At 38.9% G+C, this 72,089-nt stretch overlaps 4 protein-coding genes and 1 pseudogene across 6 annotated transcripts; 3 read left to right on the forward strand and 2 right to left on the reverse strand.

Moving 5' to 3' along the window:
• The first annotated feature begins 6,635 nt into the window (after positions 1–6,635).
• Positions 6,636–42,897, forward strand: LOC122662313 (probable receptor-like protein kinase At1g49730). 3 transcript variants are annotated; one of them, XM_043857911.1, is made up of 11 exons: positions 6,636–6,899; positions 8,495–9,041; positions 13,725–14,014; positions 14,104–14,365; positions 14,438–14,490; positions 14,573–14,640; positions 14,773–14,862; positions 15,104–15,188; positions 15,272–15,834; positions 28,481–28,492; positions 30,891–30,906. In XM_043857911.1, the coding sequence occupies exons 1-9, from the start codon at positions 6,821–6,823 to the stop codon at positions 15,814–15,816; spliced, it is 2,019 nt and encodes a 672-aa protein (XP_043713846.1). In that variant the 5' UTR covers positions 6,636–6,820; the 3' UTR covers positions 15,817–15,834; positions 28,481–28,492; positions 30,891–30,906. The 3 variants fall into 3 exon arrangements, with proteins under 3 accessions (XP_043713846.1, XP_043713844.1, XP_043713845.1); XM_043857909.1 differs by having other exon boundaries at positions 6,639–6,899; positions 8,495–9,046; positions 13,730–14,014; XM_043857910.1 differs by lacking the exons at positions 28,481–28,492; positions 30,891–30,906 and adding an exon at positions 42,857–42,897 and having other exon boundaries at positions 6,639–6,899; positions 8,495–9,046; positions 13,730–14,014; positions 15,272–15,826.
• Positions 31,048–32,359, forward strand: LOC122662314. Its single transcript, XM_043857912.1, has 3 exons — positions 31,048–31,574; positions 31,709–31,894; positions 32,057–32,359. The coding sequence occupies exons 1-3, from the start codon at positions 31,077–31,079 to the stop codon at positions 32,339–32,341; spliced, it is 969 nt and encodes a 322-aa protein (XP_043713847.1). The 5' UTR covers positions 31,048–31,076; the 3' UTR covers positions 32,342–32,359.
• Positions 42,898–43,106: 209 nt separating the features above from the next.
• LOC122663130 (chitinase 6-like) lies at positions 43,107–44,225 on the reverse strand. Its single transcript, XM_043858831.1, has 4 exons — positions 44,205–44,225; positions 43,898–44,092; positions 43,646–43,799; positions 43,107–43,519 (listed from the first exon to the last, which is right to left on the reverse strand). Exons 1-4 carry the CDS (start codon positions 44,223–44,225, stop codon positions 43,107–43,109), a joined length of 783 nt encoding a protein of 260 aa, XP_043714766.1.
• Positions 44,226–53,122: 8,897 nt separating this feature from the next.
• On the forward strand, positions 53,123–53,806 carry LOC122663131. The gene has a single exon (XM_043858832.1). The coding sequence runs from the start codon at positions 53,123–53,125 to the stop codon at positions 53,804–53,806; it is 684 nt and encodes a 227-aa protein (XP_043714767.1).
• Positions 53,807–55,028: 1,222 nt separating this feature from the next.
• LOC122663132 lies at positions 55,029–71,577 on the reverse strand (annotated as a pseudogene).
• Between the last annotated feature and the right edge of the window lie 512 nt (positions 71,578–72,089).

Raw genomic sequence — 72,089 nt, forward strand, 5'->3', positions numbered from 1 at the left:
TTACTAAACGCTAAAGGAGGTACTGCTCACCCTCCCCCACCACGACTCCTTCCCACGGCGCCGTTGAGCTCCTTCCCATGGCATCGTTGAGCTCCTTCCCATGGCATCGTGGGGACGTGTACTTGATTTCTACGACGCCATGAAAGGGTGTGACATCAGCCTGCTGACATCACCCACAGCGCCGTGGAAAAGTCCCCCACGGCGTTGTGGAGGGCTTATTCGGCCAAGGGTGAGGGTCCCCCCTCCCTATAAATAGGAGGGTCCCCCTCCCTCATTTCTCAAGCTTTTCTTGGGTAAGGAGACCCTCCAGGGCTCGTTTTGCCCCCTTTTCAGCCTCTTTTCCCCCGTCTTTTCCTCATGAGTATGTGAGTGAGTGGAGTTCTTCGACCTAGGTAGATTCTTCGGTTACCCATCCAAACATAGAGCTATTCTGCTCTTAGGTATTATTATCCCGACAATATACGGATAACGAAAAACCCCCTTCACAGCCGTTATTCTGTCTGTATACAGATAACGAAAATCTCTTATATAGCCGTTACTCTGCCTAAAGTCTGAGTGACAAAACTCATCTCGTATAGCCTCATTCTATCCGACATGAGAGAGACAAGCCGATCGTCCGTCTCCACCTGAACCATGGGACATCACATATTTCGCCCTCGGTGCGCTTTCATTTATTTCTTGCATTTCTAGACAGGTATCTGTCTCTTTCGCTCTCATTATTTTTGGCATAATGTAGACAATTAAAGTAACTCGTTTTAGTGTACATAGTAAATGATTTTTCTTTCTTTGTCATGATTAGTGCATCATAACTTAGCCTTACATGTTAGTATAAGATAAATTATTAAGGGAGAATATTCGAAAACCAGCATCTAGTAGAAAGATCGATTTATCCGGGCGAGGTGGGTGCCTAACACCTTCCCACCCTCGTAACCTGACTACTTACCCTGAATCTCTGACCAGACCATATGGAATCACGTAGCCCTTTCCGCTAACCCCGGATGGGGCTACACCCATTGGGTCCTAGGCCCTAACCCTAGGTGGTGACTCCATTTCTTTATAAAGCATGATCCCAATCCCCATGATGATATATCGGAACGATACGCCGTTATTCATCGAAGTCAATCCTTGTCGCCAAGAGGCTGAGGAACCCTCGTCCCGAGGACCACGGCACTTACAACTTTATAACCCCTAATTTTTCTCTAGAGTTTATCTTGAGAGAGGTAGGCTACCTCACAATAGGCCAGACGTCCGGTAGCTTCGTCCGTAAATCTCCAAACCCCTGTCCTATTTTATCTCTCTTTCTTTCCCTATTATTTTTCTCTTTTTTTTATTTTATTTTCAAATTATCTTTGCACATAACATCTACTATTCAATGCCATGGGAATTGTGAACCATCACGACTAGCAGTGTTGAATTGTAAATGTGGTAGATGAAACCATGGTTCAACACTTCAACTTTGTTTTTAATTTTCATGGCTGCCAATCATTTTGTGTTGTTTTTTAATGTAATGGTGACTATTGATGCTTGCGTGCATTAAACCGCGGTCATTGGTGACTCACTTTCTCAATGCACATAAAATGGAAAAATGTATTGTTAACATTGTTTTGGCTACTTTTGAAATACCCATCTTTGTATTTACCCAAAAAAAAAAAAAAAGAAATACCCATCTTTGTCTTAAATAATTTTGTTAAGGGAGAGGGATTGGTATGCTAGCGGTATACCGTAAGCTAGCACACAATGTGTCTATCACTCTCTTCCCCCTTTGAAATGACTCCCTTACCCCTCAAAAGGAGGAAGAGAGAGATGGACACATAGGATGCTAGCTTACGGTATACCGCTAGCATACCCAATCTTTTTCCTTTTGTTAATTTAAACATTGGATGTTTAGTTTTGTAAAGTAAAATTCATTTTTGTTTAATCTTGTAATTTTCCTTTTTTCTAGTCAACGAAAAAAAAAAGGTGTTCGTAAATTTTCTTTTATTTGTTACATTTGTATTAAAGTGACAGTATTCTATTCATATGAATCAATCTATTATTTTGATAAGTTATGCTTTGTAATGCTTGGTAGCCTTTAGTTTGATTAGAAGTTCTTAACCCAATTATTTCTTTTAGTAGAAATTTTATCTAAATGAGGTTTCATGGTTTTTTTCACCTAGGGATAGTTCTTCAATTTAAAAAGTAGTGTATCCAATTATAGTTTGGCTTGAATTTGATTTAGGGAGAGGGTTTGCTACACGGAGAGTGTGCAGTTTCATGCCTTGGAAGAGGGGCATTATGAGAAAACATTAAAAATAAAGGGGACATATGAGACATTCTAAAAGGGGTGTGCTACAATAATCTGAGTCTTATGAGGGGTGACAACATACAATTTTGAAATTAAGTTGGCGTTGTGCAAATCTTTTATCCTTTGATTTATTAAAAGTAAGGGGGCATATGCGTTTGATATGCATTCTTGGAATGCATTCCAGGTCGATTTTGCATTCTATGACTATAGTTCAACGACTGATTTGTCAAAATAAACCTTTGTGGAGGATTTAGGGGTTGATAAGAGATGCTTCTCAGATAACTTACATTAAAGAAGTTGTAAAAAAGCCAACAACATTTACATATAGTGTCACACATACATATTGTGTATTTAAAGTATAATGCATATATTGGATCATTATCCTCTCAGGTTGCAAGTGTTTTGTTTCCAGACTCACTCCGAGATCAATTATCTCCCAAGGCGCACTGTTCTGTTCATATAGCATTTTGCATTTTCCGCGGGTATTCCCCGGCGATGCTTTGATCCTCGTACGAAGAAGCTTCATATCTCTCGGCATGTTACATTCGTGGAGGATGAGTCTCTGTATTCTGATGATCCTCCTCATGCACTGCCTAATCTCAGTACAGATGTGAGACTCTTCTTCCAACAGTTAAATGTAAAGTCAGGCCGTTGCGTGCTAGTGCGCGTTGTCGGCAAATTCGATCCAGACATGGCAGCAGATGGAAGAAGCTTTCCATTCTCAGTTCTACCGTATAGCGCCCGAAGTATCGATCACTGACTTGTTCAGAATGTACCAGATTGCTGTTGGGTTGGTTTCAAATAATATTCCTTCTGTTGGTTTATCAATTCAATGTCGTCTTCATGGGCTGGGCTTTCTCACTATTTCCTACGAAAATCTCTTTCTCTTCACATGCTCCACCTGTGTCATCCAGCAAATCATATGTTGAAAGATCGCTTCACTGGCTGGTAATTGATAGGATGAATCTTCTCCGCTCCGGGCCCCTCTGAGGCTGAGAATTTGATTGAGAAAAAATGATTCCCTCCAGACAGAAAGAGACTCCTTCCTGTACGAGTAGTGAAGAACTATAGAAGGCGGGTCAAACTCACATAAGCAGAGGGGGAGACACATTCATGAAAAGCGAGAAGCCGTGCCGTGGGGGACTGACCAACTATGAATAGATCTTCTAGTTTGTTTTTGAAGGCGATCAAAAAGATTCGACAAAAACCGGGCATACATTCCAGAGAGAGAAGGATTAGTTCGTGTCTGGGTAACCTAATGTGTGTTTATGGTACCATAGTTTGTATTGGGCTCAGGCAAAACCAAACCTGAAGCCACAATCCAAAATCTAGTTGGGATTTCTAAACCATCGCTCCACCCGCAGGCTGAAGATCCCAGCCCAAGCCCAGAAAAAATAGGCGGGCTCTAGCTGGGTTTCAGGTTTTTTTAAGCCCAAGTTAGCTCTTAGTTATGCCGTTATGGATGCAAAAGGATGTGGAAATTTCATTTCACTTCAATGCATTATTTCCATTTCTAAGCAAAGAGAGTCTTAACACTATGTTTGGATGCCAAGAAAAGAAAAGAAAATTTAAAAAAAAAATGAATTTGAGGAGAGAGAGAGACACACATAAATCAATCATTGTGTCATCATAACTTTTGTATCATTATATTTTTTCTTTTCTTGGCATCCAAACATTATCTTAGGCTAGGTTTGGTTGACAAGAAATGGATAGAAAAGTCAAAAAAATTCAATTTTGTGTTTTTTGAATTTGAGGAGAGAGATAGACACATACATTAACCATTGTGTCTTTCTCTCTCCTCAAATTTAAAAAAAATTTGAATTTTTTTTTTTTTTCTATCTTTTGGCATCCAAAGGATTGTTAACCAGCCTTTGGATGCCAAAAGAAGAGAAGAAATTAAAAGAAAAAGTTTTTTTTTTCAAATGCCCCCCTCAAATTATCCAAACGTACAAATGTATCCCTAAACTTTTATTAATTTTAAATGCACCACTACTTTCCAAACTTTGTAACAATCTAGTTCAGTCCATTAGTTTGGGGCGTTAGACGTTAGTTTCAAGGAATCTAATGACCAAAATACCTTTATGATAAAAACCCATCAAAATTAAAGAATAAAGTGACCAAATTACCCTCATCTTCCCCAAATTGTTTAGGGTTTGAAATTGAATTTTTTTTCTCCATTGACGCTGCAACTACCCTTGATCCGAGATCAAGACACTGCTGCATGGTCACCGTTCCCAACATATCACTATTTTCACCCCAACCACCTTAAATCACTGCCCAACCTCATTGCCCCATCCCAATATCAATCCACCAACGCACTCCATCCATTCAGCCCAAAACTAAATTCTAGCAGAACCCATCCATCTCGCCACAGCACATTAGCACGACCGTTACCCTCTCACATTCTCTCATCATTCACTCATCATCATCACCACAAGTCTATTGCCAACAGTCCATCTCATATCACCGACCAACGTCTCGCCCCTCTCAAGTCTCAACCCACAGTGCCATCCTCGATCTCTCCCAATCCATTATTGTAGTTAGCTCGCATCGCACACCACATACCAACCCCACATCCATTACCGCACACATCGATAGTCATGGAGTCCATAGACTCGACTTCCAACACCACCACCACCGCCGCCATCTCCACTCCTTTCCCTTCTCTCACCCATAAAGGATCAATTTATTATCTCTAGAATCGTTTAGGATTTGATTTTTAGTTTCAAACCCTAAACGATTTGGGAAAGATGAGAGTAATTTGGTCACTTTACTCTTTAATTTTGTTGAATTTTTATCATAAGGGCATTTTGATCATTAGATTTTTTAAAACTAATGTCTAATGTCCTAGACTAACGGACTGGACTAAATTGTTACAAAGTTTGGAAAATAGGGGATGCATTTGGAATTAGTAAAGGTTCAAAGGTGCATTTGTACATTTGAATAATTTAAAGGGGGCATTAGAAAAAAACCTTAAAAAATAAAAAACATAATGAGACAAAAACTCATAGTATAATGATTGATTTACGTGTTTGTCTTTCTCTCTCTCCTCAAATTCAAAATTTTTGAATTTTTTTCTTGCATCCAATCATATTTAATCGAAAGGCATATAAAAGCTTTTTAGAGATGATTGATAAATACATATTCGTAAAGGATAGTGTTGGGCTCCTCTCCAAGACCCCAGTGCCCAGGGAGGCATCCAATTGCGTGGGTCACTAGGCTTGCGGGGATGTGTGCCCGATGTGCATCCCAATGCGTTCAACAGCCTAGTGTCATTGGATGCCCACTAGATGCTAGGCTCCCTAGATAGGAGTTAGATCCCAAAAGATATGGTGCATGAATGTACACCATGCACAGTCAAGCACCAACCGTAAGGGCAACAATAAGGGGTCAAAATGACTAAACCCCCCTTATTTGACTCATCATAATCGTCCTCTCATACCTTAAAAAAACAAAACAGAAAATCTCTTATATGGCTATGCATGAAAATCCTTCTCAAAATCCTTTGTCCTTTGTTTTTTTTAATAAACTCAAAGAAGAATGGTTGTAAACAAGTGTTTGGTGTGTGGGAGGTCTTGGGTTCAAGCCTTCTGGTTCATACCTTCCCACCCATCCTAGAATAGGATAAAGTAGGACCTATCCAAAAAATAAAAAACCTTGTTAATGCATGTTACTACATTTATTATTCAGATTCCAATCCAACGGCGAAGCCCAGAGGTTGTGGGTCCCTAATTTGCATTCTTTGTGTTTGCCTTCCAATAAAATTAGGAAGGCCATGTCATGGAAATCTGGTTCTCCTCCGATCGTGGCGGGAGCTGGAGTTAAGGATGTAAACGGATTGGATTCGGCTCGAATAGCAGATTTGGCTCGGATAGTGCTATATCTGCATCCGTATCCGATTAGCTTTCAGACGGATTCGAATAGTACTAAACGGATACGAACACAGATACGGATTGGATATTTTATCCGTTTATATGTAAATATAGCTTTTCGAATAGCTATAGCCTATCCGTATCTGTATCCATTTAGCTTTCGGACGGATTCGGATAGTGCTAAACAGATACAAACACGGATACGGAAACGGATGTTGACTATTCATTTACATCCCTAGCTGGAGTGTCCAACGCTCGAAAACTACCCCAAAATAAGGGAAATGACCAGCCCACCCTTGTTTTTACTGTGTTTATGCAGGGTTGGACCCTCTAACTCCCGCCACGGCCGCAGAAAATCCATTTATGTGCCATGGGACTTGGGAGGCATGCTCCCTGGCTCCGGCAACCAAATTGGCAAGGTTTCCCTCTCTCTCTCGCCTTGTGCTCTGTGCTGGGATTTGAAAACTCGAGAGAGTCAAATGGACCCACACAGTCACAAGTTCACAACTCTTATGGGGTACAGTACCACAGCTGAGTGTTACAGTCCTTATGCTCTCACACACCTCGGGGAGAATGGGGGTTTATATTTTTGTAGCCACCTCGGAGATGTTCCTCCTTTAGCTCTTCTCTCCAAGCCTTAGCTCTTATTCTCTCTGCCTCGGCAATGGCGGTGCACGGAGGAGCTGTCGTGCTCTTGGGTTTTCTCGTTTTCCTTAAATTCCAGCGGATAGTGATGGGAGGAGGTTAGTTTTTCTCTTCTTCGTTCCTTTCCCTTTTAAGCTCTACTACTTTACTCTGTTCTTATGCTTTTTGAGGGAGTCCAAAAGGACTAAAATGTGGTTAACTCCTGTCAATGTTCAGCTCCCCAACTACTCTTCCTTTTAGTTTAACACTTGCACTTCAGTTTGTTGATGCGAATCAGTTTCATTTTGGATCTGTGGGACTTGTTTTTGGGAGGAAATGGATATTGATGGGTTTGTTCTGTATTTTAGAAGTGAGTTCTTCATTCTGTTTGTTCATTATTCATATTGGGAATTAATTTATTTTTATTTTTTTTGATTGTTTGAGGGTATCTTAGAGTGTTTCTGCTTTTCTTAAAATGTTGGGGTTTTGGCACGATCATTTGGTGGTGCAGTGAAGCGAAAAGTGTCTTCTGTTAATCGTCTTTTAGAATGGAGTTCCCCAACTATTCTCTAATTTATCTACTGGTTTCCGTTCAATGGGCGTTTAAGAACGAGCTTTGTTTCCTCTTTGTGAGTTTTGTGATGGAATATTGCTAATGACGGTGAATTTGCTTCTTGGTTTTTATTGGTTTGGTTGTATGTTTGATTTCCTGGGATTGAGTTTAGCTGATCATCTGCTGTTTCTACACTTTTCGGCGTAAATTCAGTTCAATGATGTTGGAGTCAATCTATTTATGGGTCTGAGCCACCTGTGATGATACTGAATTACTGAGACCTTCTACAATATCCAGCCGAAACAGGGAGTATGTGACTTCATGAGCGTTTTCTGCCGAGCTAAGATGGCTTATGAATAATTTGGTAATCAACCATTCTTCATAAAAAAAAAGCGTCCCAGTGCATGAGGCTCCTGCTTCTGCAGGGTCTGAAAGGGGCAAATGTACACAGCCTTACCCCTTGCTTCGCAGGAGAGGCTGTTTCCAAGTTTTGAACCCGCAACCAACAGGGTGCAAAAGCGCAACTTTAACTGTTGCGCCAAGACTCGCCCACTAATCAACCATTCTTCATCTACTTGCTAATTCACAAGAATTCTGGGGTGTGGTTCATAGTTCAATTTCACCCTTAAATGGATGCTTGGGACTCAATGTATATGTTCATAGTACAATTTCACCCTTTAGTGGATACTTGGAACTCAATGTCATTTGGAAATATCTATGTTGCTCAGGGGTTACAGGGGCATTGCATTAAGAATATCAAGTATACAAGAGAGGTGCTTAATCTACCACAGTGGAATACAACTCAAGCTGGATCAGCATATCATGATGTCCTGCAACATTAACCTTGGATTTGTATCTCATAAAGTGACATTTGACCAATGCCTAAATGAAAAAATTGTTATGCAAGTATCACTGTGCATTAAATAAAACAAATAATCCAAAATCTACATAGATTTACATTTTAAGAACTTTTCTTTAAACTATGGAATCTCTCTCATAGGGGAATATCTTATGACCTGACTGTTTTTCATTTTTTATGTGATCTTTACCTTTAGTTTTCTTTGTGTGATGAATAGTGTCCCAGTCATCTATGTGACAAGGCAATTCATTTGAGTAAAATTGCTGTCTGACAAGCGATCTCTTTCCCTGCCATTTGTGCAGATTGCCCCCTGGACTTAAGTGCGTCAAATTTTACTTTGGCAGCTTCTGCATGCTCTAATAATTATGACAGAGGGAAGTGCTGCCACTATGTCAATGCCTTTGTTGCAGTTGCTATGGCTCGTTATGCCAATTTGACAAGCAACCTGGGGGTTCCTTCAGAGTTATCTGAGGTCTGCCTTCATTTCATATCTGGAACTCTAGAACTGTATGGCATCCCTCCAAATGCAACAGTTTTTTGTGCACTTGGTACTAAAATTCCAGTTAATTATGAGTGCGAGGGCCGAACAACTGTTATGCAAATGCTGCAGTCTCCAGAGTTTGGTAATGTCACAGAGAATTGTAAGTTGCCACTTTCCGTGGAGAGTAGTTGTAGACAGTGCATAAATGCTGGCATTGTATACCTTCACCACCTGGGAGGAGCTGACAATAATATGACACTTGTTACCTGCCGGGATGCAACATTTGCTGCACTTGCAAGTCAAGGTGACAATGAGTCTGCCATTGAAATGGCAAGCTGTTTCTTTGGAGTTCAAGGGCTTAGTATTCCTTCAGGTATGCTTTTGTTGGAGGTTATGGCTGGGAGTTTTTTTATGGAAAACTGTAACAACACTTCATACCAAATAAATATCAGGTTTTGCCCAACAATTAAATCATTTTTAAAATTTTAAATAAGTATCATTTTTTGTTCTTGTGTGGTTTTCATCATAATTGATTCCATTACTTTATTTGTGCACTTCTTCTAAGTGCTTGTGAAATTTAATTTTAATGGGATCGACCATTAATAATTTGAATAAGTATTTGTAAGTTATTGATGTATAATGGATCTTATGAGCATATCAGTTTTCATGCCTAGTGTTACCTGGGAAAAATTAATTAAGTTAGCGCAAATTAGTCGTTGCTCAAGTTGCACAAGAAACAATGTAACCAATGAAGTTCCAGTGGAACACATCTTCTATAATGGAAATGATTTCGGGAACTTTTTGCATGAGAAGTCTTTTCTAGTTGGAGATGAAATTTCTTTGGCAACCAAGGACTCATTTTTGAAGTGGTCGTTGGTAAAAGAGCTCAACTCTACAATCATTCCTCTTCTTCTAAAGCCTAGCTGATTGTCTCCTTGCCAAGGCTTTCTAACACTGTTTTCAGTTTTGACAGAAATCCTAGCAAGAACGGTCTTAAGCTGATCCTTTTAGGGTTGGTCTAGGCAGGAATATAAGTTCTATTAGGAAACTCTGGAGATTGTAGTGGTTTTTGGTTTTCCATATCATCTTTTTATGATTTTTTGGTGATTTGCAATTGACTGGACTCCTCACCATCCTATTCTTTCCTCAAACCTCAAACAATTATGTGTTTGGTTGAAGAGTTCTGGCTTTTTGACAGATTGGGTAGAGGTTATTTTTCAGCTCCTGAGTGGATTTTGATTAAATGATATAATCCTGTGTACTTGGTGGAAAGGAAAATAGGTAGAGTTCAGGGTATTTGTATAGCTATACCTGCAGGAACCCCCTTTTTTTCTTGGTTGATGACTACCTGCCCTCTGGATCCATTTAGCTTCTGGTGGTATCATACATAGTTGTCACGATGTCTAGGCGACCCAAGGCATTGGAGGGGGCTTGGACACAAGGCGACCAAGGCTTCCAAGGCTCTTAGGCTTGGCGACACTTTGACAACTATGGTATCATAATCAATATTTTTGATTTATCATGTGTTTTGTTTATAGAATAGCTATAAGACCAGCAGTGTTGTATGGAGCTGAATGTTGGGCAACCAGGAAACAGCACATAAACAAAATAAGTGTAGCTGAGAAAAGAATGTTGAGATGAATGATTTGTAAAACTAGAAAATTTAAGATAAGAGATGAAAAATTCGAGGCGATCTAGGATCAAGGTTCAATATTTCGGTTCCGACTGGGATTTTGATCCTGGTCAAAACCAACATATACCATCGAAAATGCTGAAATGGCCCCAAAATTGGTCCATTTTGGAAAAAAAAACCAGAAAATTGGAGATCCCTCAATTTGCATGCCATATCGTTTCAACCAATATTGAAACCAAAATAGGTTGCTGAAATTTCGATTTATGTCTTGGAGTGGACCTGATAGAAGATAAATTGTAGGAGCGTCGCTTAATGTGATATGGGCATAGTTGTCAAAGCGATCCAAGGCGGTGCAGGGGTGCCTAGTCACCCAGACTTGCATTTTATGTTTTTTTTTATTATTCATTTTAATGAAAGCATTATATGTAGTATAACCATGCTAATATGATATAACTATGGTTATATGCTACATCAAGAGTTAACATTTAAGCCACATCAAGAATCAACATAGAAGCTATCAATGCAATATGATATGATATACTAGTAAAGTAGTAATGACCTAATATGAGAAAATCAACATATAATAAATAATCCATAGGATATATTATAAGCATATTCGTCAAAAAGCAAAGTAATAAACATAAATCAACACAGTGAAACTCATAATATAAGCATATTCATTATATGTTCCTCAGCAGCTCACTAGTAGAGCAGTTAGCTGTTAACCGACAGGTCAGAGTAGAGATAAATTAACGTGGAAATACTTGCAAAATTCATCAGGAACAATCCATTCTGACCATAGACAAGAAACGAGACACACATCACATCCATACAGAGCCACATGTAATTTCAATAAAAGAAATTTAGTAAATACCTTCTACAATCTGTATGCTCTAGAATTTTATATGATGCAGCTACTATTTATCTCAAAACATACAGGAACACAACCATAGTGGAATGGAGATCTAAAAAATTGTTTAAAAGAGTACCTTTTGTGTACCCAAATTGCGTTTCCATGTCCCTTTCCTAAGATGAAGCTCTGCAAAGGTCATTTACATCATCAAGAAGAAGAAGAAGAAAAAAAGGGGGAAAAAAAAGAAGAAGGAAAAGGACTGAGGGATCATGTCGGAGTCACAGTGACGAAGAAGGATTGAGGAATCATGTCATGAAGGTTTGGGGTTTCAGACTTCTATGAACTTACGAAGAGTGAAAACTCGATTGCATCCCCCAAGTTTCCTCTTTTTCGTTTTGTTCTTTGACATGCTCATTCCATGCATCTCACCTACATTATACCTTGTACACAACCCAATACGAGGTTTGATGTATTTTATATAATAAAAAAAGCATGCCAAGAAAATATGGCACCTGCCCAGGTCTCCAGATGGGCCAAGGCGTCCAAGGAAACGCCCAGGTTACCAAGGTGGCCGCTTTTCCTGAATCTGATAAGGCGAAGGCATGCCTTGCACCCGGAATTAGGCCTGGACGCCCAGTCTACGCCTTGACAATTATGTATGGATATTTGTGGCGGAGGCCTTTGAGTGTAGTGGTAAGAAGTGATATGTTACACATTAGAGAGATTGGAAGACAAAGGAGTGATATGTTACACATTAGAGAAATTAGAAGACCAATGGGTACACCAAAGGTGACTTGGAAATTAGTGATAAAAGATATGAATAGCCTAGGCTTGACAACTAACATGACCTTAAAAAGCATTGATTGGCAGATTATAATTCATTTAGCCTACCCCATTTAGTTGGGAAAAGGCTTAATTGAGTTGAGTTGAGTTGAGTTTGTGATCATTTGGCTGTTTTCATTGAGATGTTTTTTTGATTTTCTAGTCAGCAGAATAATTTGGTCTAATTATTCTCAACGAGTAAGTTATGATTTATGACACCTTAATCATCCCAAAATCCATTCCTGTGGGGTTTATGTGGATTTTTAGTAATGGCTTGTACACTCCATTTACAGCTTCTTTAAGGCAATGTGTCTAATAAAATCTTGTTTCTTTATCAGGAAAAATTAAGACTCTTTAATCATCTGAAAAAGTTTACGAGACACTTCAATCTTGTGTTGTTAATCGTACCCATGAAGTACTCATAGTTCGAGAACTCGTGAGATCTCGCCGAGTTTCTCGGTATTTCGAAAATCCGAGACGAGATGGGGGTCGAGTCACAAAAGTACAATATCTCGCCGAGATCTCGGATCTTGGTCGAGATCTCGGTTTGACATAGGAAAATGCCCATCTAGGTCCCTTATATGAGTGCCAGATCTCGAGATCTTGCTGGAAATTCTTGGTATACAGACACCTATCTATGCCAGGAGCCAAGACAGACAAGGCAGACACTTATTTATGCCTAATATCATTTAAGTAAATGATTATTTCATTTACTTAAGATATTATTCATAAATAAGCAAATACCCCCCTATTTGAATCCAATAAAAATAGTTAAAAAAATAAAATTTTAAAAGGAAAAAAAGTCAACCCCCCAGTTCAAGAACAAAAACTGGATTTTCGGCGGTAGGTGCAATTTTCAACTTTCTAATGCTGGGGTTTTTCTCAAATCTAAAAATTCCATAAATCTTATTATGGTAAAACATTGCTAAAAACCAAAAGTGTGGTAAAATATTCATTTGTTTTGAGGTCCAAAAAACTATTTTCATTCAGAGCGATTTTGATAGCATTCGCGCACACCGAATTAAGTTTGACCGGTACATAACTCTTTCAATATAAATCAGATTTTAGCAATCTTGGACTTGTTGGAAAGCTTTGTTTTGAAAGCTTTTGTTCTTGAACTGGGGGGTTGACTTTTTTTTCTTTTGGAATTTGATTTTTTAACTATTTTTATTGGATTCAAATAGGGGGGTATTTGTTTATTTATGAATAATATCTTAAGTAAATATTTCATTTACTTAAACGATATTAGGCATAAATAAGTTTGTTTGTCCTGTGTCTGTCCTGGTTTCTAGCATAAGTGTCTGTCCTGCTTTCCCACTAACTGAAACTCCTATTTGGACTTTGTTTTTGCAAAATCTGATAGTGCCATTGTGTTTAAATGGCTTAAAATTGGCTGAATACCAACTTTCAGACCCAAAAGAGGTCTAAAACCCACCGAGATGGGCTTCCGAGTCGAAAAAAAAAGAAAATTACAAAAACTCGGCGAGATCTCGACTTGACTCGGTTTTGGGCTGGGCCGAGATGGCTCCGAGACCTGAGTTTTCGAACCTTGGAAGTACTATTGTTGCTTATTGGGTGAAAGCTCTTAACTCTAAACAAAATTTTTAGGATTTGGTTTTTTACTGTCTTAGGTTTTTAGAGATGCTACATCTATTAATTGATTATCTTTTACTTTCCTATGTATTACTGTAGTTTCAGATCTGTAGTATAATTTTTTTTATCCCTTTTTGTTTAAATGGTAGTTTCAGAGCCATCCCCACCTTCGCTCACACCTGAGGCATCTCCAAGTACAGTACCTGCTGCCAGCCCCAGTCAGTCCTTAGTTAGAACACCTTTAATGGAATATCATCACACCAATCCCCTCATGGTAATCGCAGGTGTTGGCAGTGCAGTTACTGTAGTGGCTGTTTGGCTGCTGATAGTTTTGATATTTCTCATTCATAGAAAAAGCAAAGAGCTAGAGGATTCAGAAAGTCCTGACAAGACCTCATGGAAAGCTTTACCGCATCGGCTGAGCAGAAAATGCCAGGAAGGTTGGGTCATTGGATTCTCTTTGGTCTTATGCTTTCTTGATCCTCAGATACATGAAGCGAAGTTTCAAATCTGAAAGTGCTGCATGCAGGTCCATCATCCAAGTTCCGGAAGTTCATGTATAAGGAAATAAAGAAGGCTACAGACAGTTTCAGCAGAGTCATAGGAAGAGGGGGCTTTGGTACTGTCTACAAGGCTCAGTTCTCCGACGGATTTGTGGCAGCAGTGAAGCGGATGAACAAAGCTTCAGAGCAAGGAGAGGATGAGTTTTGCCGAGAGATGGAACTTCTTGGGAGACTGCATCATCGTCATCTTGTGGCTCTAAGGGGCTTTTGTGTTGAAAAGCATGAGAGGTAATTGTCTGTTGTATTTCTTGCTGACCTGCATGCATGGGGCTATCTAACATTTCTTTCCCTTCTCGGTAGATTTCTGATGTATGAGTACATGGAAAATGGAAGCTTAAAGAATCATCTTCATTGTATGAATCTCCAGCCTGTTTCTTTGGTCCATTTTTTTTTCTCAGTATACTTTAATTTGTTAACTAAGATCCATTCCTTCAGCTCCTGGGAGAACTCCATTGAGTTGGCAAACAAGAATCCAGATTGCCATTGATGTGGCTAACGCTCTGGTAACCAATAAATCATATCACTAGAATGAGTTGATTAAAGTTTGGCAGCTTGAATCTTTTTGGTGAAAACCAGTTAACGCGTGTTCTGGACTTATTTGACTTACTGGGGCCCATTAATGTTCACATGTGCAGGAATACCTACATTTTTATTGTGATCCTCCTCTCTGTCACAGAGATATAAACTCCAGCAATATTTTACTGGATGACAACTTTGTGGCAAAGGTATTGCACACAGCTAGCTATAGATCAAATGTTGATCATGTTCAGCTTTGAGGGTTTATGGAATCATTATTAAAGTTATTGTTACTACTAGTACCCAACTTGACTAAACCTTATCCCAACTTATTGGGGTTGGCTGCAACAATCTTGTTCTGTCATAATGCTATTAAAGCCATAGCAGCAGTTTCTGCCACTACTACTTTTTAATTTTATTTTTTGACCTTCCGCTTGTACTTTTTCTCAGGTTGCAGATTTTGGCCTTGCGCATGCTTCAAAAAGCAGTACAGTTAGCTTTGAACCAGTGAACACTGATATCCGGGGAACTCCAGGTAAGTGAAGTTTTTTGACATTTCAGACTTGATCTCTTTTTATTATTTGTTCTAAAGAGAAGTAACTCTTAGAGTGTTTGCAGGTTATATGGATCCTGAATATATGGTGACTCGGGAGCTGACCGAGAAGAGTGATGTGTACAGTTATGGTGTGCTGTTGCTGGAGCTAGTCACGGCAAGGCGAGCGATCCAAGATAGTAGGAATCTGGTGGAATGGTCCCAGGTTTTCATGGCAACCGAATTGAGGCTACCTGAACTTGTAGATCCTGCCATAGGGGACTCCTTTGACTCGGAGCAGCTTCAAACAATTGTGACAATTGTGAGATGGTGCACTCAAAGAGAAGGAAGGGCAAGGCCATCGATCAAACAGGTTTTGAGGCTGCTCTATGAGACTTCAGATCCAATGCATAGTGGTTTCATACAGGCTATGCAAGATGAAGATTATGATGGCACTGAAGTTATGGCAAGGAATAGCAAGGGGAAGGTTCAAAGGGGTGAGTTGATCTTTCACAGTGGGGACGCAAGGTATCTTCCTTCATCTTCAAGTACATCTAGGTCCTACTGCAGCCGGAGCTTTTTACTCGAAACTGGCTCACCGCAATCTCCTCCTGGAATTTTCTCTGTTTGAACATTGAGAGAAAGAGGGGTTGCTGATTGTGCTTCTCCTACTCAGCTGTTTTTCAGCCTCATATGGTGGTTTGCAAGTTTGTTGTTTGGGCTAAACAGTGGTTCCCAGGTAAGGGCTCGTGTACTTTAGTAGGCTATCGTCTTTTTTGGTTTAGATTCCATTCTGGAATATCGGCCGCTAAAGATGATTACCAGCAACACCAAGATGGTGGATTACCATGCTCATCATTTTTGTTACATGGCATTCTTAATTTTTTTTCTTTTTTTATTTTATTTTATATTTTTTTTGGTTTTGTTTTCTTCCTTGAAAGATGAGATCTAGAGTGTTTCAGCTTGTCGTATTGAAAATTGTTGTTAAAGAAAGAAGCAGCCCAGTAAAAAAATTTGAGTTTGGTGACTTAGGTAATGCTTAAAGGTTGTTTTTAGTGTTAGTCTGTTTTGACTGAATGATTTTTTTTTTTCTATTTTAAATCTGTAACTTCTTTTGTCCAACTTCTCCAAGTCAGATATTACATTTTAAAAGGTAAATTACAATTAGATTTGATTCAAGCCTGTTGCAATTTCTGACCTGATTTGAAACCTGTTGCAATGTTTATCTGTTCTTCATCTATACTTCTTATTCACATATCCTCCACAGATCCCATTTGATAACTTGAAGACCAGTCAAAAGTGAAATTGGTAGTTAGTCAGTCAGGCTTTGAGACTGTTCTTGTGTTGATCACCACTCTTAGATAAATGGGTTCATGCTTAAATTTTTTGTCCATTATGCTAACATCTTTCAAGTGGACCTAGCCCCTATGACATTCAGTTGCAGAGGGAGTGGTTAAATCTAAAACTGTTCCATTTCTTGCATTCATCCTTCCATCTCTCTGATTCTGGTGAATTATGTGGTCACTAAAATGTGGCTGAAAAGTTTCAGTATTAATTATTCCTTCAGTAACTTCTTCCTCTAAAATGCCACTACCAGTAGTCTAGATCTTTGTTTTAGGCTGAGAAATCTGGTGGTGTGGGTGGTGAAGCTGTTGCCAAAGGACTCATGATTTCAATGGCACCATTTGATGGTAATATTTCCTGTTCAGATAATTTAGAGGGGTGTTACCTTGGCAATGAAATGATGCTTGAGGTGTTGTACTATGCTTAAGGGAGCCAAAGTGGGATCAACAGAAATCGGTTCAGCCTGGGTTGAACCAAATTGACCCCTTATTGGTTTGTTTTTGGGTTAAGTTTAATGGTACCAGTAGAAACTGAAACCAAACCAAACTGGGTTGATTGAAACCGTAATGCGGACCAAACCCCATAAAAATTGGGACCAGACTGATAGTAACCTGATTTGAAACCAAAAACCTAGGAAAATCAGAATTTATTTCCATTGAGTTCTTTATGTATACATGTAAAACTGAAACCAGACGACTGAAATCTATAGTAGCCTGATTGCAAACTAATCACAAAAAATTGATAACCAATTTTAAGATTAGAAGGCAGAGAAGAGGAGAACGAAAAGTAGTAGAAGAAGAAGGTGGGGGTATGGAAGAAGAGTCGGAGGGGACAAAGAAGAAGAGAAGCAGCAACAGCAATGACCATTGCCATTGCCTTGAGTGCAGAAGAATGAAAAAAAAGTAGGAAAAGAAACCAAGCAAACAATCACACACAATACAAAGAATTAATGTGGTTTAGTACAAATGCCTACATCCAACCAAAAGAACTAGAGATTTTTCACTAAGGCAGAAAAGCTCTCTACACCACTCTCTCTCTCACAATGTGATCTCCTTTTGATTGTACTAAGATTTTTCCATAGAGACAAGATATAAGGAACCCAGAAATCTTACTCTCCATACAACTACAATTCTATCCCGTACATATAATAGAATCAAAACCCGACTCAAATACAAATACAAGGTCAATAATAATTATATGGGCCTGCAGAATATATGACACACTCAACTCTAATAATACCTAAATCTATCATGTGACAGGTGAGATTAAAATTTTTTTATGAACAGATAGACCCCAAGATCTCTGTGTTTACTTGCCAAATTTCAAACCAACCATACTTTGCAAATGACAAAGCAAAGAATTGAAAAAACTGAAACTACCAAGATGTTACAAATACAATTTGGGGGCCAGGGACGGGGACGGGGACGGGGACGGGGACGGGGGTGGGGGTGGGGGTGGGGGTTGAGAAGGGAGAGACTAAGGCATTAGATGGGAGGCTAAATCAATGGAGTTGATGTTGGAATTCAACAAGTGTCCTATTCAGAGCACTCCTTAGAATCCAACTGTTAGATTTGTCATGTCACTCTTCTACGTGGCAAAACTAGGTCTACCTGTTAAAGAGATTATTTCTTAAACGGATCAATGTGGGAAAGCTTTTCACCAAAATCCAGCCCAAACTCTTTTCTTTACTTTTATTTATTTATTTATTTATTTTTTATTTTTTGAGAAAAAGATCCCCAGCTGATAGTGAGAGGATCCTTTCCCAGGCCCACTAATATTTTGATCATATTGGATTCACATTGACACTCTTTCCCCTCTTTGACCATGTGGAATTCCTTATTACAAAATCATTTCCTTTACTGTGATTGGCGTAAGGAACCCTCTCTTTTTTTAAAAAAAAAAATCTGTTTTTATGAGTTCTATTTGTTGGGGATATGATATCTTGTATTTTATCACATGGGTTTGTGAGCTGATTCCACTGAGAATTTGTTTAGGTCTAGATGGGTATTTCAATAATGTGTACCTATGTAGGTTTTACTATAATTTTGTAGTGATGATTCATTCTCTGCAATTTGAGAAAGGCACGGGACGAACAATTGAACCCTATTCTCCATTTATAGTGAAGAATATCTCATCTCACCATGGATGTAGACAATCTTGCTGAACCATGTTAATTTTTACGATGTGGGATTGTTTATTTGCAATTTCTATTCATTATCTTCATTGTTTTAGGTAGGGGTGTAAGTTTGGCCCTATCGGCCCGAGCCCGCCCTGAGTCCAAACAAGGCTTGGGCTGGATTTTTCAACCCTAAGGGCGGGTTAGGGTTGAAATTTTCAGGCTTGGGTCAGGGTCGGGCTGGGCCAAGGTTGAGACCTCGGGTTAAGCCTAACCTAGCTTGGCCCGGCCCTGTGTTAGGTTATGTTTTACAATTTATTGTTTACATTTTTAAATTTTTGTTTAGTATCTAATTATCTATTGAACAAAAATATTTATAATTTTAAGATTGGATTAAGTTTTTTGACAAAAAAAAAAGTCTAATAGTCAATTGAGTATGAAACAAACCAGTACCCAATCACATGTGTCTCATTTTTCCAATGCATATGATGATGTAAATGACAAAAAAACAGCGCAAATTAGGGCCAACTAGGCCCTAGAAAAAATTAGGGTCAATCTAGGACAACCTGGCCCTTGGCAAAAATTAGGATCAATCAGGGCTAGGCTGGGCTTGGTTGAGCCCGACAGGGTTGGGCTTGAGCTGAGATATCTTAGCCCAATTTAGGGTTGGGTTATGCTTGGGTTGAGCTAAGAGGACTCAGGGTTGGGCTAGGATTTTAAAAAATTCGACCGAACCTGACTCTGTTTCACCCCTAATTATAGTTTTTGTCGCTACACTATTGATAAGTGTATTTGGCCCATGAATTTTGGGTGGGCTGGCTAGATATGGGCCTTTAAGGTTCATAAAAGTTGTTCTCAAATCTCAGTACAACCAGACCATACTTGAGGCTCCGTTTGGTTGCAAGGGAAATTAAAGGGAAGGGAAGTGAAATTTTCATACTTGAAAAAGAAATTTTTGTAATCATTACCCCATGTGACAATATCACTAACTTCAAATCATTCCATATTTGGTTATTAAATTCCACTTTACTTTGCATCAATTTATCTTTGGTTTAAAATGTAAAATAAAATTACATGTAAAATGTATCATTACTAAATATAATAAGAAATATATGTAATTTATATAATCACATGAGGTAATGTTACAAAAGTTTTTTTTTAGGTTTGAAAATTTTCCATTCCCTTCCCTACGGAGCCTGAAGAAACAAGAGAAAATTCCTTTTCCTTGGAGATGATGTACCTATGAAGCTATGACTTTTTAATGTAATGAATTCCTTTTCCATATTTTCCTAAAAAGAGAAAAATTCCTTTGTTCCATTTAGGGCTGACTTCCATTATACGCGGTTAAGCCAACACATGCCGATCATGACTCATGATGACTCGGCAGGAACCCCATTGACAGTCAACATTTTCTTATGTTCGACGTTTTCACACGGTGGAATAAAACTCTCTCGCATAAAAAAAAATAATAATAAAGCTTTCTCTTTTCTTTTAAGATTTAAAATATATATATATTTTTTGTAATCAATCGTTTGCTCGGTTTGTTGGAGGTCAAGGGATCGATTCTTCTAGATTGCATATTGTGCCAAAAAACCCCTTGAGTAGGATAGACCAAAATAAATAAATAATTTTTTTTACATAGATAGATAAATGATAACATATATAGAAAGAACAAAATCATTTCATATGAGAATGATTTTTTTTTTTTTGGTAAAGTCATATGAGAATGACAGAAAAAAACACAAAGGTGCTCGTGATTCCCTGAACCAATGACTTAGAGAACTTTTTCCCTTTTTTTCATCAATTATTACATTGAAATTATCAACAGTTACTTATATTGAGACCATCATCTTACTTAATTTTGCCTTTCTTCCCATGTGTAACACATGGATGTTAATATTTTTTTTAAGGGCCGTTGTTCTCTATGCTGCAGCACAGCTTACGCCCAGGCACATGGGGGTGGACGCAATGACCACCCTGCCCCCCTACATAGGCTACCCATGTGTCTGACGCAGACTGCATTGCGGCACAGAGAACATTCTCCCTATTTTTTAAAAATCTTATAATTAAAATGGTAAACTACGAAGTTGTAGTTTTACTTTTTGCCTGTTTTTCAAGATAACACATTTTTTTTTCCAATGAAAAAAATCCTATCGTTTCACGTATATTATATTAAATATTGTATTAAACATTTTTTGTAATTTTCTAAAACCCTTTTTTTTTTTTTTTAATTCTTGAATTAATTACTACATTATATGACTCTTAGAAATAAAACAATGATTAATTAAAATAAGGTTACAACTTCTTATATCACCATTCTCATCATAACAAGTTGCACCAAAAATAAAAAATAAAAAAATAGAGATAGTCATATTACATAGTGGTTCTTTACTTCTTTTGTCTTATTTGGTCTACGCCGGATTGTGAAAGGCAAAAATGATAATTACAAAATTTGTGTAATCACGTCTGGTTAGACAGAGTATAAACATTGTTTGGTCGTGTAGCGCTTACACCAGCGCAGGGACCATTGAGAGTGAACATAAGGGGATTTGTTGGAATAGAATTTTTAATTTCACTGGAGGTTGAATGGTAAATTCATGTGGTTTTGTGCCTAGGCGCAGGAACCACACGAATGATTAATATTTTTCTTTTCCCAAATAAAAATTTGTACAATGATGAGATGAGAGTCGTAATATTCGAACTTGTACATGCATTACTTGAACTTGAACAGGTTTAGTAAGGTATTTATCTTCACATAGGTAGTAATATGCAACGGAAATATCTGCAAAGAATACTAAAACTCTAACTAAAAGCCTTATACTAGGTCATTAATTATTTGGAGTTAACAATACTTATGACTTCTCCAAGAGCATGGTTTTAATGCATGGTATCGAAACAGTTATTAGTTAGCTCGGAAATCGATACAATATTGGATATGTATCGGCAAGGATCGAACAAATTTGCCCTTAATCCTCTTTTTAAAATAGTTTTTTTTGACCAATTTACCCCTTGTCCATATCGTCTCACTGATACGATATCTGGATTGGCAAGGTGCAAAACCCGTACGGATCACCCGATACGGGCAATCCAACACTGATACTTAGAACCGAGTCCAAGAGTCCCAAATGTTTCTAACTTTTTCACAAGTCACAAAGTAGGAAAAAGAACGTTGCATGGTCACGTGACTCTTGTACCCGCATCCAAACAGAAGGAAAATGCCAAACACAGTAGAAAGATAGCATTAACCAAGCAACTATGAGCTAGCTGATTTATGTCCACCCTCCATTTGCTTGAGCACCTCGCGCTAGTGGCTTGCTTTTTTGGTTGTATCTACTGCTCATCCCTTGTAAAATAAAAAATCACATCCATGTTATGCCTCTGTGCACGCTCTCTCATTGGTCCCTACACTGATGCAAAGGCCACGCGGCCAAGCAGCGATCTCTTGCCCCACAAAATATTTGTTGAACCATCCATGTCTTGGCTTTTCTTATCTAAATTGTCTAGTCTTGCTCCAAAGTTGGGAGAATGTATAGTAATGGATAGAGATATAGTAGTATATATGGACATACACAAGATGTATGCTAGTACAATGGGGGTTGGTATTTGATTGAATTGGGGGATTTGTTCGGGAAGTAAAAAGTTCCTTTGACATCTCTTCGTCTGGCAAAGAATTCTAGGCATCAAATTAAATCTCTTCATCTGCAAAAAATTCTAGACGTCAAAAGATTCAAAACAAAGAGACCAAGGATTGATATTTAAATAGATAAAAAATGGATTTGTAAAGTTTTAATTGAATTGATTTATTCGATGAAATTTAATATGTGACTAATCTAGACCATGTCCCTCTATTCAATAATTAGAATAATTAGATCTTCTGTTGATGTAGCAACAATTTCTTATTGGCCTTTAAAACTTTTGTTTTTAGTTTTTAGTTTGAAAATAGATTACATTTTATATGGCGTTAATTGAGGCAGGATTAACTGAATCCCAAGTGAGTCCGGATTCCAATGGTTGGAATTATCACATACAATGTTGCTGAAGTCAAGGGAAATGTAGCCGTAAACAAGCTTTGGCTAAGTTACTCGATGTATAACATCTTAGACAAAATAGAAAAATGATTTTCGGACTGGTGGATTGGGTTTTAAGGCTCATGCAGTTCACAATACTTTCAAATTAGTATTTTTGATAACATATCCCTTAACCATGTACAACGGATTGAGTTCCTCTTCAAGGAGCTCAGCATGCTCAGGGAGCATCCAATCGTTGGGCTGTGCCGCACATATTTCTAGGCATGCACCGAGATATATGCGGCATAACGCAACCTTTGGATGCCCCCTAGGCACTTCCTGGGCGTAGAGTTCCCTGGAGAGGAGCCGGATCCATGTACAACACCCCCTCTCCCCCTTTTTTCTTTTTCTTTTGACTTGATTGGATGGAAATAAATTACGGAATACGTTTCCATCCCATCCAACATATAAATAATTAAGGATATGGAGAAGGAGGAGGAAGAGTATTAGTAGAAGAAGATGAGTGAATAAATAGATAAATAAATAACCTACCCTTCCCTCCCCCTATGAAATAATAAATCGCATATATGTTGATGCCCCTACATCAGGCTGCATGTGCTCTCATTGGCCCACTATGCTGGTGTAGGCCCTACACTACAGACAACGATCTCTTGTTAGAAAAAAGAAAAAGATAAATAAATAGTTTTGTCAAATTTCTACTCTTTCAATTTCCAACGGGTGTTACCACAAAAATAAAAAAATAAAAAAATAAAAAAATCCTAAAGGATTGCTTGTTACTAGAAGACAAAAACAAAAAAATAGATATCTAAATAATATCTAATTATTTTAGAAAAAAAATTTCTTTGACCACATCATTCTAGAGTTCACAAATCCCCATAGGCTTTTACAATATTCTCCAAAATACTCTTCCATGTACATCAGAAATCCCGTAATGAATGGATTTAGATGTTAGTTGCATTGGTTTTGATATCCTCCAACTTCAGAAATCTTTTGCTTTTTGCTCCTTTAGCTTTATTCCAAGGTTTTCCAATTCTGTGGCAGGTTCCTTGGTCCGATCGGCCCTTTCTGTGGAATCCCCGATTAATTGGCCTTTTACCTCTCAGTGGTTTCAGAATCTTTGAAATGAATGGATTTCCCCATTTTAAAACTTGTAGCAAACATGAAAAGGCACACCGAAACTCCTTTACTATTATGCCCTTTTTTTAATTTTCCAACTTATGTGTGGAAAATTGTTACTCTCAAACTACGCGGTGAAGAGGACAAATATGTTCATGCAGGGCTATTAATGTCATTGCATATGAAGCTGTTTGAAAGTGATCTAATTAATAAATGACGTCTCCATTAAAAAAATTGATGAGTCTCTAGCTATTCCATGTATGTAGGTGAGACTTGAGAGGGTTTTTTTTTTTTTTTTTTTCATAATTTATTATGTCACAATATTACTTTTTGTCTCCATCACATTTAGTGTTCACACTTCACACAAATATACATGTAAGTGATAGGGTATTTTGCTATACCCAAAAACAAAAAAAGTGATAGGGTATTTTGGCTAGAATATAAGGTTTTTCCACACGAAATTTTTTTGTTCATACAAATATACGTGTAGTTGATAAAAAAAGTGATAGGGTATTTTGGCTAGAATATAAGGTTTTTCCACACGAAATTTTTTTGTTCATACAAATATACGTGTAGTTGATAAGAGATTTGGTCATAATACTATTTTTCCCCTAATCAAATTTAGAGTTCTTATAAGTGTCTGAAAAATGTCAATATTTTAATATGTCTCTCTTAAGAGATGCTTCCCTTCTCAAGTGGGAAAGTCCATGGCAGAGTAGAAATTAAAATCTGCTTCACTCCTCTCATTCCAAGCCTTTTCCCCCACCTTTTATATTTTAGGTGAGAAGCCGTTTTTTTCCACTTGAATATGCCTTTTAGATGGTATTCTCAGGTACATTGCCCCCCTCCCCTTCCCTCTTCAATGAATCTCTCTCTTTATGGCTCACATAATTACCAACATATAGTGTTTAAAGAAGAGAGTGTCTGAGTGACACCTCTATAGGTGTATTGAAAATTTGACAAATCTTTTAATTGCCTCTTGTTTTATTCATAATTTTTTTTTAGAAAGAAGTAAAAAAGAATTTTCAAAAATAACTTGAAAGTGATATTCGAACTGATGACTTCCACCTCGTCAAGGTGACACTCTATCGCTGAGTGCAAATGTGAGATAACACTGTCACTTTCATTGGGGAAGTTTTTGTGTCATACTAAAAAGAGAAAAAAAACATAAGGTTATATATTATCTGACACCTTGAGGGGTGTCAATAAGAAAACCCCTTTAAAGAGATCGAGGAGACTATGGACATAATATGTTGTTATACTAGGCATATACTGTAAGACAAAGCAGATATATAGAAATAGAGAAATACCTGTTAGCGCACACCAGTTGCAGAGTGAAACGAACCAGAAAGGAAGAAGCACGGACAATCGAGTTGAGTCGTATCTGAAAGATACTTTCCTTAACGATTTAGATGCCCCCTCTTCTGCAACGGGGTTGACCTTGCACCTTACCCTCCAAGATAAATACAACTCCTAAACGTATAGGTTGCAGAACCTAATACGAGTACCAAGGATACCAAACGACTATACAACCCTCCTATTACTTAAACGAAAATACAGTAAGTATCTATCTCTGGAACGGACTGTTGCAGGGACAATACGTTTCTGTTATCTCTATGAAATGCAGGCATGACATGGTGTATATATAATGCTGGAGTACCCTTTCATGAAGGGATACATCCGTATGAATACAGGTGATATACATACAGGGGTGTAACCCTTACATGGGAGGTGTGACCGTATGTATACCTCCACGTACAGGGAGGGGGTGTACCTATTCATATTAAAACTCCTATAAGGTTTTGCCCACACCCACACCCACACCCCGACCCCGACCCCGACCTCGGCCACGGCCTGGCTCGGCTCGACGCACGCGAGATTCAAAAGCACCCCAAGGACCCCCCACACACTAGAGAGTAGGGTGTCTTCCTCTCCAAAAGGCTCACACTTTAAGGAAACAATCCTATATATATACCCCTCAAGTAACTCTCCCACAACCAATGTGGGACTATTCTTGAGCTCAATTCTAGCCTCTTGCACACAAGAGAGTACAACCAATTTCAAACAAAATAGAGGGGAGAAACAAAAGAGGAGGGAATGAAACAAAACACAATTTTGAAACTTTGACTCACACTTGAAAAAGTGTTTTTTGAAACAAGTGCTTTGACCCAAAAGTGCTTCTATAAAATAATAATACAACATATGTATATCCATATTTTCGTAAGGGGGAAAATGGAGCCCAATTAATCTTTTCGCTCTGGAAATTTTTTCCCTCGGTTCAAAGGGGTTGATAATCCTCTTTTGATGTCTTTCTGTTCTTTTTTGAGATCTTAGCTCTTGTTAGGGTTCGGTCTACTTGCTTGGCGAGGTTCACCTCCCGTGAGGGGTCTCTTGTCGTTTCTTAGTGAATTGGGCTAAAGGGATGAAAAATGACTAAAGGGAGTTGTAAATGGGGGCACAGGCAGGAGAAAGGAGCAGAAACGGAGTCAAGACACATCTTTCAAGGCAAAAGGGATCTGTGTTCGAGGTGGGGGTTCCTCTATTTATAGGGGCAAAAATTCTCCTGTGGCTTGGCAGATGAGCATCTGCGACGTCGCGGTTAAGGTACCACGGCACCGCAAATGTGCACCACCAACTCACTTGGATTTTTGGGTTTTTCTTGATTTTTTGGTTTTTTTAGAGATTGTCTGATGCCTGTGACTGTCCGTGTCTCATTGTCGTCATTGCGTAGGGGGTAACAAAATTCAGTGTCTACAAGAGGATTAATTTTATATTTAATCACATTAATCCTACATTTGTGCATATTATACGTGATTTTTACTATGCATTAGATAATGGTTGTCTGGTATTATGAGGGACTGGAACAAATACCCAAATAATTCCACTAGTATCTGTACTGTGTTTCCTATCTGGCCTAGTTATTATTTTTTTATTAACACTGATGGGGGTTGGAATGGTAATAGTGCTTTTGATGGTTGAGGTATCATAATTAGGGTTACACAAAGGTCCTTTGTAGCGGAAAATGGCAGAAGTGGCTAGAGTTTTTCTACGGCTTCGATGGAGGCTGAAGTAGTGAGAGATGGGATGTTGTTAGCCAAGAGTCTTCTTTTATGAAGGGTGATTTTGTTTTCGGATCCGAAAGATGAGTAGAGTCCTTAAATAAGTACACTGGCCTGTTTATAGATGATATTTTAAAACTTGTGTATTGTTTTGATAGTGTAATCGTTTTCTATGTTTCTAGGGAGTACAATGGTGAGGCTTACATTTTAGCCAAAATGTAAACCCTTACTTGCAGGATGGAGATCTTTCTTCTCTTTCTAACGATAATTTCTTTTAATCCTAAGTTTGTACATTAGGTTAATTATCACAAATTTCCAATACAGACACAACTTGATTACTAATTTCAAACACGTGTAATTGTTAAAGACTTAAGTGGACATAATATTATCGTCTCTAATATTTACAAAATAGCTTTGATAAAATAATTATTAGACATTTTTATATGGAAAAAGATTTTGTGCATGGCCAAATGGCAACATATTGGGTTTTGGAGAAATGTCTTTTGTATATGGAGTGTGGACTATCTCATTGTCTAAAAAGGACCTTTATTCGTCGCTGTAATTGGAGCGCTACTGGGCGCATCGTGCGGCGCAGCAGCGACCATGTGTGCTAGTCTAAAAATAGTCTCTTCCTAAATTGTTATTTTTAAATGGTCCACTAAGGAAGCCCTTAGCTAAACGGACCTAAGAATTACCACGTGACATTTCAAATGGGTGTAAATTTTGTGGACGAAGAAGATCCAAAGTCCCATGTTCACATATAATGTTTAAACTCAATCAGAGTTTACCAAATGTGGCAAAATAAAACTCTTAAAATCAAAGATTATACAAGAGTGCAGACAAATCGTTATCCTCTCTTGTCCGCTGCCCGGACAGGACCGTGCTGTCCCCTCACATGGGGGGTGCGAAATGATGACCTAACCCCCTGCCCGGGCGAGGTTATATCGTCATTTCGCACCCCCATGTGAGGAGACAACACGATCCTATCTGGCCAACGGATAGGAGAGGAAAAAAAATTCCAATACAGACTTCCATAAACTTGCAACGACATTTATCATACATTGAAGGGTATTTGATTGAATTTTAACACATTGTTAATACAAATCATGTCCTTTTTATCCAATGGTCAGAATTGCTATATGGTCCATCAAGAGGCAATTTTCTCAATTGATTAATAATAATCACGGTTGGATAGAATTGCCACTTCTCTCCCTTCCATGGTTCCAAGAATCGGGAATTGAATCAGTGAATCAATCGATTTGTATTGGAATTAGCTGACACCAATTCCGATTCCTAGTCATTTCTTCGTATTTTAACTTAAATCGAACCTATTTTTTAGCTGATTCCCGATTCCAAAGCCGATTCAATTTTCATCACCAAATAGCAGAGAATCGTCTGAATCGGACGGATTCCAATCCGATCTGAATCGGAATCAGCTTTGACCGATTTGTCCCCGATTCCATTTTTTAAAATTCACTGACCTGAGGGAGTTTTGGGAGGGAGGAACCGAAGGAGGTTTCTTCTTCTCTCTTTCTCTCTCAGACATAAACCAAAAGAGTCAACAAAGCCTCAAGAGTTATACCTATTAAGAAGAGAGTGACATTTTGCATGACTTTCTGAACAAGAGCAAAGAGAGAGAGAGAGGTAACGGAAATACAGGGATTGATAAGAAGTAGATCTCCATTTCTCTAAACTCTAAAGTCTACTCTGCTCATCTCTCTCTGTGAGAGTCTGGTGATTCTGGTGATTCTCTTCTGTGTTTACATTTGGGAATCTCTGTTTGCAAAAGTGAAGATCAGCAAGTGATCGAGCAAAAAAAAAAAGAAAAAATGCACGTAAAGATCAATTCAGAGGTGACGATCAAGTGGGAACTTCACTACAATCAGCGATGCTGTGGCTGCGGCTCAGGCTCCCAACTCAACGAGAGGTGGAGGAAGTAGAGGAGGGGAGGACAGAGAGTGAGGTGGGGCTTCACAGTGGGATGGTGATGGTGTTAATGGTGGGTGGTGGTGGCGGCGGTGGTGGTGGTGGTGGGTATATAAAAGAAGATGATGATTTGGGGAAGATGAGGACATTTTGGTCTTTTCAGATTTTAGCAAATAGATCAGGGCAATTATGTCTTTTCAAATTTTAGAAAAGATAGAAGAAAGGGTAGTTTGGTCATCTTTTAGCATTTAATACCTGGTGTGGACTTAAATGGCATTAGGGGGCTAAAGTAGGGGTGGTACGTGGAATATTGAGAGGTGGTACGTGGACTTATCAGAAGCTTAGGGGGGTACGAGGAATATTGGGTGCATTATAGGGGGGTACGTGTACTTTACCCTTAACAAATATAGACAAAAACAAGTTAAGGTTTACAAAACTAAACAAAATAGTGTCTCTCCCTCACACTTGCTTTTTTAGACATTTTACCCCTATCATTGCCTTTTCGCCTTGGCATCCTCCGTTCCTTGCAACCTTACCCTTGTCCCAGCCACTGCCATTCTGCTATCCCAAGTAATAGAGGAAAAAAACAAAGAGATTTTTTCAGAGGGGAACTGCCGAGGAAGGAAGGAGAGTCATTGTTTTATCTAGTTTTGTAAAACTAAACTTGTTTTTGTCTATTTTTGTTAATTCAAACATAGGGTGGACAGATATGTAAATGAAACCCAAAAGTAGTTAATCATGTAATTTTCCCTAATAATAATCACGGTTAGGGGTGTCAATTCAAGGCTCGGCCCGGCAAAACCGATCGAACCCGCCTGACTAAAGCCCGGCAAGCTCTGCATGTTTAGTAATTGGGCGGTCTCGGTGTGGGGTCTTAGCCCGTCGGGGGCCCGACAGGACCATCCGAATGCTAGTCCGACCTTGATGTGTAAAGATATCCTAGGAACTGGGTGATCTTCCATCCTCTCCTGTTTCTCCTTTCACCTTCAACACAAACCACCACCACAAATATACTTAGTATTTTCTTATCTATGATTTGATTAACTCCTTGTAATCTAATCTTCCATAAAGAAATAATTCAGTTTCAATTTGATGACAGGAGATCTAATATAAGGTTCTTGATGATACTGTACCTGATAAGCCGAAGTTCATGCACCAAAAACGAAGTCGGAGGGGAAGTCATGACGGCTATATTTGGATGAGTTTTGGCCTGAACCCACCTCTGATGAAGCTAATAGACAACTTAGCAAATGAAGAAGAAGAAGAAATAGCCAAATTGACTACTCCTTTCCTGAACCCACCTCTACTATTATTTCACTCAAATCGTTCACTGTTGATGAGATGGAACCCATTGAAGGGTATAATGTTGTATTAACATCAGTGCTGAGAAGTGTCAATTTAAAAAGATTGAATCCATTACATGACATTTGATCTGAAACATCAATTAGCCCGACCGTTTAAAGTTAAATAGGTCATTAACCCGACCGAGACCTGTTTCAGGTCCATTTAGTCCAAATAAGGTTGCATCGATTAAAAATCGAACACCGACCAACCGTAATGAAACTGTACCATGCCCGCCCAATGCAAACCCGAATGCCTAAACGGTCAAACACAATGTAACCTATAAAATTGGTGAGGCCCTTTCAGGCCCGACCGAGACCTATCGAGCCCGACCGGTTGACATCCCTAATCACGGTTGGATAGAATTGCCACTTCTCTCCCTTCCATGGTTCCAAGAATCGGGAATTGAATCAGTGAATCAATCGATTTGTATTGGAATTAGCTGACACCAATTCCGATTCCTAGTCATTTCTTCATATTTTAACTTAAATCAGACCGATTATTTAGCTGATTCCCAATTCCAAAGCCGATTCAATTTTCATCACCAAATCGTAGAGAATCGTCTGAATCGGACGGATTCCAATCCGATCTGAATCGGTCATCCCCGATTCCGTTTTTAAAATCCACTGACCTGAGGGAGGTTTGGCAGGGAGGAACCGAAGGAGGTTTCTTTTACTCTCTTTCCCTTTCAGACATAAAGAGTCAACAAAGCCTCAAGAGTTATACCTATTAAGAAGAGAGTGACATTTTGCATGATTTTCTGAACAAGACAAAGAGAGAGAGAGAGGGGTAACGGAAATACAGGGATTGATAAGAAGAAAGATCTCCATTTTTCTAAACTCTAAAGTCTACTCTGCTCATCTCTCTCTCTGAGAGTCTGGTGATTCTCTTGCTTACATTTGTGAATCTCTGTCTGCAAAAGTGAAGATCGGCAAGTGATCGAGCCAAAAAAAAAGAAAAAATGCACGCAAAGACCAATTCAGAGGTGACGAGTGTGACGGCATCGTCTCCGACGAGGTCGCCGCCTCGAGGACGGCCGGTGTACTACGTACAGAGCCCATCGAGAGACTCCCACGATGGGGGGAAGACGAACGGATCGATCCATTCAACTCCGGTGATTAGCCCCATGGGTTCACCTCCTCATTCTCACTCCTCCGTAGGTCGACATTCTAGAGAGTCCTCTGCAAGCCGCTTCTCTGGTTTCCTGAAGTCAGGCTCCGGCAAGATCTTACCTAATGAAGTCTCCCGTGGTGGTCATCGCAAGAGCCATAAGCCTTGGAAGGAACCCTTCGATGCAATCGAAGAAGAAGGTCTACTTGACGCTGACGGAACCGAAAAAAGCCTTTCCCGTCGATGTTATCTTCTTGCTTTTGTTCTTGGATTCATCATTCTTTTCTCCCTCTTTTCCTTGATTTTGTGGGGTGCTAGTCTACCTCAGAAACCCATTATCACCGTGCAGGTATGAAATTGATTTCCATTCTCAAACTCATCTTCAATTTCATTTCTGTATTACCTTTTCCCCTTTCTTGAGTTCAACGATTCGAGGAACATTTCTCTGAAATGGGTGGATTGGTTTATTGGTTAATTTTGCAGAGCATTACATTCGACCACTTCTCCATTTCAGCTGGTTCGGATTCCTCAGGAGTAGCAACCGATATGGCCTCAATGAACTCCACTGTCAAATTTACGTACCGCAACACTGCAACTTTTTTTGGAGTCCATGTAACATCAACACCGCTCGATCTGAAATACTACCAGCTTACCGTGGGCGCTGGAACGGTAAGCAACAACATTCCTGCTCAAAAATCTTCTCTTTTTCTCATAATTTTGAGATAAATGGGTTAAGATTTACTAAGATTATTCAATTTTATCAAAATTTTCTTCTGGGTTCCTCACATTTTATTCTGATTTTGTGTTTTTGGGTCAATTGGGTGACTGCAGATGAATTATTTTTATCAATCAAGGAAAAGCCAGAGAACGGTGGCAGTGGTGGTTTCCGGAAACCAGATTCCTCTGTATGGAGGTGGAGCGACTCTGAGCAGTTTAGGAGGAAACCTGACGGCGCCGGTGCCTCTGAAACTTGATTTCATAGTCCGTTCAAGAGCTTACGTTCTGGGTCGTCTGGTTAAACCTCTGTTCTACAGAAACATCGAATGCTCAATCGTCTTTCAACCCAAGAAACTCAAAGTTCCCCTTTCGCTGCATCAGAATTGCACATATAATTAAATTTGTTTTTCAGATTCTCAGAAGATGAATACTTTGTCTTCCCTGTAGATCAGAAAACGAAGAGATTAGAGAGGGAATTTGTTTCCATTAATTAATTAATTATTTGGTCTCTTTTTTCTTAATTACTTGGCAAGGTGATGGAAACAGCTAGACGGGCAGCTTTGGGATGTCTGGGCAGGAGTTGTGTTACGCGGTTTTGGTTGCCCGGATTTGCCCGAAAGAGTATAGACAACTTTCATCAGCCTTCAGAGTTCAGACTTGGTTGGCGGTGATTTTTTTGTTTTTCATTTTTGTTTGTCTTTAAGTGTTTATTAATAAATAAAAAAAAATAAGTATAAGGGATTGTTTGGCTTTTGAAGTTCCATTTGGGGATGGAAGGTTCTAACTGGACACCCCATGGTGGGCCTTTTTTTTACTTTTTTTTTTCTTTTGGATTGGTGGATACTCTTTTTTATATGGACGGTGAATCTGTGATTATATGTAAATTTGGTTCTTAAAATTTTTTAATTACTCTAATTATTTTTTTTTTGGTAATTACTCTAATTATTAGTTTAATATAACTGCATTATATAGTTTCTTTACTATCGTTGACCTTGGATGTTGGGCCTCCACTAAGTCCTAAATCAACGTTTTCATTTTAGTATATTCTATCGTCCATAGTTTCCTGCTCCTTTTTTGTTTTTTTTCTTATGGAAGTTTCTGGGCACTATTTGAACACACGTGTGCTCCCTGGCACGTGTTAAGAGGTCCCAAGCAACCCTGAGAACAATGGGCCTGGGCTGTCTCTGATGGTGATGGACCATGGTCAGGCAGACCCGCATGGGACCTAGAAGGCTAGAAGTCGTGTAAATCCAGACCAGGCTAGTCAGGGTTTTTCACTTTTGAGTTTTGATCCCTAAATTGGGAAACTTGGTCAATCATGCCCGGAAGCTTCCCGTAGAAATGATTTTCAGTTCAGGCTTTTGTATAATAAGAATAGGGGGAGGGTTTTATGCAAGGGCAGCATAAGAAAGAAATCCTCATGTTACACCAATGAGGGGTTGGAAAATGGTATTATTTTCCCTTATTTATATGGATCCACACGGTCAAGTAGAAGAGAGAGTGTTACTATAAGCCATACTATTTATGCAAAGAGATCCACACACCGAGTGTGAATCCTTTCCCATAACTCCTTACAAAAAGTGAGAGACCCACACATGCATTTTCTAAACTTTTTGAAAATGTAGGGTCTACAGAGATTGATATCATTTTCAGACCACTATGCGGTGGTAGTGTGCAAATTCTTTCCTACGCTGACAACACGAGAAATTCTCTCTCATTATATTATTTTACCTTATGAAAAAGATCCGCATAGTGTCTGTGTGCAGATTTTTTCACATTACTTCTTACAAAAAAGTGAGAGCTCCACACATGTATTTTATTTTTTTATGGAAAGATGTCACTGCTTGGGCCTTTAGAGCTTGCATGCGCGCGCAAGCATCACTTTGGATAAGATTTTCACCTTTTAATGGGGGTAGTGCGATACTTTCGTGTGTTGTTGTATCTAGGCGCAAGAGTCATGCGGACCACACACAACCAGGTAGTATTCTTTTCCTCTTTTTTATTTTTATATCTATTTTTAAAATGTGAGATCCACATGAATTGATACATTTTTTTCAGACCACTAAATTGGTGATAGTGTATAGATTCCTTCCCATGTTGGCAATGTGGGAAACCCTCTCTTTTGTCTTATATAGCTAGCTATATTAAAAAAACTTGTCTTTTGTGGGTTCACATAGGATGATGATAGGTTATTGTCAAGTTTTGTATCTTATGTGTTCACATAGGATGGTGATAGGTTATTGTCACCCTGCATAGATACATTTCATTTATATGTGTCTATACGCGCGTTCTTTCTATTTATTTTATGGGAGAGGGTTCTTTAGGTGGCTCTACTAGTAAGAAATCTCCAAACGATTCCTTAAAATTGGTCACATGTCAGTTAAGGTGAGGGTTAAATTTTAAATTTTATAGATAGGTAAATTCTAAGGTCTTTGCCTACATTTAAAATTAAGCTTATGAAAATCCATAGGCATAGAGAGGACACAATAGTTGTCAAAGTAACATTAAGTGTGCATGGACATACGTCAGGATACATGCCCCTATATGGGGGATGTTTGATTGAATTAGATTAGTAATTTGACACAGTCGATCCACCCTATCCTCTAAACATCCAATGATCAGAATTATCATATCACTCTAGTACATATCAAAATTAAACATTTGTTGGATTTTTCTACTTAAGTAGGCCATTTGAAAAAAAAAAAACTTTTTCTTTCTTTCTTTATTAATTTTTACTTATTCTCAAGCAATAAAATGGGAGAAAGGTTTGGTGAGTGCAAGAAATGTTCCTACCAAAAAAAAAAAAGAGTGCAAGAAATATAGAGTTTTAATCAGTCTGAGAGGGGGTGGGGGTTAGAAACCACTTTACGTCTTGGATCTCAGGAGTAGGGATGTAAATGAATAGTCAAAATCCGTTTCTGTATCCGTGTCCGTATCTGTTTAGCACCATCCAAATCCATCCGAAAGCTAAACGGATACGAATACGGATATGCTATAGCTATCCGAAAAGCTATATTTACATGTAAATGGATAAAATATCCGATCGATATCCGTATCCATATCCATATCTGTATTCGTCCGAAAGCTAATCAGATGCGGATACGAATATAGCACTATCTGAGCTGAATCCGATCCGTTTACATCCCTACTCAAGAGTCATGCTTAGGGCTAGTCAAAGGCAACTTGGACTGGCATGATCGGATGTAAGTTTTAGAAGTGAGTTTTCTACAGCTATTGGTGAAGAGGAGTCATTACATTAAGCTCTCCCATGGCCAATGGCAATCTATTGACTTTGAAACCTTCTGAACCAAATAATGGGAATGCATCCACTTTTAGGGATTCGCAACCTAAGTAACTGTACTGCTTCTTGGATCCCTTGGAAAAGTCCCAAGGCTTTTGCTTCAAACCTGTTTCCTGTACCACCATAGTCTATTGCAAGAAAAGAAAATTTATAATACAATAAAGGGAGAATGTTTTCTGTGCTGATGGCACAGGCTGCGTCAAGACACATGGGGGTGAGTGAAATGACCACGCTGCCCCCCCTGAATGGAAGGCCCATGTGTTTGGATGTAGGTTTCGCTGCGACACAGTGAACATCAACCCTATAATATAACAACCGAGGCCCATCTTACCTCCTTAGAAAGCTGATCAAAAACACCATCAATAATCAATATAATATGATCCAAGGCTGGTATCTTAGTGCAATCAGAAAGTGAACAAGATAAAATATCAATAGGGGAAGCAGGAGGGATAGATAAAGATGAAGGGGACCATCCAAGAAACATTTTTCAACTAGTATAGGATTTTCGGAGTAGATTTTTGAAATGAAACCTGTAGACACTACATTTTGACATCTTGGAAATATGTCTTGGCAATGATGATCAGGGCTCAGTTCATTTTCGTGGCAACGAAATGGCAAAAATTACCGTTTCAACCCTAACCCATTTCCTATACCCAAACCTTACCAAATAGAACCTAAAACCCCTAGGACAATGTCAAATAACTTTTTTAGGTCCTTGTGCAGAATTTCACCCAAATTCAACATTTTTTGCGAAAATGACTATTTTGCTCATGGTAATATTGTCGATTTCTGAACCACCTCGGATTAAGCTAAAATTTTGTATGTAGCCTCATATAGTTATTTTGAGCATGTATGTAAAATTTCGTTCAAAATCATTATCATTTGATACTTTTTCTAATGGGAATTTACCAATTTGCGTACAACAATTTTTTCGATATCCACACCACCTGATTTGGCCCAAAACCTTTTTGATGGCCTTACGGTTTTAGTAAATGAGGCAAAGGGTAGGAAGGTAAGTTTCTCTGGTCAAATGGCTGCATGGTATTATGAGTTTAAGGCAAAGGGTGATTGGTCTTTTCATGGAGGGAAGGATACCCAAGCTTTTCAGTTAAATGAGGCCCTATTGGTTTAAGTGAGAGGTAAAGGAATAATTATCACCTCCGATTCGCTGTTCGTTCCAATTCCTCCAATTCCTCTTATAGGGGGGAGTGGACCCCACCTTGGGCAGTGTGTTCAGGCAGGGGGTAGGATAGTCATTTCTGCCTATGTGAGGAATTGGAAGAATAGGGGCGGGCAAGGAATTGAAGAGGATAACGATTCGAGGTAAAGTTGACCCTTCTCATTTGCTTGCATTTGCTACATTTTATAGAAAAACAAGAGGAAAAGAAAAGAAATCGACAAGGAAGAGGAGAGAAAACCGTGGAAAGAAAGAAAGGGTTTTGGGTGAGTGCTTTGTGAGTTTGAGAGGGTTCAGCAAAGGTTTTTTGAGTGTGTTGTTTTTGAGAATTTTGATTTTGGTGGAGATTCAAGCAAAAAGGAGTAGTAGAAGAAGAGATTTGAAGAAATAATCAAGGTTGGTTTGCATTATTGGAACAAGGATTTGGTGAATAGTGGAGACTTGAGGATTCAAGCTTATGGGGGAGTAAATTCTACAAGAAAGGTAAGTTACTTCCCATTTTTTTTCTTTTATGCATATCGATCTCTGCTCTAGGGTTGTGGGTTTACATTTTCTGGGGATTTCAATTCAGAAATGGAAGAAGAAAAAGGAAATTAAGGAGTGGAGAAGTGAGAAGAGTTGAAGGAAGAAGATGGGAATAGGAGGATGGGCTGCTGTCAGCCTGTAGTAGGCTCGGCCACCAGCTCTGGCCCGCTGCAATAGTGACCGGCAATCATCCTGTGTTGGAATTTTAAATCATTTTAAAATTATAGACTTAAAATATTATTTTATTTTATAAAAGGTGTGTTAGAGGGTTGAGTCTTTTTCTAATAGTCACCTAATTAAATAGCCCATGGGTGTGTCTATTGGAAGTCTTATTTGAATGGTTAACAAACAAGCCTTGTGGGAAAAGACATGTCTTGGGGCAATACCTTTTGGAGACACCTCTTAGCAATATCTCTTCCTCTTCTATTTAAAGAGAGGGGATCTTGCCTTTTTCTCTAACATTTTTGAAACAATCTTAAGTTTTGTTTCCCTCTCTATCATAGTGAGTCTTATTAATGAATTAGTGAGTATTACCTTCGGATACTCCGTATAGTAATTACACTTGGGGTGCTGTCATTTGTGATTGGAGTTGTTTTTATCTTGGAGGTGAGAACGTAAAATCAATCCAGTTGACACATATTCAGGCTGTTTAAATACCTTAAGGAAAGTACGTTAAATATGATTCAGCTCAAAGTATAGATTTGCTTATTCAAGTGATACAAAAGGATGATATTGGTGCTATCAATCCCTTGTCCAACTTCTACGAGAATATTTTGATGACATACAATCTATCACACAAAACAGATAAGTCTTATACTTCTACCCTTATTGCTATTTTTCTAACACTCTACTTTCCCCTGCTGGTGTGTGTGTGTGTGTGTGTATGCGTGTATTGTGTTGTCCATGTGGCAATATGTGTATGGATGGGTGTGTTAGAACAATCAAGGGTTTTGTCAAACCCGAATCCATCCCCATACAGAGATCTAGAACATGATTGAATCCAAAGAGCAGAGAAAGTAAGGCGTACCTTGCACCACGTTTGTTGATGTAGAAGAGATAAGAATATACCCATGAACAACAGCAATCCTTATGTTGATATTTGCAAACAACTGCGATGGAGATCTTCTACAGTCTCCTAGACTCTCCCACAGAGTTCCCTTTCTTGTGGAGAAAAGAGAAAAGACAATAGAATAGTGACTGCAGGGACTCCTTATCGTTAGTATTTATAATACTCCCCAAACCCTAACCCACTTCCACAATGGGCCAGGTCGGTCCGGTCCATCTCAATAAGATAGTAGCAAGCCACGTCAGTCCTTGTATTTCTTAATCCCCATCAATGATCAACCCGATAATTAATTAAGTCCACACGTCGCATTTGAAAAAATCCTAACAATCTCCCACTTGGGCTAGATTAATTATAAGGTCATCATTATCAGAAGTGGCCATAGAATCTCAATACAACAATAATGCTACTAAACCTTGATCTAGTTAACAAATATATCGATGTCAAGCAACAGTAGAAAGTACACCTCAACATACGACATATCACTTTCTGTTAGCTACAAACAAGGATTTACTTACTAACATAAACCGCCTTGAGATAATTTTGTACAAGGAATGTCGTACACGTCTGTGATCACATAAATATCATCATCATTCCTTGTCGGTCCTCGAACGTATCATGAGCATTGTACCACTCATAGATTACCTTGAATATCGTCATATTCGTTGGTAATCGAATGACTTGGTTTATCACCAATTGAACATCCATGGCTAGAAATAGCTGAACGACTTGGCTCGTTGCCAATCGAACATCCTTAGACCAAAACAGCCTTCAACATATCAATCATATGCATGCATGCAACTGCTATTCATCACATCGAGCAGAAGCATCATAATCAAAATGAAACATATATCTTTAAGTTCTCCCACTCAACAGGCATATCAATGAAATAAAAAGAACTATCAATCCACAAACAAATCAATCATGTAAAGAAGTACTCCCACTGATCAAGAGAATCGAACAAACCGAATCAACCAAGTTTGAAAATAAAAATTCAAACCATAAATTCTAAACAAAGTAATCAAAACCATTAAACTATTTGAACTGATTACTTCTTTTGTTCTCAGTTAAGTCACCATTTTCAATATTCTTCATTTCTTTCTTTTATGTAACTAGATATCAATTTCATCAAGGACATAATCGTTGTTTGTTAAGTGCATCAATTTCTTCATTATGTTCTCTGTGAATTTTAATTCGCTCAGTCATTCCTTTCATTATTTCTTATTTTATTTCAGTGTTTGGCTTTATCATTTCATACTATTAATATACTTTCAATTTATGCTACCGAGGTAGTTTCCGTCAAATGGCTCAAGGCCGGTTATACCCCATAGGTTACAAATTGATTTTAAAATAATCTTTCATCATTACAATTCTTATTGATGGATTATTTCGTTCATGATTCGTTATGCACGTTAGTTAACCGTCAGTTACCATAATCAATTATTTATTATTTCATCTACCATAGTAAGTTATCATTCGTCAATAACATAACTTTTCCATCAACATATGAAAATACAACATAACAATATCAAAGGTTTCTATATTGCACAAATCAACATGTTCTTTTACCATCGCGTATCTATTAATCATTCAAACATGTGTCAACATATTATCATAAAATCAGTGGTTCTATACATTTATCATCAACAACACACCAGATACACAAATATGTATGCAATCAAGATGATAAATATCAATCAACAATATTTCTTCACAATATTGCATTCTTGCCTTTTCAGGTCAAAATGCACGCGTCTTTAGCGCATCACAAGTACCGCGAGATAATAACAACTTTCAAAAATCTCCCTCCACCTTTGGGTGATAGAGAAACCCCTAGGTTATGCACCTTAATTTTATAATGATTTATCGCACTACAAATACCACGAGATGTCGATGACTTTCAAAAATTTTCCTCCACCTTTGGGCAGTAAGAAAACCCCTAGGCCACGCATCCTAAATTCTTTGAGTACACTATCTTTGGATGGACACACTGTCTTTCCGTGAAAAGATCAGTAGTTTTCAGAAATTCCAGTATCTTTGGGCAACTGGAACCCTTAGACCACTATCCCTTCCAATTTATGTGCACATCACCTCGTCAATCTTTGGCAACATTGTCTTTGGGCTAGTGTCACCTATTCCGCTGCCTTGACAGAACTAAAAAAGGATTCAATGGGCCACTTTGGTGGATCACCATTTTACTCTCTCATAATTCCTCAACCTGTTATACAACAATATATGTGGAAGTAAACACATTGATCGTCTATAATATGTTGTGATATGCACATTTATCGTTCAAGTGGCAATGGTCAACCCAAAATAGTTCAAATATGCTCAAAGTAGCATAATCATCCAAAACAGGTCGCTGGAAGTATTAAACGTCTCAAAACTAGGTACCAGTGGGTAGGTCTTAAAATTACGATCGAAACAAGACCAATCGGATGCTCCACGCCCATTTTGCCATTCGAAGGTGACACAATCGTCATTAAAGGGTCCCATAAATTCAACAATATTATTCAAACAGGATACCCAAAAACGTCGGCCTTGAAAAATACAAGCAAAATGGGGCATCCCAAGATAGAATCCAATCAAAACGGCATTCCAAAACAGGAAAAACAGCTCTGGAACAATAAAAAAAACGTTCTAGAACAGTTCTGAAATACAAACAGTTGATTTTGTTCCCAAAACAATTGAGAAACGTAAAAACTGTCAAAATCATAGTCTCTGCTTATCCACGATATACCGAATTGCATATCAAAACAAAGAGCACAAAAAAACAGACACACTAGAAAAAATCGCGTCTCAAAATTCATCCAAACGAACCCATATAGTCCATTTGAAGTTTTCTGGTCATTTTCCCTTTTTTTTTGTTAAAGGCGAGCCGAACCGGGTTAAACCAATCCAAATCGGGACAAACGAACCAAACGGGCCAAACCTGGTTCTCTTGAACTGGACCGCCGACCCACTTATCGTGCCACCCGGGTAAGAAAAATCAGGCCAAAAAATTGGTCAAAACTCGAGTCTCGGGTCGGGTCAATGTTGACCGGGTCAAGAATCTTTGACCGGGTCTGGGTCAACTTTGCCCCGAGTCGGGTCAGCTCTGATCAGGTCAAACGTGACCCGCAACCAACAGCTGACATCGTCGTGACGTCAGATGACGCCATAAGCGCTACGATTAATTTTGTTTTTTTTTTTTTAAATAATCGTCGTTGGCACGTGGATCTCACTCGCACCTTTGGCCAGCACGTGCCAGTGCGTCCGACCACCGGTGGTGATGATCCACACATCGTCACGATCGTCTCAACGAGCACTATGCACTCATATAAAAATTTTTGATTTTCGCCGGTGGAAAAATCCGGCAACGGCCAAAACGTACGATTTTGCTAAACATCCAGTCAAAAAATTCATTTTTCCGCCATAAAAAACTCGATTCATGTTCATAAACTGGCAATCAATCGATTCTAGGTCTGTGTGGATGGATCTGATACCACTTGTTAGAACAATCAAGAGTTTTGTCAAACTCGAATCCTTCCCCATACAGAGATCTAGAACACGATTGAATCCAAAGAGCAAGGAAAGTAAGGCGTACATTGCACCACGCTTGTTGATGTAGACGAGATAAGAATATACCCACAAATAGCAGCAATCCGTCTGTTATTGTTTGCAAATAACTGCGATGGGGGTCTTTTACAGTCTCCTAGACTCTCCCACAGAGTTCCCTTTCTTGTGGAGAAAAGAGAAAAGAGAACAGAATAGTGACTGTAGGGACCCCTCATCATTAGTATTTATAATACTCCCCAAACCCTAACCCACTTCCACAATGGGTCAGGCTGGTCCGATCCATCTCAATAAAATAGTAGCAAGCCACGTCAACTCTTGTATTTCTTGATCCCCATCAATGATCGACCCGATAATTAATTAAGCCCACACGTCGCATTTGAAAAAATCCTTATAGGATGTGTTACTGTCCATGTGGCTATAGGTGTGTGTTGTTGTGAGTATATATGTGGGAGTGTATACGGTTATGATTGAGTGCCTTAGTGGCCTCAACCACTACTATGTAAGTTTATGGGTTTTCAAATAGATTTCAGCAAAAATAATGACGAAAAGAAATTCTGGATTTATGAGAGTGGTTGTTGTGGAAAAAGAAAGGAAAACTTAGGGAGAAAAGATGGCAGATAGGAACAATAGAAGGAGATGAAGGGGATGTATAGGAGAAGTGGTTGAGGAGTGGGGTAGGGCTGAATAGCTCAACCAACACACCATTCTCTGTCTGGGACGTGTAAGTGTAGACATTGTAGTTTTATCAACTCCCTCGACAATGATGATAATAGAACACAGATGAATGTCAATGCCTCTTAGGGAACCTCCCAAGGTTTGGAAAACCTTGCAAAAGCCCAAAAAATATGCACATCTTGGGAGGTTAAGCCGGTGGTGAGCTTAGTTCAAGCAAGAGTGTTTTTTTGGTTTGTTCTTCAAGATTGGATATTTCTACAGCCTTATTTATCTTCAATCTTGTGAGAAATATCTCTTTGTTATTGGGAAGTTAATCTGATTGCCGAATATCTTGCTAAAGAGGCTGCCAAGAGTGGGACGTCTTCCACTTTGAATGACTTCCCTTTCCAAATAAAGAACGAGTTGATGATTGATGCTCAGGGAAAACCTAGATTTAGGTTCTTCATCTCGGTTTAATTTGTTTATGGTTTGGGGATCCTTGTTGATTGCAATGCCGAAGGTGGGAATCCCCTAATAATTTCGTGATTGTATTAAACTGGGTATGCCAATTTTTTATATCTTGTTTTTTTTTTTTTTTTTTCTACTTGTTATTCTTTAATATAATCAGATCTTTTAAGAGAGAGAGAGAGAGAGAGAGAGAGAGAGAGAGAGAGAGAGAGAGAGAGAGAGTTTTTGGTTTCATGCAATAGTCTTTATTATCTGAAAACAGTACAAAATGTTTATGTTTTGTCACCTTGGAGTTGGGACTTATTACACTTATTCGATCTTTATTGTTTTTCCTCTTTGTGGACGAAATTAAATAAAATTATATAAATTAATTAATTAATTAAAGATGTAAATTAAAACATCTTATATTTTTAATTAATTAGCAAGTGAGGTAGTTACCAGGTGAGACACCAAATTGGGTACAATAGGTCTCATAATAAGTAACACGATCTTGCATAGCTGCTGTGTTACCACCATTGCATTCAATAGCGCCGTTGATGGCTCGGATGGTTGCCCCGAAGCCTTGGCCAGAAATCATGATTGAGTGGCAATTGTTCATCCAGAACCACAATGCTGTCTTGAAGGAAGTCACAACATCGGTTGCCACAATTCCTGGATTATTTAGCCCATCAAATCCTATACTGTTTCCTGCTGCACCGTAATTATAATTCCATGAGATCTGGAGCGGTCCACGCCCGTAGTACCCTTGCCCGGCGACACAAGGGTACTGTGTGCTTGATGGATCGCAGTAATTCTGAGAAGCGCCACCAATCTCTTCTATGTAACAAAAGACTGCATACACACATACATATACAAAAAGTTCAAATTAATTAAGAAGAAGCTAATTTAATTTCTTGATGAAATAATAAATTAAAGAATAATATTTCTTCAATGAGATGAAAAACTTTAATTAATTACCTCCAGTCTCATGTGATACATGGGCGAAAAAGGCGGCAATCTCTTGGTAATTTTCAAGACTTGTTCCGGTGGTGCCAAAGCTAGGATACGAATCAAGTGCTGTGAGGAATGCATCACGCGTATAGAAGTTCTTGCCGGCACAGCTTGAGGAAGCCTGATTGATTATTCCATCAAAGAATGATTGTGTAACTATATTAGCCACAGTTGACGATGACCCGCCACTGGGAGTTGGAGTTGGAGTACTTGGAGTACTCGAATAGCAAGGGCCCGCTTGGCATCCAGTGCCGCAATAAGCGTCTCCGGTTCCACAATACCCATACTGGCTACAGCAAAGTCCTGATGCACAATTACAAGTTGGAGTAGTCGAATAGCAAGCACCCGCTTGGCATCCAGTGCCACAGTAAGCGTCGCCAGTTCCGCAATACCCATACTGGCTGCAACAAAGTCCTGATGCACAACCACAAGTCTGAGCAACAACGGTTTCTGGCATCAGCCCACCTAAAATTCCGACCATACTGATGATGGCTAATAGGAGGTTTTTCCTAGTTGTAAGGGTTACCATTATATTGGGAGTACCCATCTTAGAATTAAAGACTGACTCAGAAAATATGGAATTGCTTAAACTTTGAGATGAGAAAATATTGTAAGGGAAAGGGAGTATTTATAGTGTACCCTAGCGTGCGTGCGTGAGTGCATGTGGGAACTGGGAAGAATTAATTTAATATCTACAATCAACAGTACGTCAGTGAAGTGTGTTGGCTAGAATAGATCTCAAGAGTCGTGTGTGAACGGTCCAAGTATAAAATAGTTTTCAAAAATAACTTGAAAGTGACTAACCATTATGTCATTACGAAAAAAAAAAAAAAACTATCATTGTCTTGCATATTTTTATTGTGTATCTATGAAATGATAGTATCTTTCCTCATTTGAAAAAACAAATGTATTATACAAAAAACGCAAAAAGTAAGGCTACAAAATATTTTGCACCTTAAGGTGTGTCAATAAGAAAATCCCATTAATTGGATTGAACAATTCAACATTGGAAAACTAGTAAGATCCATTATGGCGGCTAATGGGTTTCTGTGGCAAGTTAAATGCCACTACTTATTATTAATGTTTGTTATCTGCCTCAACAATAAGGCATGAAAAGTATTTCATGGTATATTTTGTATATATTCTAGGTATAATTATTAAAATAATAGATATTCATGTATTCATGAATCTATCATAGTTGGAAAAATAGGTTTTGACCTTGAAGAGTCAGTCGACTCAAGTCAAAAAAACAAGAAACATGGTTAGCGATCATGAAGACTCACCAAGATTTAAGAACTGATGACCAAATCAGTTTCGAGATAGTTTGAGTTTTCATTGACTCTGTATTTTTGCCCGAGTCATGTGAAACTCACTGAATCTGATTTTATTTTTTAATATAGTGAATCATTTAATATTCATAGACCATAAGTTTCCTCTACAGGTAAACAAAACCCTAGAACTTTTGTTTATTGTCTTCAATATTAATATATATATTTTTTTTTTCACTTCTCACAAGTGAAATAACCATACAGCCTCAGTCCCTCCTCAGTTGGAGAAGGACAAGGTAGATATTAAAAAAAATTAATAAGAAAAACCATGACTCGCTCTGATCAAATTTGACTCTCCCTAATCAACAGGTTTTGAAAAACATGATTTCCAACTACGGAATCTAACCCTATAGAAGTATAGATGCCCTTTTCAAGTACTTTTGAGGCATCGAAGGAGATTAATAAATAAATAATTAAAATCCACACAAGTCATCTAAAGGGGTTGGAAATTGAAACCAACTTTTTGTTTTTTTTTTTTTTTTTTTTTTTATGAAAGACGCCAACCTAATTACATACCAAATCTAGAATTTAGCTCGTCTCTAGGGAGGCATGGGCCCAGGGTGCCAGGGGGCATTCAGCGGTTGAGCTGTGCCGTACACATCTTGGTGCAGCCCTAGGGATGTGTGCAACACAACCCAACTGCTGGCAGCGCCCTGGGCGTTCCCTTCTCCCTGGAGATGATCCTGATCCCCAATTCTAGTTATACATTCATGAATCACCCATGATATGTATCACATTTGTAGAAAGAATTACTTATTTGTATTCTTAGAGGTTAATAGTACATACATTGCCCTAGACTTACAACTAAATTGACCAAGTAAAATTGAATGGACTTATAGTATCTATATGCAATTGACCCTATTTAAATAGTTTAATTGAGTATATACAAATATGAGTTTAGTAATTACTATAAAAATAAATGTTTTATGCATTGTTAGTTAGGTTAATTTAAGATTTTTAACCAATGCCAAATCTATGCTAGTTATAACAGAACAAACTAGCTAAAACAAGAGTTACAACCATGTCCACATTTCTAACCTATGGGTCTTGAAATGTTATGGTTCTCTCAAAACTTTGATAACATCACATTTGGGAGATCAGTCACCTACTTTGCAAATCCTACTTGATAACCTTAATGACATCACATTTGGGTGATCAGTCATCTGCTTTGCAAAACTGCTGGACAACTTTAACCTTAAGAGGGACCACCACCTTTGGTGACTAGTCACTTTTAAGATTAGGGTTTTCCCTACCTTGTATGCATTTAACATACTTTGATGACATCATCTTTAGATGATCAACCATCTACTTTGCTGCCCTTATTTTAATCCTTGGATCATATGCGCTATAGTCAAATTAGACCTTACCACTTTGGTGGGTTCAGTCTTATTCTACCATAACCCAATATGACCCTATAAACCGCAGTTAAATGAGAAATTTACATTCGTTATAAAAGAATTTATAATTTAAGCAACCATACATTCAGTTTTATACTCTACACTACGTGTCATATTAGCCTAGCTACTGTTCCATGCTCATTAATGTTAAAGAAATAACTAAAAACAAGCATTAAAGTACTAGAATTGACACAAAATCATCAATTTAGAACAAAATTGGAACAAAAATGATGCTTTTACAGTCCTAAAACAGTTATGGAATACTTTTCTGTTTTGACATAGAAACAGAAATAATGTAACTGAAATCTGTATATAAACTAAACCAAACTGGTTTCTGTTTAATGAAAATAGAAACAGAAATCAGTTTATAAACCAAACCAAACGGGTTTCTGTTTAATGCAAACAGAAACATAGAAATGAAACTAAAATCAGTTTATAAACTACACCAAACTGGTTTTTTTTTTTTTTTTAAAAGTAACTTGACCATCGCCGGTCAACCACTGGAGTTGTTGCTGCTGGCAACAGATGCTGACGGATCGACGACTAACCCAATGGATAAAAAATTTTGGGTCATGGGTGTCACACCCTACCTGGGACAGCCTAGGCGTAGCATGAACCGATGCGGTCTCGCACCCAACCTAGCCAGGAAGCTCTGTGCAGGACAATTACCAAGCACACACCACAGAGAATCTAAGCCGCGGAAAAATACTATGAACTTAAATATTTACATAAAAATCCGTTAAGGACCGAGTGATAAACTTATATACATATGTTCGGTTAAGTAACCCAAAAACCCATATTTACAGTTATCCAAAAAGAGTATTTATATATATACTAAGTTTTATGTATATCTAAAAGAGAACTATCAAAAGGAACGGCTCAATCCATCAGGCCCACCTAAGAGAAGGGGCACATGTCACAGATGCAAGACCCTTCGTGTTCCACGGGCTCTCGGTCTGCGAAGTCCTCAAAATCATCATCCTCGAACTCGCTACCAGGTAGTACGTTACCTGCATAGTCATCTAAAAAAAAGGGTTTCCACGAGTGTGAGCTCACACTGAGCCCAATGAGGGGGAAAACACACAGCATACAAATGATGCATGATCATATATTTTTAAATGAAGTCATCAATCACATTATATGATGCATGTTCAATTCCACTTTTTATTAATCCACCTAGCAAACAGACTAAGTCATTGGTATGAACTACGGTATCGACTCGAGGGGTACTTTGGGTCACTTCTTTTATCGCCGCCGCACCCCCTCAGCCAATACAAGTAGGAAGCCCGCCTCCACGCTTGGTACATTGGCTCAAACCTTCGGGCAGACCCCGATAGTCAAGTACCCCTAACCCTGGGTTAAATCCCTTTGCTCCAAGCGTCAGTAACCCGATTACCCAGCACCTGAACCCTTGCTAGTAAGGGTTGTAGTTCGGGGTTCCCATCCTAACCATGATTTCTAGATGATGACATGTTGTGTTCAAGAGTGTACCATGTTCCATATACACGTCCACTCAAGAACACAGGGTCACACAAGCGGTAGTGCATATCAGTTCCAAACAACAGTCACAACCAGTTTTGCATATCCATACACCATTTATGAAATCAACTTATACGATAGCAATTCCAAAATAAGAGTTCAAATATATCACAACATGTTCAATATAAACAATACATAATCCTAGATATGCAATATTATCTAATAATAGAATGAGCACTCAAACATGAAAATCAGATTTGGAACTATTGTTCATGCATATAATATAAATCACAAGCAACACCAAAAACCCCACTCACCTTGGATGTCTTGATCAGGCTACTCAACCGAGTGTCCAAAACCAAGGAGAATGAGTTCAAAACAGGTTCAATGTCCTAAATACAGAGTTACAGAAAGGTTAAGACACTTCCTAAAAGGTTAGAGAACGATCCCAACCCATTAAAGATCCCAAAAAGTCATTCAGGGGTGGCCGGAGCTTCAAGCTCCAGAAGGGCAGGTCAGCCTGCTCTGATGCTCCGCCTCCCAAAACAGCTTAGGGTTTTTGGGGGTTTTTCCATGTTCTAGGTCCCAAGAGCTAACCAATGGGTCAAAATGAAGAGAGAGAAGATAAGAGCACTACAATAGGGTCACTTTGACACCAATGCATGTATGATCAAAGAATTAAAAACTCTAATCTAAGATCAATTCAAGAATTAAGCTAAAACTTGGTAATTAGCTTGAAACAACAGAATTTCAGCAAGAGAAGAAAGAAAAGAGTACTGTGGAGGTATGCATGCTTACCTCAATAGTCCAAAGGGATTAATTAACACTAAATGCATACATGATTAAGAGATCATACATGCAACTTATAAATTCAAGAAGGAAAATGAATGAATTAAAGAGAGCTTTGAGGGCTGAGTTGTAGGAACTCAAGAACAGCAAGTTAGAACTTAGAGGATGATCAAGAGTAGAAGAGAAACCATTGAAGTGTTTAGGGCTTACCTATTAGTAAGGATGAAGATCTAATAACATGCATTCAATCAAAGAGGGGTCTCCAAGCAATCTCTCTGAAGTTCTTCTTCTTCTTCCCACAACCGATTCCAGCCTAAGGTTTGAGAAAATGGATTATCAAAGCAATGTATTTGCTTATATAACATAGCCCTTAGGGCTTGTTTGGTTAAGGGCTAAAAGAGAATGAGTTTCTATTTATAAGCTTAAGCTATTAGGGCCTGTTTGGCTGGCCCAAACAGAATTAGGCTCTATAGCATATTGGGTTATGTTTGGTTGGCCCTAAGAGATTAAAATGAATTAAATGGCCGATAGGCTTATGTGGGACCCATAGACACGACTCGGTTAAATAATACGAAATATAGATGGTATTCTGATCGAAATGATATAATGGTAATTGAAAAATAGTGGGGTGTGTGGGTCTCGAGAAATAAAATATTATTAAATAAGGCGACGGTCCCACAACCTTACTGGATTTGGTTGCAAAGGATAGATTGGTAAGAAATTACTTACTATGGATTGTACCGACATGTGATACGGGGTTCCTTAATAAAATTAGAACATGCGAGGACTGCAGGGTAAAACTGGATAATGAGTCGATATGGCCAGTCTATAGTAGTAGTCCGATAAACACGGCCGGTCGGTTCAGATTACTAAAAAAAATAGAAATTTGGCTTTGATAACTGGAGAAGATTTATACATATTGATCGACATTTGAAATAAATAGATCCATTTTTTTATAGACAATGCCCACATCGCGGGGGCATATAGTACTTGAACTTGAACCAGATATTACACCGACTCAAATAGACCTGCTTTAGAGGCGGGTTTCACACTGGGTTGGTTATTTAGGTAAACCGAGTAGCCCAACCGGGTTTGGTTCGGGTCGGTATCGGTCTGAACTTGATTGTTTTGTTGAACCGTGGACCAAACCAAATTGGGTTCAATTCTTGGGTCACCCAAACCGGTATGACCTGGTTTAGTTTTGACCAAGACAAAAGGACCGTTTCAGATTTTTTTATTTTACTTATTTTTATATATAACAAAAGATATCAAGAATATGGTACCTTTTTGACCAAGTCAAAAAGGACCGTTTCAAACCCTCTTTTTTGTTTTTATTATTTTTTTTTATTTTATTTAAAGGACCAAGAGTCAGGAAATTCTTCTCCATAAACTAACCCATCTTGCATGACTCTATGACGTTTTTAAAACAAACCCACAAACTTCGACAAGTTTTTTTGTAACAAGTTTGATGATGCACGAGACCACCACCGCCCATACCACCGGCAAACGCAAGACCCCCAACCTTTAAAGACCCCTGCTGGCTATCCAATGTTTGAAAAAATCTTCTCTGGCCGGCTGAAACTTTTTTTTTTTCTCCTGGTCTTGACCGAATGGTATCGGTGGATCTTATACAACATCTTAGAGCATAAAAATATAGCATATTTAATAGATTTAAATATTTATGTATTCCAAAATTGAACTATAACAAGCAGTCCTTCAATTTGCAGTAAAATACATCATATAATAGCCCAGATCGGGCTCTGACAGGAAAACCTCCTTAAATTTATTTTATTGGTAATGATGGATTCTAGCATGTGAAGAACAGGCTCTGATACCACTTGTTAGGTTAACTAACCAACCCATTAATAGGATCTTCACTTCATATATACTAGAATACAACCAATGGAATAATAAAGGAGATGAGACTGATCTACATACCTTTTCTCTCATTTGATGCAGATCCACAAAGCTTTAACCAACTGAGCTACTTCACGTTCCAGGTTCTCCCTTAGCCCTGAGCCTTGGGCCTTCTCTTCCCAAGTATTTATCCCTCTGTAACTCTCGTGAGTCAAGTTACAAGATTACAATGGGCAACGGCAGGGACCCATGGTTTCTATAAATAAACCCCAGACAATCCATCCCCACAATGGACGGTTTGGATTAAATCCCCTTTAAATGAATTAATATGGGCCCAATAAATCAAGTCATAATACTGGTGCCCAAAACCCAACACCCTCATCCTTCAATCTCACAACCTAAATAAATGGTTACCCTAAAGCCTCGAGCCCCGTAGCAATCTCAAGCTCTGGGCCAGGATTGGGCCTGAATTCAATTTGTTGATGAATGTCCAGTTATAGATTTTTATCGGTTTTTTTTTCTTACTGATCTGCTGGAACCAAGAATTAGAAAAGGCAGACTCAGAAGAACGGTTTTGAATCCCTCTGCTAACTTCTGATTTTGGCCCGGACTATGCATGCCTTGTTCTCATGAAAGATCGATAGATTGAATAAGGCAGTAGCAACATCTTGTATACTTCCAATACAGATAGACTAAATAAAGTTGCAGAAGAGTTCTCTAATTTAACGTTTAAAGGGCACCAAAATCGAGGAAGGGTTTCAAAGCCTTTAACATTCACAGAAAGGTCACTACTACTGTTGATGGTAGCAAGCTCGATTGAGATTTGAGAGAGAGAGAGAGAGAGAGAGAGAGAGTCCTCAACAGTCCCTTACTTCTGATTCCTCCTTGTTCTCCGTGAAACCCTCCTCTGAAACTCTCACGGTTCTCTCTCTTTGTTATTTTTTTTTTTTTTCAAATCTTCAAATGATCCCCACCCCCCTAACAAGTTGAAACCCCTAAACGAAATGAAAGCCAAAGAGGAGAATCCTCTTTTCCACAGAGAAATATCCCCAGAAGCCAAGTAGGAAACTGAAACGAAGAAGAACAGGGTAGAGTTTCAAGAATCGTGAACGGTACTAGGTTAAAAATTTGATTCCTAGTAAAGAAGATGAGTCGGCGATGGAGACAATTCTTGGGTTTGGCTGCAGCAACGTTGGTGGTGATAGTTTTACTACCCCTACTGTTCTTCTCGTTACCGGTGGTAGCGATGGAAGTGAGGTTGATGAGGCGTTCGATTCGAAGACAGGGTCTGAATTTCACTACTTACAATTTTTTTTCCTTTTTTTTTTTTTAATGTTGGTTAGAAGAATGGGTAGTCCACCCTTCTTTTAATTAGCTACTTAAACTTACAACCAGTACTTTGAATGGGAAGTTTGGGATGCCATCAGGGACGCATCCCCGATTAGGGATTTATTAGTTTAAACTTTAAAGGCCAAGTTGTAGCCCAAGTCCATTGGTACAACACAAAGATGCCCTTTTAGGATGAAGCAATTATTTCAAGTTTAAAAAATTGGTCCTAGTCCACAAGCCCATAAGACTTGGGGTAGGCTCATCTTTTACATTTGCACAATCGAAACACTCTAAGTCTATCTTTGGAAGACATCGACTTAGTATGGTACTTGCGCATGTATATGGAATGCAAGGCCAAGGACTAGGTTCGATATCGAGTCCCCCCCTCTGCCACAAAGCAGCTGTCACTGCCCCTTAGGTCCCACACCCCACCCACCCGGATGCCCCCTTCGGTGCCTCCTAATGGCTCATAGGCCCTCGATAAGATCAGCCGGAAAAAAACTATATGGTCATTCCTTTGACTTTCTTCAACTACGTGCTCTCAGTCAAAGGGATATTTTGTAAACACCAAATTTAATCATCTCAGCAAGGCTCTCAACAGCCTGGTGTGGAGTGTCTGGTAACACTAAAGCCATAACAGTCAAGTGGGACAGTGTTTGTAAGCCAAAAAGCGAAGGAGGTCTTGGGATCCGTCGCCTAAGTGAGCTTAACATGGCCCTTCTATCTAAACTAGCTTGGTCCATTAAAACGGACACCTCTGTCTTTGCAGCCTTCATGCGGGGGAGATTAGTTAAGGCCGATGGATCTCTTTAAAAATCCATTGGAACCTCAACTATCCTCCCAGGTCTTCGTAAGGTCTAGAACATTGTATGCACATCTGAATGGTGGGTCATGGGAGATGGTCATTCAATTAACTTTTGGTATGATAAGTGGATTGGTAACCAGAGCGTGGACGACCTAATGCAGCCCCATTTTATTCCTAGAACTCTTGAGGCTAAAGTTTCTGATTTTTTAGTGGAAGGTACTTGGGATCTGCCGGCAACATCTTACCCAACTCTCCACCATGTTCTAAATATCATCCAAAGATTGGACGCCCCACCTTCCAACAAGCCAGATCGACGTGTATGGCTCACACCAATTCAGGGTCATTCTCGGTTGCATCAGCCTGGGAGGCAATTAGATCCAAGGCATCGCCTTGGGAATGGGAATGGGCCATCTGGAAAAATAACCTGCAGCCCCGAAATTCTGTATTTGGGTGGTGTCTGATGTATGGAGCCCTTCCAACCGATGACAAAGTTCAACGCAAGGCTGTAGCGCTGGCCTCTAGGTGTGTGCTTTGTGGTGTTGCTTGTGAATCTAGCACACACATTTTTCTGAACTGCTCCTTCTCTTGTGATGTTTGGAGGAATATATTGCTTCAAATCAACAAAAGCTGGACTGGGTTCCCAAGTATCCAGCTTTTATTTTCTTGGTGGAGGAAAAAACTTAAGCTTGTTCCTCTTCGTACTATCTGGGGACCTCTCATTGTTATTGCATGTCAACAGATTTGGTTGGAGCGCAATAGAAGGAGATTTGATAATATAAAAAGACCTCACTCTCAGGTGGTGTCAATGTGTTTCAGAGAAGTGAGGTACTGCTCCAAGTCAGATGGAGTAAGAATTAAGTCAATGCATGATTTATCATTGGCTAGAATGCTGCAAATTCCCATCTCCAACTCTCCTGCAAGGCCTATCTTGGAAGTAAAATGGAAGCATCCTCCTCCAGGTTGGTTGAAGTTAAACATTGATGGGTCCTCGTTGGGAAATCCAGGCTCCTCGGGTTTGGGTGGTACTTTTAGAAATCACAATGGCACTCCGATCAAGTGCTTTGCCACTTACCTAGAAGTTAGAACCAATTTCACGGCTGAGGTGGCAGCATTCATGGTGGGTAATTCCCAAGCTCTGGATTGAATGTGACTCATTAGCAGTAGTGTCAACTATTCTTTCCAGTAAGATCCCCTGGAGTTACTTGCAAAGCTGGTGGTCAATCTCCCCCTATCTAGGCTCTATCCAATGGAGAATAACTCATTGCTACAGAGAAGCTAATGCAGCAGCAGATGCACTTGCGAATCACGCCTCAAAGAAAAAAGAATCTAATTCCTGGCAGCCTTCACCAGGCGTCATTGCCCACTTTATAAGCTGGGATGTCATGGGGCGGCCCTATTACAGGTTCACCTAAGGGGTGTCGCCCTTCTTTTGTTGTCTTTCCTGTTATGATTTTCATCTTGTAACATCTTCTTTTCATTCCATAATCAATACATTGCTGACCTTTAGCAAAAAAAAACAGTGCTGGGAAGAGTCTTTTGGAGCCTAATCGAAAATCTTATTCACATGTAGTTTCAGAAAATTAGGGTTTTTCTCTACAGGGGTCAGAGCCTAAAGCGCTGGTTTATGCACTTTTAGGCCATTCTGGCTCGTTTCAAATGCGAAATGGCCCACCGAAGAATCACCGCAACACTTTCTGGACTGAGATTAGGCTTCACCAATAACTGTTCGTTCTTCCAAAACTAAAATTCATGGTTTCCAGCCAGATTTGATCAAGAGGAGGAGGTTTTATCTCTCTGCTTTTGAGATCCCGGATGATCACAAAAATGAAAGAGAGAAAGCTTGGTCGGGCTTATTTGATATCGACCTCCATGCGAAATCCCTATTCCAAAACCTTAACAATTGAGAGAAAGAGATGGGGCCACCATGCTCATCTGGGTCGTTAGTTGTTGCTCTAGTAATTTTCCGTTTGTCGATCTAAGCTTTGCATTGGGAAAAAAATTCATAAATTATTTATATGGTAGTTTATTCTTCAAACCACCATTTTTCTGAAATTTTATTATTTTTGCATTTAAATATAAAATAAAATAGAAAAAATATGATTCGCCTTTACCAAATTTGACAAGGCAAAGAAAAACCAGATTTTTCAACAATGAGAGAGATGTTTTGTTTCATGCAATAGTTTTTATTATATCAAAACAATACAAAATGTATGGTATCTAGATACCAAGTGACAGGTAGATATTGTCACCTTGAAGTTGGGACTTATTACACATATTCGATCTTTATTGTTTTCCCTCTTTGTGGAGGAAATTATATAAAATTATACAAATTAATTAAAGATGTAAAACACATCTTATCTTTTTAATTAGCAAGTGAGGTAGTTACCAGGTGAGACACCAAATTGGGTACAATAGGTCTCATAATAAGTAACACGATCTTGCATAGCTGCTGTGTTACCACCATTGCATTCAATAGCACCGTTGATGGCTCGGATGGTTGCCCCAAAGCCTTGGCCGGAAATCATGATTGAGTGGCAATTGTTCATCCAGAACCACAATGCTGTCTTGAAGGAAGTCACAACATCGGTTGCCACAATTCCTGGATTATTTAGCCCATCAAATCCTATACTGTTTCCTGCCGCACCGTAATTATAATTCCAGGAGATTTGGAGCGGTCCACGCCCGTAGTACCCTTGCCCGGCAACACAAGGGTACTGTGTGCTTGATGGATCGCAGTAATTCTGAGAAGCACCACCAATCTCTTCTATGTAACAAAAGACTGCATACACAGATACATATACAAAAAGTTAAAATTAATTAAGAAGAAGCTAATTTAATTTCTTGATGAAATAATACATTAAAGAAGAATATTTCTTGATGAAGATGAAAAACTTTAATTAATTACCTCCAGTCTCATGTGATACATGGGCGAAAAAGGCGGCAATCTCTTGGTAATTTTCAAGACTTGTTCCGGTGGTGCCAAAGCTAGGATAGAACCAAGTGCTGTGAGGAATGCATCACGCGTATAGAAGTTCTTGCTGGCGCAGCTTGAGGAAGCCTGATTGATTATCCCATCGAAGAATGATTGTGTAACTATATTAGCCACAGTTGACGATGACCCGCCACTCGGAGTTGGAGTTGGAGTACTTGGAGTACTCGAATAGCAAGGCCCCGCTTGGCATCCAGTGCCGCAATAAGCGTCTCCAGTTCCACAATACCCATACTGGCTACAGCAAAGTCCTGATGCACAATTACAAGTTGGAGTAGTCGAATAGCAAGCACCCGCTTGGCATCCAGTGCCGCAGTAAGCGTCGCCAGTTCCGCAATACCCATACTGGCTACAACAAAGTCCTGATGCACAACCACAAGTTTGAGCAACGACGGTTTCTGGCATCAGCCCACCTAAAATTCCGACCATACTGATGATGGCTAATAGGAGGTTTTTCCTAGTTGTAAGGGTTACCATTATATTGGGAGTACCCATTTTAGAATTAAAGATTGACTCAGAAAATATGGAATTGCTTAAACTTTGAGATGAGAAAATATTGTAAGGGAAAGGGAGTATTTATAGTGTACCCTAGCGTGCGTGCTTGAGTGCATGTGGGAATTGGGAAGAGTTAATTTAATATCTACAATCAACAATACGTTAGTGAAGTGTGTTGGCTATAATAGATCTCAAGAGTCGTGTGTGAATGGTCCCAGTATAAAATAGTTTTCAAAAATAACTTGAAAGTGATTAACCATTATGTCATTACGGAAAAAAAAAAACTATCATTGTCTTGCATTTTTTTATTGTGTATCTATGAAATGATAGTATCTTTCCTCATTTGAAAAAACAAATGTATTATACAAAAAACGCAAAAAAGTAAGGTTACAAAATATTTAACACCTTAAAGTGTGTCAATAAGAAAATCCCATTAATTGGATTGAACAATTCAACATTGGAAAACTAAGTAAGATCCATTATAGCGGCTAATGGGTTTATGTGGCAAGTTAAATGGCACTACTTATTATTAATGTTTGTTATATGCCTCAATAATAAGGCATGAAAAGTATTTCATGGTATATTTTGTATATATTCTAGCTATAATTATTAAAATAATAGATATTCATGTATTCGTGAATCTGACATAGTTGAAAAAATAGGTTTTGACCTTGAAGAGTTAGTCGACTTAAGTCAAAAAAACAAGAAACATGGTTAGCGATCATGAAGACTCACCTAGATTTAAGAACTAATGACCAAATAAGTTTCGAGATAGTTTGAGTTTTTATTGACTCTGTATTTTTGCCCGAGTCATGTGAAACTCATTGAATCTGATTTTATTTTTTAATATAGTGAATTATATAACATTCCTAGACCATAAGTTTCCTCTACAAGTAAACAAAACCTTAGAATTTTTGTTTATTGTCTTCAATATTTATTCTTTTTTTTTTTGTTTTTTTTCACTCCTCTCACAAGTGAAATAACCATACAGCCTCAGTCCCTCCTCAGTCGGAGAAGGAGAAGGTAGCTATTAAAAAAAATTAATAAGAAAAATCACGATTCGCTCTGATCAAGTTTGACTCTCCCTAATCAACAAGTTTTGAAAAACATGATTTCCAACTACGGAATCTACCCCTGTAGAAATATAGATGCCTTTTTCAAGTACTTTTGAGGCATGGAAGGGGATTAATAAATAAACAAGGATAATTTACACACACCACCCCTGAGGTTTGACGAAAAGATAATTTTACTCCCTAGTTTTGAAAAATTCTACGTACCCCCTGAGGTTTGCAAACAGTAACAAATAAACCAATTCCGTCAATTCATGATTAATAGTGTTAAAAATAAGAGGTGAACTAACAAAATTACCTTTGCAAAAAAAGAAAAAAAAAAAAAAAAAAACTGCAACTCATCTTCCCCAAATCGATTGAAGAAGATGAGTTGCAGGCATCCCTTTCTCTCCTCCTTTCTCTCTTGTCAACCACTCTTGATCGGAGATGGAAACGGCACTCCTGATCTCTTCACAGGCTGCGAAGGAGCTCTGCTGGAAGCCGCAATGGTTCATCTTGGGCAGCTGCTTAAGATCTAAAGCCGAGAGCGCCTCTGAAACGAAACGACACCACACCTAGAAAGAAATGCCAGGGTAGGGTTATAGATCTAACAAAGAGAAATGCCAATCTATTCAATAAAGAAGAGATCTTGGAGGATCTCCAACAGATCTTACGTTGTTTAACCTATCTAAACTAAATACCGTAAAGATCAAGGAGCAAAAAAACGGAACACTCTGTTATGTATCCAACTGCAAAAGCAGAAAGCTCGGAAGAAAGTTTCTTTTGTTTCTCTGTGGACCATAAAAACATAACAGGAAAACATCTCTAGCGGCACAGCAAGCTCAGAAAATTCTCTCGATCAAAAATTGCTTGAGAAATCTCAGAGACAACTCACGAAATCAATAAATGGCTCAAGATATCAATAAAAAAACTATAGTCAATCAGATCTGTCGTGGATACCTCGGTTTGACAAAACCTAGGTTTCCTAAACCAAGAAAGAACTAACTATAAAAGCCTTCAAGAACGGAAACTTTAAGATCGGAAGCTTTAGCTACCACATACACAGAAATCGCGCAAAAAAAATTTCAAAACCAAGAATAGAAATCGGCAAAGAAGAAAAGTTTTCAGATTACAGAGATAGAGAGTACCTGATCAGCTAACTCTATGAATGAAATCTCCTGGTACAGGAGAATTCGAAGATGGAAGAAAAAGAAAAACAGAGAAGAGGAGAGAGAGAGAGAGAGAGAGAAGGGGGGTATGTTAGGCAAGTATTTGGATACTTGGAACTCATCTTCCCCAATCGATTTGGGGAAGATGAGTTGCAGGTATTTTTTTTTTTTTGCAAGGGTAATTTCGACAATTCACATTATATTTTTAACTGTGTTAGTCATAAACTGACGGAATGGGCTTATTTGTTTCCGTTTGTAAACCTCAGGGGGTACGCAAAATTTTTCAAAACTGGGGGGTAAAATTATCCTTTCGTCAAACTTCGGAGGTGATATGTGTAAATTACCCAATAAATAATTAAAATCTACACAAGTCATCTAAAGGCGTTGGAAATTGAAACCAACTTTTTGGTTTTTTAGTTTTTTTTTTGGTGAAAGATGCCAACCTAGCTACATACCAAATCTAGAATTTAGCTCGTCTCCAGGGAGGCATGCATCCAGGGTGCTAGGGGGCATCCAGTGGTAGAGTTGTGCCGTACACATCTTGGCGCATGCCTAGGGATGTGTGCGGCACAACCCAATGGCTGGCAATGCCCTGGGCGTTCCCTGCTCCCTGGAGACGATCCTGATCCCCAATCCTAGTTATACATTCATGAATCACCCATGATATGTATCACATTTGTAGAAAGAATTACTTATTTGTATTCTTAGAGGTTAATAGTACATACATTGCCCTAGACTTACAACTAAATTGACCAAATAAAATTGAACGGATTTACAGTATCTATATGCAACTGACCCTATTTAAATATAAAACAACTTAGTTTAATTGAGTATATACAAATATGAGTTTAGTAATTACTATACAAATAAATGTTTTATGCTTTGTTAGTTTGGTTAATTAAAGATTTTTTGTCCTTTTCGCAGTAAAACCATTCGATCCTACATTTTAAGCATTCTTCAAGTGAGCAGTTGACCAACGCACCAAACACGACCGTCATATTAAACGCGGGAGCCTTGTGCACTGGATACGACTTTTTTTTTTAATAGATTAAGAAATAATACCTTGATCTCCATTCTTGAAAAACTATTGCAAAAATAATCCAATTTCAGAAATAATTAGATAAGGTTGTTAAAAGGAAATAAATAAACCCACCCCTATCTAACAATTGCACATGTGATCACTACTATTCATTTAATTACCTACTTAAGCATACAACCAATGTTTGAATGGGAAGGTCGGGATGCCGTCATGGACACATCCCTAATTAGGGGTTTATTTAGTGAATAGGCCTAACAATTTAAAGGCCAAGTTGTAACCCAAGTCCATAGGTACAGTACAATAGATGGGCTTTTAGGGTGAAGCAATTGTTTCAAGTTTAAATATTGAGAAATTTACGAAACACCCCTTGAAAATGGACCGATACTCAGATCACCCCATCTTATTTGAAAATACTCAGATCACCCCCTACATGAGAGCCCTATACTCACATTAGTCCTTACCGTTAGTTTTACACTGTTAAATATAATTTAAATCCCTAAACTACCCTTGACTAATGTAGAGTTACTATTTTACCCTTGAATCTAAAACCCCCAATATCCATCTTCTTCCTCACATGACCTCCAACTTAATCTCTGCAACTTATAGGGTTTCAAAATTGCAGGTAGAAACCTGCAAATCGCGGTTAACCGGAGTGGCCATCTGCTCTACAACTCCCGATGAAGGGATAAACTCATACGGCGACCAATATGCCAACGAAAGATACTGGAAAAAACCCCTTGCAGATTGCAGGGGTTTTAAAAACCCTAGCGAGTTACAAAAAAACATGCCATTTTCTTCCACTCCTCTTCCTCTTCTTCTCCAGCTTCCTCCATCGATTTGGATTCCAAATCAATGGAGGTAGATCCCATGTTCAGTTCGAGGTTTTAAAACATTAGCTAAAATCGAATAAATTGTGTAGTGAAAATCAAAACCTCAACCTAGCAAGCTGAATAGTAGGTTCCAACCCCTTCTTGATAAGAAAAACACATAGTAGTCCTGTTAATTTTAAGCTTCATGATTTGAATCACAAAATTTTATCAAATCCAACACATGAGCTAGAAACAAGTATCTCTGCTTGAGTTAACCTGTAAATCCTCTACCTTACATTTTTTTCTAATATTAAGTACCCAAAGAATAAACAAAATCTTCTTGCAGAAGTGCAGTATTCCCAACAAAAACATCTAAAAGAAAACCCAAATCTGTAGATTGCATCAGACGGAACATCTGAAATCCCTCCTTGAAACAATTGTTCTGCACATACCCAAATATAATAGAACCCCAAACCCCTCTATCCTTAATCGATGCTTCATCAAAGAGAAGCCTTGCAGTATCAACATCCCCCTGTTTCACATACCTTGAAATTAAATCTGTCCTTTCAACTGTATCTTGCCAAGGGATTTCATCAAATGTGAGTCTTGCAGACTCCATATTACCGCAGTTTGAACACATGAGAATCAAAGTATTCCCAACAAAAACATCTAAAAGAAAACCCAATTTCACACTGCTTCCATGGATTTGCTCACCTAAACGACTGTCTTGCAAGTTTGCACAAAAGCAGGCCACCACCGTCCTTTTGCGGTGGCCGAACTAGAGGCACAGCGGCCTAACTCATGGGCGATCGATCGCCCTCCTCCAGCGATCATGTTGCCGGTCTCAGATGCAGGTTGGTCGGAGATGGAGAAGGAGAAGATATGGCTCTGGTGCCGATGCCGGTGCTGGTGCTGGAGAAGGTGAAACGCTACAGTCCTTCATCCCACTTGATTTTGGGGTTAAAATTGTCTTTTCAATGTACAAGGTTAAAATAGTCCTTTTACAAAAATAATTAACAGCAGACTAACACCGTTAGGGTAGAGGGGGTGATCTGAGTAGCGCCCCATTTTCAGGGGGTGTTTCGTAAATTTCCCTTAAATATTTGGTCTTAGTCCACAAGACCATAAGACTTTGGGTAGGCTAATCTTATACATTTTCACAATCGCAACCATCTAACTCTATCTTTGGAAGACACCGGCTTAGTGTGGTGGGTAGGCTAATCTTATACTTTTGCTCTTCTTCGAAAACCTTCTGCCATTTTTGTGAGATCCCTTTGAAGATGCACCATTACTATGATGATGGGTGAAATGAGCACTTTCCACTTTAGTAATCCTGTTCATCATCCCTTCTTCCTGAGTTACCACTTTAATTTACTCATCAAGATCCTAATTTTTTTGCAAAGCATTATAAGTAGAGCGGAGTGACTTATAGGCTTTAGAGAGTGAGTTCAAAGCCAGTATCACCAGAAAATCATCATCAAACTTAATATCCAGTCCCCTGATCTTATTTCCCAGATAAATTATTTTAAGAATATACTCCCTGGCACTGCCATTTCCATCAAACTTAGAAGAGGTCAACTTGCTCATTAAATCCCTTGCCTGAAATTTCTTTGAAGAATCAAAATTTTCCCTGATGGCCTGCAAATACTTCGTAACACTTTCGAGAATATCAACACTGTCCTTGATTGTTTCAGGCAATGCACTCTTGATTACTGTTATAGATTTCCTATTAGAAGTTTCACAGGAAGCAAGATCATTCTTCTCTGAAGAAGTGCTAGAAGCAGTCAACTCTGCAAGTTTCTTTTCCCTAAGGCAGAGATCTAAATCCTTGAGACATAAGTAAACTTCCATTTCTTCTAACCATCTCTTGAAATTATCACCAATCAGTAAGGGTATATCTAAAACACCGGTACTGTTGGCTTTGGAAGACATATTGATTGATAAAATTATCTAATTCATTACTAATGTTTATCAAACGAAAAAGATAATAATAACTTAGACATTTAATCAATGTCAAATCCATGCTAGTTATAACAGAACAAACTAGTTAAAACAAGCTAAGAGTTACAATTAACCATGTCCACATTTCTAACCTATGGGTCTTGAAATGTTATGGTTCTCTCAAAACTTTGGTGACATCATGTTTGGGTGATCAGTCACCTACTTTGCAAATCCTGCTTGATAACCTTAATGACATCACATTTGGGTGATCAGTCATCTACGTTGCAAAACTGCTGGACAACTTTAACCTTAAGAGAGATCACCACCTTTGGTGATTAATCACTTACTTTGATGACATCATCTTTGGGTGATCAACCAGCTACTTTGCTGCCCTTATTTTAAACTTCGGATCATATGCGCTACAGTTGAATTGGACTTTACCACTTTGGTGGGTTCAGTTTTATTCTACCATAACCCAATATGACCTTATAAACCATAGTTAAATGAGGAATTTACATTCGTTATAAAAGAATTTATAATTTAACCATGCATACATTCACTTGTATACTCTACACTATGTGTCATATTAGCCTAGCTATTATTCCATGCTCATTAATGTTAAAGAAATAACCCAAAACAAGCATTAAAGTACTAGAATTGACACAAAACCATCAATTTAGAACAAAATTGGAACAAAAATGATGCTTTTATAATTCTAAAATAGTTATGGAATACTTTTCGGTTCTGGAATAGAAATCTGTTTCGAATAGAAACAGAAACAGAAATAATGTAACTGAAATCTGTTTATAAACTAAACCAAATTGGTTTCTGTTTAATGAAAACAGAAACAGAAATCAGTTTATAAACTAAACCAAACTGGTTTTTGTTTTTGTTTTTTTTTTAGGGAAATTTACGAAACACCCCCTGAAAATGGGTCGAAACTCAGATCACCCCCTGAAATTTGAAAATACTCAGATCACCCCTTGCATTAGAGCCCTATATTCAAATTAGACCCTACCGTTAGTTAACTGATGAAGTCAGCTAGTTAAATTTTTTGAAAATCCTAAACTACCCTTGAGAAGAGTATAATTATTATTTTACCCTTACTATTTTCTTAATTAGAAGAGTATAATTACTGTTTTACCTTTTATCAAAAAACCCCAAAAATCAAATGCGGAGAACTGAAACGTTTCACCTTCTCCAGCACCGGCATCGGAGCCGTGCCAATTGCAGCTCTATGCTTCACCGCCTCCAAGCCCTGCCCTCTATCTCTGGGATCCATGGCGTTGCCGCCGTTGCTCAGCAGAGCTTGATTTGTTCATTAAGGGCAATGAAGGTGGAGAAGCCACTGGAACAGCAAGCAATGGCTCTGGTTTTCGCAGGACGAAGATCAAGCGGAGGATCTTCTTCTTCCTGTAGGCTTCCCTCAGAGCCAATTTTTGCTTTTGCGAGATCACAGTCAAGACCAACCCAATCCCAAATCCATCGACCCCATTCTTTATTCTCCATTTTCCTTTACTTATACTCACTGAAACAACCGCCCTTGTTCCCGTTTTCTCTTTTTCTATTTTCCTCTCTCCCTCATCTGCAACCCATTTTTCTCCTCTGACACTAGCCACCACACCCTATATACTCAACGCGTCCCTGTTCTCCTCCTCCACCCTATCTCTTCCTGCAACCAGCCGCAACCCCATTTCATCTACTCCATCATATTTTTCTCCTCTATTTTCTTTCCCATCCTGGACTTAGTCGAAGAATAGAGGTGAAATTGAATCCTTTGTTGGTACCAAGATTGGAACCTCAATTGGTGAATCAGATCCAGGGATCGATGTGGCTCTCAGAAATGACATCGTTCGCAATCACCTGTAATCGCAGCCAAGCATCATCGCCTCAGCCATCACCCTAAACCATTAGTGCCTAACCCTTCTCCCCTCTTCTTAAAACCCCTACTCCCATCTGGGTGAACCTTCAAACCATCCAACACTCCGTTTGCTTATCCCTCAATCTCTGAGTTGTGGTAAGAAAGTTGTAGCATAGGTAGGAGGTGAGCTTCTAATTGATGATGGGAAGCGTGTTTTGGCTGTTGGGGGAATCACCATTAATATTGAAGAGTGAGGCTTGGTCCTTTGAGACTCAATTTTGGTTTAAGTGGGTTTCGTATTTAGATTCGGAGAGTCGGACTTGGCCAAGGAAGTAAACTTGTGAATCTCCGGTGATCATGTGCATCTGCCATGGATGCTCTTTCACAGCAGTCGAGTTCATGAATCATGCAGGAGGCACAGATGTTCGTTTTAAGAGGTGAGTTGCAGGTTCTGTGTCATCACTGCAACACAGAACCTGTTGTACGAGATGAGTTGCCGGTGGTGGTGTCGTCGGCTGAGAGGGGTGGCTTTGCTGCCGCCTTCTTTTTTTTTTAAATCTCTAACAGGAAAGGGAATCCGTCGAGGGTCATTGTTCGTTTTAAGAGATGAGTTGCAGGTTCTGTGTCGTTGTACGAGATGAGTTGCTGGTGGTGGTGTCGTCGGCTGAGAGGGGTGGCTTTGCTGCCTTCCCTTTTTTTTTTTTAATCTCTAACAGGAAAGGGAATCCGTCGAGAGTCGTCGTTTTTGGACCTCTTCAGGGACTAGAGGCGGCTGCGGTGATGCTGCCTGGGCGAAGCAGAGGCAGTGGGGTATTTTTGGTTGAAGATGTAGGAAAGGGCAGTATTGTAAATTTAATTCTAATGATTTAATATAAGGGTAAAATAGTCCTTTTACACCAATAACTAATAGTAGACTAACACCGTTAGTGTAGAGGGGGTAATCTGAGTATTTTCAAATTTCAGGGGGTGATTTGAGTTACGACCCATTTTCAAGGGATGTTCGTAAATTTCCCTTTTTTTTAAAGTAACTTGACCACCGCTGGTCAACCACCGAAGTTGTTGCCGCCGACAACAGATGTCGACGGATTGACGGCTGATCCAATGGGTAAAAAATTCTGGGTCATGGGTTGGTTATTTGGGTAAATTGAGTAGCCGAACTGGGTTTGGTTCGGGTCAGTATCGGTCTGAACTTGATTGTTTTGTTGAACCATGGACCAAACCAAATTGAGTTCAATACTTGGGTCGCCCAAACCGGTATGACCTGGTTTGTTGACTAAATCAAAAAGGACCGTTTCAAACCCCCTTTTTTGTTTTTATTTTTTTATTTTATTTAAAGTACCAAAAATCAGGAAATTCTTCTTCATATACTTACCATCTTGCACGACTTTGTGACGTTTTTAAAACAAACCCGCAAACTTCGACAAGTTTTTTGTAACAAGTTTGATGGTGCACCAGGCCACCACTGCCCATGCCACCGGCCAACGAAAGACCCCCAACCTCTGAAGACCCCTGCCGGCTATCCATTGTCTGAAAAAATCTTCTATGGTCGACTGAAACTTTTGTTTTTTTTTTTTTCCTGGTCTTGGCTGATTGATTTCGGTGGACCTTATACAACATCTAAGAACATAAAAATATAGCATATTTAATAGATTTAAATATCTATGTATTCCAAAAGTGAACTTTAATAAGCAGTCCTTCAATTTGCAATGAAATACATCACATAATAGCCCAGATCGGGTGCTGACAGGAAAACCTCCTCAAATTTATTTTATTGCTAATGATGGATTCTAGCATGTGAAGAACAGACTCTGATACCACTTGTTAAGTTAACTAACCAACCCATTAATAGGATCTTAACTTCACATATATTAGAATACAACCAATGGAATAATAAAGGAGATGAGGCTGATCTACATACCTTTCCTCTCGTTTGATGCAGATCCACGAAGCTTTAACCAACTGAGCTACTTCACGTTCCAAGGTTATCCCTTAGGCGTAAGCCTTCTGACATCTCTTCCCAAGTATTTTTTCCTCTGTAACTCTCGTGAGTTAAGTTACAAGATTATGATGGGCAACGGCAGAGACCCATGGTTTCTATAAACAAACCCCAAACTAATTCATCTCCATAATGGACGGTCTGGATTAAATCTCCTTTCAATGAATTAATATGGGCCCAATAAATCAAGTCATAATACTTGGGCCCAACACCCTCATCCTTCAATCTCACAACCCAAATAAATGGTTACCCTAAAGCCTCGCGCCCCATAGCAATCTCAAGCTTTGGGCCAGGATTGGGCCTGAATTCAATTTGTTGACGAATGTTCAATTATAGATTTTTATCGATTTTTATTTTTTATTTCTCTTACTGATCTGCTGGAACCAAGAATTAGAAAAGGAAGACTCAAAAGAACGGTTTTGAATCCCTCGGCTAACTTCTGATTCCGGCCTGGACTATGCGTGCCATGTTCTCATGAAAGATTGACAGATTGAACAAGGCAGTAGTAGTGTCTTGTATACTTCCAATATAGATAGACAAAATAAAGTTGCAGAAGAGTTCTCTATTGTAACGTTTAAAGGGCACCAAAATCGAGGATGGGTTTCAAAGCCTTTAGCATTCACAGAAAGGTCGCTGCTACTATTGATGGCAGCAACCTCGATTGAGATTTGAGAGAGAGAGAGTCCTCAACAGTACGCCCCTCACTTTCGATTCCTCCTTGTTCTCCGTGAAACCCTCCTCTGAAACTCTCACGATTCTCGCTTTTTGTTACATTTTGTTTTTCAAATCTCCAAATGATCCCCACCCCCTAACCAGTTGAAACCCCTAAAAGAAATGAAAGCCAAATAGGAGAATCCTCTTTTCCGCAGAGAAATATCCCTAGAAGCCAAGTAGGAAACCTGAAATGAAGAAGAACAGGGTAGGGTTTCAAGAATCGTGAATGGTACTAGGTTCAGATTAACGCTGCGATTCTTGGTGAAGAAGATGAGTCGGCAATGGAGATGATTCTTTGGTTTGGCCCCAGCAGTGTTAGTGGTGATAGTTGTACTACCCCTGCTGTTCTTCTCGTTACCGGTAGTAGCATTGGAGGTTACGTTGATGAGGGGTTGAGACGGGTTCGATTCGAAGACAGGGTCTGAATTTCACTACTTATGATTTTTTTTCCTAAGTTATTTTTTTAATGTTGGTTAGAAGAATGGGTAGTCCACCCTTCTTTTAATTAGCTAATTTAACTTAAAACCAGTGTTTTGAATGGGAAGTTTGGGATGCCGTTGGGGATGCATCCCCAATTAAGGATTTATTAGTTTAAACTTTAAAGGCCAAGTTATAGCCCAAGTCCATAGGTACAACACAAAAGATGCCCTTTTAGGGCGAAGCAGTTATTTTAAGTTTAAAAATTGGACCTAGTCCACAAGCCCATAAGACTTGAGGTAGGCTCATCTTTTACATTTGCACAATCGAAACCATCTAAGTCTATCTTTGGAAGACATCAACTTAGTATGGTACTTGCGCTTGCTTATGGAATGCAAGGCCAAGGACTAGGTTCAGTATCGAGTCTCCCCCTTTGCCACAAAGCAGCTGTCACTGCCCCCTTAGGTCTCACACCCCACCCACCCCGGCTGCCCCCTTCGGTGCCTCCTAGTGTGACATAGGCCCTTGATAGGATGAGCCGGAAAAAAACTATATGGTCATTCCTTTGACTTTCTTCCACTACGTGCTCTCAGTAAAAGGGATATTGTGTAGACACCAAATTTAATCATCTTAGCAAGGTTCTCAACAATGCTTGGAAGAGTCTTTTGGAGCCTAATCGAAAATCTTAATCACATGTGGTTTCAGAAAATTAGGGTTTTTCTCTACAGGGGTCAGAGCCTAAAGCGCTAGTTTATGCATTTTTAGATCATTCTGGCGCGTTTCGAAGGCGAAATAGCCCACCAAAGAATCACCACAACACTTTCTGGACTGAGATCAGGTTTCACCAATAACTATTCGTTCTTTCCAAACTAAAATTCATGGTTTCCAGCCAGCTCTGATCAAGAGGGGGAGGTCTTATCTCTCTGATTTTGAGATCCCGGATGATCACAAAAATGAAAGAGAGAATGCTTGGTCGGGCTTATTTGATATCGAACTCCATGCGAAATCTCTATTCCAAAACCTTAACAATCAAGAGAAAGAGATGGGGCCACCACCCTTATTTGGGTTTTTATTTGTTGCTCTAGTAATTTTTCGTTTGTCGATCTAAGCTTTGCATTGGGAAAAAAATTCATAAATAATTTATATGGTAGTTTATTTTCCAATTTACCATTTTTCTGAAATTTTATTATTTTTACATTTTTTTGCTAAAGATTAGCAATGTAGTGATTGATAGTAAGGAAAAATAGTGGTAATGATTACAGTAGAGTACTGAAATAAATAGCTACACAGGGATTACAAGTATCTGTAATGTGGAAGTCCCATTGCTTCCCAGGTGACCATATATGAAATGAAGTTTGGCGTTGTGCTCCAGGTCCATGATGATTTGGAGATTGCTGCTTTAGTTGCTAGTGCATCCGCAGACCCATTTCCTTCTCTGAAACAATGGGTCACTCGCCATTGTATGGTGTTTAGATAATCTTTTGCAGCCCACCAAGCCTGAAGGAACTTCCCTGGCGGCTTAGAAGTGAGAATAGCTGATACTATAGATGCTGAATCACTTTCCACCCATAAGTTCTTAATCTCATGCTTCTTAGCCTCTTTGATGCCAATAAAGAAGGCCTCCATTTCAGCATAATAATTTGTACCAATTCTTTGAAAAGAGACAAAGCATTTGATCACTGCACCTTGATGGTTTCTAAAAATCCCTCCCGACCCTGATGATCCTGGGTTTCCCGGGGATGATCCATCTATATTTAATTTACACCAACCCGCTGGAGGCTCTTTCCACTTCACTTCATTAATTCTTTTGGGCTGAGGTATAGCAATTGTAGCATGCATTGCCCGTGCCAAAACCAGTTCTTGAACCGACTTCACAGGTATGCCACTAATTCGGGTGCCTTCTGATACTTCTCTTAAGCATTTCATAACAATATGCTTAGGGGAGTTAATTAAGCCATCATACCTTCTCTTATTTCTTTCTAACCAGATTTGTCGACATGTGACTGTTATAAAGACTCTCCATATATTTGGAAGTGTAACTACCTTCGCTTTCCTGCGCCACCGTGAGAAGAACAGCTCCCTGGAAGGGAATCCACTCCATCTCTCTTTGAACAGGGATAGAATTTCGCTCCATACTTGTTGTGAGAAGTTGCAATTTATGAAAATGTGCAGCCTTGACTCCGTTTCAGAATGACATAGTTCACATCTAGACACTATAGGGACTGCTCTTCGGCTCACCAGGTCATTCGTTGGAAGTGCATTATGCATCAATCGCCATCCAAAAATTGATATTCGGGGGTGTAACTGTTTCCACCATATATCTCTTGGCCAAGCTATTGGTTCAGTTTTTGTTCTTATTTTTTCCCACGTTTTCACCGTAAACTGACCACTCATTGAATATGCCCACAGTCGAGTGTCATTTCTATTTGAACTAGTGATACCCTGCTCCTTAATACCTGTTAAAATATTTTGAAGAGCTGTGCACCCCACCCGTGGAAAATCAAGCGTCTCCCCCTCTAAGAATTCTACAATCGTAGCTGATAGTCCTCTTGGAATCTGATTTGATTGAAGTAAATCCTCTATGCTTTTGTCACCAAACCACTTGTCATACCAAAAGCTTATTGTAGATCCATCCCCCACCACCCATCGCTCCCCAGATTGAATGAAACTCCGTACCTTTCTCAGCCCTTGAAGGATTGACGAACCAACCTACCTTCTTAGAGAGCCATCAGCGTTCATCAATCTTCCTCTTAGAAATTCAGTAAAATCTGATTTTCTTGTTTTTATGGCCCATGCGAATTTAGCTATTAAAGCCAAGTTAACATCCCACATCCTTCTAATGCCAAGTCCCCCTTCCTGCTTGGGTTTGCATAGCGAGTCCCATCAAACCGTGACTGCCTTAGCTTTCTCTGACTCTCCTGACCATATGAAGTTACGAATCCAACGTTCTAAAATTTCTACGGCTGAAGCCGGCCATAGATAAATAGAAAAATTTATATATGTAAAAGAAAATTAAAAAAATATGATTCGCCTTGACCAAGTTTGACAAGGCGAAGAAAAACCAGATTTTCCAACATTGAGAGAGATGTTTTATTTCATGCAATAGTCTTTATTATATCAAAACAATACAAAATGTATGGTATCTAGATACCAAGTGATAGGTAGATATTGTCACCTTGGAGTTGGGACTTATTACACATATTCGATCTTTATTGTTTTCCCTCTTTGTAGAGGAAATTAAATAAAATTATACAAATTAATTAATTAATTAAAGATGTAAAAATATCTTATCTTTTTAATTAGCAAGTGAGGTAGTTACCAGGTGAGACACCAAATTGGCTACAATAGGTCTCATAATATTGAACACGATCTTGCATAGCTGCTGTGTTACCACCATTGCATTCAATTGAGTTGATGGCTCGGATGGTTGCCCCGAAGCCTTGGCCAGAAATCATGATTGAGTGACAATTGTTGATCCAGAACCACAATGCTGTCTTGAAGGAAGTCACAACATCGGTTGCCACGATTCCTGGATTATTTAGCCCATCAAATCCTATACTGTTCCCTGCCGCACTGTAATTATAATTCCACGATATTTGGAGTGGTCCACGGCCATAGTACCCTTGGCCGGCGACACAAGGGTACTGTGTGCTTGATGGATCGCAGTAATTCTGAGAAGCGCCACCAATCTCTTCTATATAACAGAAGACTGTACGTTTTGTATACACACATACACATACACATATACATACAAAAAACTATAATTAATTAAAAAGCTAATTTAATTTCTTGATGAAATAGTAAATTTAAGAAGAATATTTCTTGATCGAGATGAAAAACTTTAATTAATTACCTCCAGTCTCATGTGATACATGGGCGAAAAAGGCGGCAATCTCTTGGTAGTTTTCAAGACTTGTTCCGGTGGTGCCGAAGCTAGGATACGAACCAAGTGCTGTGAGGAATGCATCACGCGTATAGAAGTTCTTGCCTGCACAGCTTGAGGAAGCCTAATTGATTATCCCATCGATGAATGATTGTGTAACTATATTAGCCACAGTCGACGATGACCCGCCACTCGGAGTTGGAGTTGGAGTACTTGGAGTACTAGAATAGCAAGGCCTCGCTTGGCATCCAGTGCCGCAATAAGCGTCTCCGGTTCCGCAATGCCCATACTGGCTACAGCAAAGTCCTGATGCACAGTTACAAGTTGGAGTAGTCGAATAGCAAGGGCCCGCTTGGCATCCAGTGCCGCAGTAAGCATCGCCAGTTCCGCAATACCCATACTAGCTACAACAAAGACCTGATGCACAACCACAAGTCTGAGCAACGACGGTTTTTGGCATCAGCCCACCTAAAATACCAACCATAGTGATGATAGCTAATAGGAGGTTTTTCCTAATTGTAAGGGTTACCATTTTGGGAGTACCCATACCCATCTTAGAAATAAAGACTGAAAAAGAAAATATGAAGTTGTGGAAACTGAGAATCTGGGATGAGAAAATATTGTAAGGGAATGGGAGTATTTATAGTGTATTAATGGTTCGTGTGTGTGGGAAATGGGAAGAGATAATTAATTGATTTCTACAATCTACTATACGTCAGTGTGTGGATGGCTAGCACAAATCTCTGGCTGGAGTCTAGTTGTGTATAGTACTGACCCGCCCCATGTTGGATTAACAGGTACGTACGTAGTAGCTGAGGCAACTAATTTGAATTTATCATTATGTCGTTATTAAAAAACTATCATAATTGTCTTCCAAATTTTTGAAATACACATGTGAAATGATTGTTATATATAAAAAAAACGCAAGAAAAATTAAGGTTACAAATTATCTGACACTTTAAGGGGTGTCAATAAGAAAATCCCATTATTTAGATTGAACATATCAACATTGAAAAACTTCCATTTTGGAGGCTAATGGGTTTCGGTGGCAAGTTAAATGCCACT

The sequence above is a fragment of the Telopea speciosissima genome, chromosome 5 (genome assembly GCF_018873765.1).
Source record: "Telopea speciosissima isolate NSW1024214 ecotype Mountain lineage chromosome 5, Tspe_v1, whole genome shotgun sequence".
NCBI classification, from domain to species: Eukaryota; Viridiplantae; Streptophyta; class Magnoliopsida; order Proteales; family Proteaceae; genus Telopea; species Telopea speciosissima.

Bases quoted from the DNA above. Each gene is read 5' to 3' on its own strand.
- LOC122662313 (XM_043857911.1), top strand. From the start codon at position 6,821: ATGGCGGTGCACGGAGGAGCTGTCGTGCTCTTGGGTTTTCTCGTTTTC. The intron at 14,491-14,572 runs GTATGAATCTCC...CCATTCCTTCAG, and splicing joins CTTAAAGAATCATCTTCATT to CTCCTGGGAGAACTCCATTG. The intron at 15,189-15,271 runs GTAAGTGAAGTT...GAGTGTTTGCAG, and splicing joins TGATATCCGGGGAACTCCAG to GTTATATGGATCCTGAATAT.
- LOC122662314 (XM_043857912.1), top strand. From the start codon at position 31,077: ATGCACGCAAAGACCAATTCAGAGGTGACGAGTGTGACGGCATCGTCT. The intron at 31,575-31,708 runs GTATGAAATTGA...TTAATTTTGCAG, and splicing joins AACCCATTATCACCGTGCAG to AGCATTACATTCGACCACTT. The intron at 31,895-32,056 runs GTAAGCAACAAC...GGGTGACTGCAG, and splicing joins TTACCGTGGGCGCTGGAACG to ATGAATTATTTTTATCAATC.
- LOC122663130 (XM_043858831.1), bottom strand. From the start codon at position 44,225: ATGGGTACTCCCAATATAATG. The intron at 43,800-43,897 runs GTACTCCAAGTA...ATAATCAATCAG, and splicing joins AGCGGGCCCTTGCTATTCGA to GCTTCCTCAAGCTGTGCCGG. The intron at 43,520-43,645 runs GTAATTAATTAA...GTGTGTATGCAG, and splicing joins TGTATCACATGAGACTGGAG to TCTTTTGTTACATAGAAGAG.
- LOC122663131 (XM_043858832.1), top strand. From the start codon at position 53,123: ATGTATGGAGCCCTTCCAACCGATGACAAAGTTCAACGCAAGGCTGTA.